Genomic DNA, 60,948 nt, shown 5'->3' with positions numbered 1-60,948 from the left:
AATTCATGACTCGAGTCTGACTCGAGTCCAAGTCACATGACTCGAGTCCACACCTCTGGTTAATGCTGTACGGTGGATATTTGTCTTTGTTTTTGTGTCATTGTGTACAACGCCGGCCGTGAAGGCGAGGGTTGGTGGATCGCAAAAAGTTGTGAAACTCGTACTTTTACACGTGTGTGCATAATTTTTATTAGCCTACAGCTTGCTCTTAAATAAACGTTCGAGACTTTCTACATGAGGCTCAAACCATTTTCTGTAAGCCTACATCGTGCTCTTCAATTCGTTGCCTGTTATATTTACAATGTTAATGCCCTCCTGTAACATCTAACAGTGATGGACTTTGTTAGGTTTGGGGTCGTCATGTTTTCACTCCACGCAATGGTGTGATAGGATCAAGCTCCGAAATTACTTTCATGACGTTAAGTGTGGTTAAGTCTTCACAATGTTGTTCACGTTTTTGCTTGTGTACCAGTTCTATATCACTGCATCACTTCTGCCTGTCATTCGGATATATTTGGTCACGTTTATTGTGACGTGACCAAAGAGAAGTGGACCACAATGTACAACTTCACTCAATACTCGTGAGCAGTGGCGGCTCCTGCAAAATCTCTCAGGGGGTGCAAATGTCTGGATAATTGATAAGGTCCACCCATGCAATGAATAAATTAACAGCTTAAGCATGTAAAGGCAACTTCACTTATTTAATATTAATGAAAAATAAAGTGACTCTTACAATACATCTTGTTTGTTTATATACTCACTATTAAAACAAACCACTCAAGTTAATTTTATTAAAGATTCCACTAGGTGGCGATAAATTATATTGTTGGATGAAACGTGCTTACGTATGATGACGTTAGCACGTATGATGACGTAAGCACGTTAGTGCATGCCCTCCCGGAAGCCATAGAGAATGCATTGCAGCGCCCCCGTTCGAAAAAAAACATCTTTGAATGTAAGTCTATGGGGCCACTCGGGGCGATTCTCAGCCGTAGTGAAATCGCCCAAAAAGAGGCGGTACTCCACAGAACGTGACATGACGCTGATTGGACTATATCCAGAGGCTGACAGTGACGGCTAGCGTGACTCAGTGGTTGAATGACATTGGTGGTGCGTCGCCCAATCGCCCTAATGAAGAAACCGCCCCTGCTCGTGAGGGTTTTCGCATCTTGCAAAATAGTCAATAGCTTTTCATACGCTTCTACATTGTTTCTTGAAACTTCTTCTTGCTGCAATGTCAAATATTCACGATATGACGCGATATTGCATTTGACGATAACAATGATCGAGATATCAATTTCCCATGACTTTGTAATGTATTTGACATTGTCTTGTTTTCCTTGCTTTGATGAACAGTGCGGTTGTATGAAATGAAGGGAGCTGTTGTGGTACCAGGTTTAATAGCACGCTGGACTTCTCGATTCAATTTCCCGGTGCGGCAGTTGAAACAACGGGGTACATTTCTTAAATCCCCCAGTCTCTGTCCACCCAGCAGTGTAAAGGTTATATTTTGTATTTGTGTATTGCAGGGGCGGTTTCTTCATTAGGGCGATTGGGCGACGCACCACCAATGTCATTCAACCACAGAGTCACGCTAGCCGTCACTGTGCCTCTGGATATAGTCCAATCAGCGTCATGCTACGTTCTGTGGAGTACCGCCTCTTTTTGGGCGATTTCCCTCCGGCTGAGAATCGCCCCGAGTGGTCCCATAGACTTACATTCAAAGATGTTTTTTTTCGAACGGGGGGCGCTGCAATGCATTCTCTATGGCTTCCGGGAGGGCTCGCACTAACGTGCTTACGTCATCATACGTAAGCACGTTTCATCCAACAAAATTATTTGTCGCCACCTAGTGGAATCTTTAATAAAAGAAACATGAGTGGATTGTATTAATAGTGAGTATAGAAACAAACAAGATCTATTGTAAGAGTCACTTTATTTTTCATTAATATTAAAGAAGTGAAGTTGCCTTTACATGCTTAAGCTGTTAATTTATCCTTTGCATGGGTGGACCTTATCCTTATCAATCATCCAGACATTTGCCCCCCCTGAGAGATTTTGCAGGAGCCGCCACTGGTGTATTGGTTACATTATGTGAACGTTACTTATTGCTGGTTTGAATGACAAAATGAGATTGTATCTACAGTACTGTAGCTAGGATTGAGATAGGAGGGGGTGACCTGCAGTGAGTTTCTCTGTCTCCTCTTGAGCCCTGCTACATACAGAACGTGTAACACGTACTCGCACAATTCAAATGTCCACACATCACGGCGTGCATCTTGGCCGTCCATTCGATGACGTCAGTCAAACAGACGCCGAGATGGCGGCTCATTCACATTCATGTAACTGTGACGTACACAGACAGACGACACCCATTACGCCGACCTCGGGCGTTGATTGGATTTTTGAAGATATGGACGAATAGGGGGGTGAGGTTCGACGATTCGGTGTTCGGTCCGAGTGTTGAGTTTGAGTTCAGAATCAAAATAATTATTTATCCTGAAGGAATCCGATGTGCTCTAAAGCTCTTTTCACAGATATCCGTGGAGTGGGATGAGTAATGGTGGGGCTTGGAGATGCGCGACTAACATCAGTGGCGAGTGGTGACGTGAACTGCACCTACTCCCCATCCTGTCACCACGCCCCCGCATCGTAAAAAATGTCAATCTTCATCCAGCAGTGAATTTGATGATCAAAATATCTCAATATGAAAGCGCACCCCCTGTGTATAGCCATGTGTGTGCCTGTGTCTTGAAGGACGCGACTGTTCAGTTGGAGGCAGTCGCCCTCCAACAACAAAGCAGGGCAGAGGAGCGACGCTCACAACAACGAACGGAGCGCCGGGCGGATAAAATGAAGCAAGATGGCACAGTAAGAGAAACAGCTGGTGTGCATCTGCCAGTCATCTCAGTGAGTCGACCGATGGCACCTGGGTCTGTACCGTGACCTGTTAGAAAGCTTTCCACACTTAACGCGGCCTCAAAGTACCGACCATCGATTTTTAAATCGAGCAGGAGAGAGGGAGGAGTTTATTTGCATGTGGCGGGTCATATTCAAATTAGGAAAATGGCGGGTTGTGATTGTCTGGCAACATCCCTGAGACCACCCCAAGTTCACGCTGTATTTCCTGTTTCGAGCTGAGAGGAGTTTGAATCAACCAATGGGAAGCCGACAATCCAACTCATTTGAATGTCACTCCCTCCTTTGCATCGACTCAACTCAGTTGATTCTTAGCCAAATGATTCGACATACCCAAAGCAAATTACTTAAATTGGCCACTCTGTTGTTATGAACAATTTTAACTAAACATATCTATTTTTAAACGTGTACTATTGTTTCAAGGATTGCACGTTGGAGGTATAGGGCCACCATACCAAAGCGGTTAATAAGTCCTGTGCTGTATTGGCGGCTACGGGGCTGCTTTGTGGGTAGCAGAAGAATCGAGCAACTCAATCCATTGTACCGTGCTATGCGATGTATCGATCATCAACTTTACTAAGAAAATAAGACGACAAAAACATGGTGCCATCAACATTTCAATGGTTTTATTCGTTTCATGGCATTACAATCATCACAGTGCTTGTTGCTCGGCAAGGTGGCTTCCGAGTGAGTCGCTCAGTTGGCAGCCATGGTGCTGGCGATCCAGGAGTTGTAGTTGCACACCTTGGTGTACACGCCGGGGTAGTTGGCCAGGGCACAGCCGCGACCCCAGGAAACGATGCCCTGCAGCTGGCCATTGCATACGACGGGGCCACCGGAGTCTCCCTGCAGTGGCGGAATCAGGGGTCAAAGGGTCAGCAGTTAGCAGTTGGTTCCAGCATCTAATGTCGTGGTTCCCAACCTTTATGTATGTGAAGAAAATACGTGATTAATATTGAGTTGGATGAAAGAGATGCAACCAAAATATCGATGAGAGTGTATGTTTGGTGGAGGTGGCACTGGTTTGTAGCAAGAGGGCAGGTCTACGCTCATACTCCCGTTCAGACTTATCGACTCAAGTCGATTCAGGGGACCTCACCTGGCAGGAGTCCTTGCCACCCTCCTGGTATCCCAGGCAGATCATGTTGTCGGTGATGGACCCAGGGTAGGCGTTCCTGCAGGAGGTATCACTCAGCACGGGCACCTGGACGCACATGAGGACATCGGGGCTGCCTGTATGGAGACACGCGGGTGGCATTGGTAAGGCATCATACACTGGGGAAAGATATTGGGGTAACGTGAGGACGGAGAAACTCATAAACAGAGGGGGCGGCATAAGAGAGTTCAGTGGACTCAGCGTGAAGGTCCCAGTAATGCAGAGGAAATGTAATGGGTTGGTAGCTTGTGCCCATTGATAAACCTGGAGAAAGTAAGCAGAGAAAGACAGTGGAAAAGAGTTCCGTGACTACTGCTGGACAGACACTGAGAAAGTAAAGGAAGACATGGGGGAGGCCTGTGCCCAGAAGTGGCCAATCACAAGCTCACACTACAACAACAACAAGATGGACAAGTCTAGTTACAACTTTTAGTCCAGTTTAAACTCCAGGTCAAGCCTGCCTCATGCTCAGAACTGTTATTCAATGCTTAGCTATAAACATTGCTAAAAAAATCCACGAAAATATCGCTAGACAGAGTACCATGTAATTATGCTAACATTTTATATCTTAATGAATGTTTTACCATGATACAAGCATGTATATGTGTTGTGTCAGCTTGTATGGAGAAGAAATCAACTAATTTCTCTGATATGTTTTTGGGTTGTACTGAGTGTTCTTCAGCATGACGTCCGAACGAAGCTTCACTCGTAGTGTTGGGAACTCCCAAGAAGAAGACCGAAACGCTAGACATCATGACGAACACCACGTGGCACAGCCCGAAAACACATCCGAGATCTAAACAGAGCAACCATGAAACGGATATGGTAAAATCTTTAAAAAGTATTCCTTTAATTGCTTTTCCAGGCTAGACGGACGTCTAAGTGCCGTGTCCTCACCGACGCTGGTCTGGGTCTCGCCCCAGCCGGAGACGGTGCACATGACTCCGGTGCCGACGCAGGAGGAGGGCAGCGCGACGGCCTGCGCGTACTGGTTGAGGGTAGCGGGCGAGGCCAGCTTGATGAGCATGATGTCGTTGTCGGTTTTCGCCGAGTTGTACTGGGGGTGGCGGATCGCCTTGGAGGCCTGGATCCTCTGCTCGGTGCCCTCGGTCACGAAGATGTTGTGCTCGCCGATGCGCACGGAGATGCGGGATGCGCTGGGGGTGGAGGAGGTTGACAATAATAGTGATGAAGATTTGAATTCATATTTCTTTGCTTTCATGCCCTAGCAACCAAAAGCACCTTGCGCCACATTTAATTCCAACAATTTCAATGTCCTGCTGTAAAATGATCCAGGCGGCTAAGTGCAAGAACAATCATAGAATGCAAGCTCAGTTCATGTTGGGGAACTGACTCATCATCCCACCGGGCACAATAATATAAGTACAGGAAACCCTTGCCCAACGCGGCTTTATCGAACTCTTGTTTCGGCTCTACACGGTGTACCAGATGAGGTCTGTTTCATGGTACACGGGGGTGATGTTTCGGCTCTAAGCGGTTTTACGTTGCTAAGATTTTCATCTCCGTCTCGAAAAGTAGTGCCATGAGAGTGCTGCATCCGTTAGGAAGGTTTAATCAAATTGACTGTGAGAACGATTTATTTTCCATGTAAGTTTCTGCATGTATATATATATATTTGCATACTTTTTTGCGTGACACACTGAACAAGCATAACGCAAATATTCACATATTGGCCGCATGTATCTAGCCCTCCTCTCGTTGAGGACGTTGAACGGATGTATAGAATCATTAACGTTCAAATGCACAGTCCCCTTCGTTTCTCTAGTGTTGACCAGTTTCACGAGGTACTCATTTAACGGTGAGTCAACCTGGGGGAGGGCACAGGACCGCGTCAGATATCGTCACATATGCTGAGAATCGAGATCGGGTTGCAGGGTTCGCAGCGCAGTGCACTAATCGTTGCAATACTACTCCCCTCCCATTCACACACACAAACAAAGAGCATCGCTTATGTCCATGTGAACTCACGTCTGGTAGCAGTGAGCGGCAGACACGACCCACTCGCTGGAGATCAGGGAGCCTCCGCAGAAGTGGTATCCGATGTTGAGGGACACCTGCCACGGCTGCGAGTGGGCAGCGCACTCGTAGCCACCGACGATGTGGTCCTCATACATGTACGGGGCCGCCGCTGTCAACAAAGTAGAGTGTAAATTCGTAGCCTGAACGCGGTTAATTATTCAGACCCAACATTAATCGTGAGGATAATCGTCAACAGGATCATCACGCCTCTGGGGTTACTAGCAATAAAACATGGGCATGCGCCCCATCCAGCTCTTTCGTATAATTCAGTTTAACTCAAGTAATTTTCTGGCACAGTCAAATTAGGAGCACACCGTTGATCTCCTCCATTAGTTTGTTGATGTACATCATCAGCGGAGGTGAAAAGTGTTCCAATTTGAGCCAACCTTGTGGAGGCCTAAGCCAGATTAAGATACCAAACGACCACTAATAATGTCCATCACTGTCAGGCTTGCTTAAACCAATGCTATTAAACTGACAGATGTCTATAGCCAAAGATTGGCACGGTTGGCGAAAGAAGTTCAACATACGTACAACGACCATCTCTGCCAGACATGGGTCCTAGTTCGACCCAAAACCATTCACTACGCAGCAAGTTACCAGTGGAAGTTACACAAAGTCTCACCAGCGGTGCCCACGAGCAGAGCGAAGATGAGTCCGTACATTGTGCAGTGAAGATCCTGAACGACGATGCTGAACCACTGCCAAGGGTCCCCTTTTATACTCGTTGAGACCCCTCTTATCTCATGGCCTTGTTGTAATCTCTACGGTACCTGGTGCCTTATGCCTGTCTCATAAAATTCGTCGATATTTTCCCACATGGGATGGAAATACCAAGTCACCGGTTCCACATGTTATAATTCGTCCCATTTTATGTTTTTCTTTCCACGGACGTTGCATTTATTGTCCCAGTTCAGATTTCCTTCTTGGTAGTGATGGTGCCATTTGACGTTATGTGTGTTATGTGGCAGCTGTGATTAACAGTGGTTCTGCAGTTGCACACCCGTTCCACAAATTGTGAAAATATCTAGAACTCTGTGGAAAAGTTCTGGAATTGAGAGCTCATAAAATGAATACTTACGTAAGTATAAATCAGTATATATATAATATCCTCTAGAGGTGTTCTTTAGAGCTCCCTCAAGTGGAGGCCCTTTTGCCAGCGGTGCAGTGAGAAATACATTGCAAGGCTGCACCTTTACTTTTCTTACTTAAGTATACGCCAAGGACATTACTGCTGTCAAATTTATCATAGTCAAAGTCATTATATTTTATTAAGCTGACATCGAATTGCTTTTAACTGAAAGTTAAACTCACAGATACTGATCCATATATTTTTTTGGGTGGTAGTTTTTATACCAAAAATCTTGTCAATTATCTATGGTAATCCAGCATCAGGGTTGGTGGATCGCGAAAACGTTGTGAAACTCGCTTCCTGTGAGCGTCGAGGTGCGATATCCTCGCTCTCCAGGAGAAGGCAGTACAGGAAGTGGACTGCATGCCATCTGTATGGTGATTTTGTTGCCATCTCGTTCCCATAGGGTTTCTCCGATTTACTCCCACTTGTATAATGAAAGTTGCATTAATGGACAGAAAATATCTTGACATAACCCAATATAGGAACCTATTGCAAAGAGTCCGAAGACTCAGCGTGGCTTTCCTGGATAAATAAGTTATTATTATAAGTAAAAAAAACGAGCTAATGTGTGCTTGCATATGTATATTAGGATGATCTAGAGTTTGCCACCGCTTTCACAGCACTCACACTTAAGTGTTTTCACCCAAAAACCAAACTGGGTCAGTTTGGTCAGCCTAGGTCTGTCTGTGTACGTCTCAAAGTGCACTTGGCCTGCCACAGTCGCCGTGTTGACGTCACCGCCACTTAGTGGTAAATGGCGGCTGTTGTTGTTGGAAGGTCCCACGCGGTGACTGCTAAGCGCCGTGCGGTTTAAAGCTTCCAGCGCCCCTCACAAGAGGTGAACCGGACTCGACGATCGACTTTTATGCCTGAAAAGTTCATTGAGTCGTCAATGTTTGATCGATTTACCGAAAATCGATTATTTAATCTGGCAGGATAGAGGGAGGAGTTTATTTGCATGGGGCGGGTCATATTCAAATTAGGAAAATGGCGTTTTGTGATTGGCTGGAAGCGTCCCCGAGAGCACCTCCAAGGTCGCGCTTTATTTCCTGTGTCGAGCTGTGGGAGGAGTTAAAATCGACCAATGGGAAGCAGACATAATCCATCTCATTTGCATGTAACCCCCTCCTTTTCATCGACTCAACTCAGTTGATTTTTGGCCAAACGTCGTGATTTAATTAATTTATTTTTATTTAATATATTTGATTTTTTCACCTACATGACTTTACCGAAAGAACCAAAGAATATGGATCCTTGCAGTCACGAAAACTTCAAATCTAGAACAAACGATTCGACATGCCCAAAGCAAATGACTTATATTGGCCACCTTGTTGGTATGAACAATTTTAACTAAACTATGTATGTTAAACGTATACTATTGTTTAAAGGATTGCAGATGGGATGTATAGGGCCACCATACCAAAGGGGTTAAGAAGTGCTGGAGATCAGGGAGCCTCCGCAGAAGTGGTATCCAGTGTTGAGGGACACCTGCCACGGCTGCGAGTGGGCAGCGCACTCGGAGCCATCCACGATGTGGTCCTCATACATGTATGGGGCCGCCGCTTTCAGCTAAGCAGAGTGTGAATTGGTGTTCCGGCCACGGTCAATTACTCAGACCCAACATTCTTCGTGAGGATAATCGTCAAAATGATCATGACTATCGACATCGTCTATAAGGCCAAGTGGAGAATCCTAGTGAAGCAATGGAGGCAATGCTACCCCCCTCCTACCCCTTGAGTGCAAAAGTAATTTTGGTATTGATATTTACCAGAAAAAAAAACATATTGTTAATGTGAGTCCCCATTTAAAAGTATGGACATTTCATGAACACACCTCGTGGGAATATTATAGATCCGCCTCTGCTGTCTCCGTGATGATAATCATCACCAATGTTACCAATGTTACCACTAACACAATTACAAAGACCAATTCCTGCAAAAAAAGTCACTCCGATATGTTTACTAGAAATGTTGCATCACTTGATCAATCGTTTGATGGACAATATGGGCTCCACAGAAGGAATTTAGAATTTCCACCAATTGCTTGGGAACAATGACGGATATTAGCCCCATCTTGCACTTGGGTATAATTCAGTTTTAGTCAAAGACAAACTTTCCGGCACAGCCAAATAAGCAGCACGCACTCCTCTCCTCTGTTAGTTTGGTGATGCACATCACCATAGGATGTGCAAAATGTTTCCGATGGAGCTAACCTAGCGAAGGCCTACGCCAAATTACGATACCAAATGACCAATAATGATACCCATCATTGTCTGTCCTGCTAAACCAATTCTGTTAAACTGCCAGATATCTGTTTAACACGTAGGCTTTCGCGACCAATATTATTCAGCAGTGAACTATTTGTCTTTTGTCAATGTGACACTTTTTTACTGATTGGCCGTGTCGGGCAGTGGAGAGTTACGACACATTTATAAATAACGCGATCTAAACCCAAAAACGTTGATTATGAATGCCAGATATCTATAGGCAAAGATTTACACGGTTGGATGCGTACGGTGCGAAATAAGTTCAGCATACATACAAAGACCATCTCTGCTGGACATGGGTCCCAGTTCGACCCAAAACCATTCACTATGCACTGTGCATGTGTGAATGTGGCTGTATCATTTGGGGAGGGATAGGGTAGAGGTTACCGCGCGGCCAACACCAGCGACGATTATCTGAACCGGTCCTGGGCCTCTACTATGTCAACTGCTGCAATGTATAAACATCGCCACTAGGAATACGAAGGCGGCCGGGCGTGGTGCTGGCCACCCACCCCTAGTGTGACGTGCCAGCCTTTATACGTGCTCGCTAAAAGCACTTGACCCAACAGTGTGTTAATGCTGTACGGTGGATATTTGTCTTTGTTTTTGTGTCATTGTGTACAACGCCGGCCGTAGAGGCGAGGGTTGGTGGATCGCAAAAAAGTTGTGAAACTCGCAATTTTACACGTGTGTGCATAATTTTTATTAGCCTACAGCTTGCTCTTTAATAAACGTTCGATACTTTTTGCACAAGGCTCAAACCATTTTCTGTAAGCCGACATCGTGCTCTTCAATTCGTTGCCTGTTATATTTACAATGTTAATGCCCTCATGTAACATCTAACAGTGATGGACTTTGTTAGGTTTGGGGTCGTCATATTTTCACTCCACGCAATGGTGTGATAGGATCAAGCTCCCAAATTACTTTCATGACGTTAAGTGTGGTTTAGTCTTCACAATGTTGTTCACGTTTTTGCTTGTGTACCAGTTCTATATCACTGCATCACTTCTGCCTGTCATTCGGATATATTTGGTCACGTTTATTGTGACGTGACCAAAGAGAAGTGGACCACAATGTACAACTTCACTCAATACTCGTGAGGGTTTTCGCATCTTGCAAAATAGTCAATAGCTTTTCATACGCTTCTACATTGTTTCTTGAAACTTCTTCTTGCTGCAATGTCAAATATTCACGATATGACGCGATATTGCATTTCACGATAACAATGATCGAGATATCAATTTCCCATGACTTTGTAATGTATTTGACATTGTCTCGTTTTCGTTGCTTTGATGAACAGTGCGGTTGTATAAAATGAAGGGAGATGTTGTGGTACCAGGTTTAATAGCACGCTGGACTTCTCGATTCAATTTCCCGGTGCGGCAGTTGAAACAACGGGGTACATTTCTTAAATCCCCCAGTCTCTGTCCACCCAGCAGTGTAAAGGTTATATTTTGTATTTGTGTATTGTTTACATTATGCGAACGTTACTTATTGCTGGTTTGAATGACAAAATGAGATTGTATCTACAGTACTGTAGCTGGGATTGAGATAGGAGGGGGTGACCTGCAGTGAGTTTCTCTGTCTCCTCTCGAGCCCTGCTACATACAGAACGTGTAACACGTACTCGCACAATTCAAATGTCCACACATCACCGCGTGCATCTTGGCCGTCCACTCGATGAGGACGTCAGTCAAACAGACGCTGAGATGGCGACTCATTCACATTCATGTAACTGTGACGTACACAGACAGACGACACCCATTACGCCGACCTCGGGCGTTGATTGGATTTTTGAAGATATGGACGAATAGGGGGGTGAGGTTCGACGATTCGGTGTTCGGTCCAAGTGTTGAGTTTGAGTTCAGAATCAGAATAATGATTTATCTTGAAGGAATCCGATGTGCTCTAAAGCTCTTTTTCACAGATATCCGCGGAGTGGGATGAGTAATGGTGGGGCTTGGAGATGCGCGGCTAACATCAGTGGCGAGTAGTGACGTGAACTGCCCCTGCTCCCCATCCCGTCACCACGCCCCCCCGCATCGTAAAACATGGCAGTCTTCATCCAGCAGTGAATTTGATGATCAAAATATCTCAATATGAAAGCGCACCCCCTGTGTATAGCCGTGTGTGTGCCTGTGTCGTGAAGGACGCGACTGTTCAGTTGGAGGCAGTCGCCCTCCAACCAAAAAGCAGGGCAGAGGAGCGACGCTCACAACAACGAACGGAGCGCCGGGCGGATTAAATAAAGCAAGATGGCACAGCAAGAGACACAGCTGGTGTGCATTTGCCAGTCATCTCAGTGAGTCGACCGATGGCACCTGGGTCTGTACCAGTGGCGGCTCCTGCAAAATCTCTCAGGGGGGGCAAATGTCTGGATGATTTATAAGGATAAGGTCCACCCATGCAATGGATAAATTAACAGCTTAAGCATGTAAAGGCAACTTCACTTCTTTAATATTAATGAAAAACAAAGTGACTCTTACAATACATCTTGTTTGTTTCTATTTATATATATATAAAATCGCAAATCTGTCTGTCTGTCTGTGTGTCGCCGGACCATACGCAGTTTCATTGGACGGCGGTTGCCCCTGGCAACGGGTAGCGACGCATTCGCTGCGGGGTGGACGCCATTTTTAATTCCCGTTAAAAATATGCGCACGCATTAACACGCGACTCTGAGGTAAATTCATCAAAGTTTCACGTCCTCTTCACTCCCCCCCCACCACAATGTGTGCAATTACTATTATAGGGTCGGTAGATTATAAAATTATAGCAATTAGACAGTATTATTGTAGCGCGGGGGGGGGGGGGGGTAACGGCCCCGGTACCCAGCCTCAGCCGGGTGGGCAATCTAGGCGAGGCCGGAGGCTCTGCACGGTACTAGGCCTCGACACCCCACCACACTATAGGCCGTACATATTACTGCACAACGGCCGAGGAGATCATGCCTGGGGGGGGGGGGGGGGTGCAGGGGTAGCAGCCCATCTGTGTATATATGTAAGGTTATTAAGAAATATATTTTTCACCCGGGCAACGCCGGGTACTTATGCTAGTACTCACTATTAATACAATCCACTCAGTTTCTTTTATTAAAGATTCCACTAGGTGGCGACAAATAATATTGTTGGATGAAACGTGCTTACGTATGATGACGTAAGCACGTTAGTGCGAGCCCTCCCGGAAGCCATAGAGAATGCATTGCAGCGCCCGCCGTTCGAAAAAAAACATCTTTGAATGTAAGTCTATGGGAACACTCTGGGCGATTCTCAGCCGGAGTGAAATCGCCCAAAAAGAGGCGGTACTCCACAGAACGTAACATGACGCTGATTGGACTATATCCAGAGGCACAGTAACGGCTCGCGAAACTCTGTGGTTGAATGACATTGGTGGTGCGTCGCCCAATCGCCCTAATGAAGAAACCGCCCCTGGTCTGTACCGCGAAAGCTTTCCACACTTAACGCGGCTTCAAAGTACCGACCATCGATTTTTAAATCGAGCAGGAGAGAGGGAGGAGTTTATTTGCATGTGGCGGGTCATATTCAAATTAGGAAAATGGCGGGTTGTGATTGTCTGGCAGCATCCCTGAGACCACCCCAAGTTCACGCTGTATTTTCTGTTTCGAGCTGTGAGAGGAGTTTGAATCAACCAATGGGAAGCCGACAATCTAACTCATTTGCATGTCACCCCATCCTTTGCATCGACTCAACTCAGTTGATTTTTGACCAAATGATTCGACATACCCAAAGCAAATTACTTAAATTGGCCACTTTGTTGCTATGAACAATTTTAACTAAACATATCTATTTTTAAACGTGTACTATTGTTTCAAGGATTGCACGTTGGAGGTATAAGGCCACCATACCAAAGCGGTTAATAAGTCCTGTGCTGTATTGGCTGCTACGGGGCTGCTTTGTGGGTAGCAGAGCAATTGAGCAACTCAATCCATTGTACCGTGCTATGCGATGTATCGATCATCAACATTACTAAGAAAATAAGACGACAAAAACATGGTGCCATCAACATTTCAATGGTTTTATTCGTTTCATGGCATTACAATCATCACGGTGCTTGTTGCTCGGCAAGGTGGCTTCCGAGTGAGTCGCTCAGTTGGCAGCCATGGTGCTGGCGATCCAGGAGTTGTAGTTGCACACCTTGGTGTACACGCCGGGGTAGTTGGCCAGGGCGCAGCCGCGGCCCCAGGACACGATGCCCTGCAGCTGGCCATTGCACACTACGGGGCCACCGGAGTCTCCCTGCAGTGGCGGAATCAGGGGTCAAAGGGTCAGCAGTTAGCAGTTGGTTCCAGCATTTAATGTCGTGGTTCCCAACATTTATGTCTGTGAAAAAAATATGTGATTAATATTGAGTTGGATGAAAGAGATGCAACCAAAATATCGATGAGAGTGTATGTTTGGTGGAGGTGGCACTGGTTTGTAACAAGAGGGCAGGTCGACGCTCATACTCCCGTTCAGACTTATCGACTCAAGTCGCTTCAGGGGACCTCACCTGGCAGGAGTCCTTGCCACCCTCCTGGTATCCCAGGCAGATCATGTTGTCGGTGATGGACCCAGGGTAGGCGTTCCTGCAGGAGGTATCACTCAGCACGGGCACCTGGACGCACATGAGGACATCGGGGCTGCCTGTATGGAGACACGCGGGTGGCATTGGTAAGGCATCATACACTGGGGAAAGATATTGGGGTAACGTGAGGACGGAGAAACTCATAAGCAGAGGGGGCGGCATAAGAGAGCTCAGTGGACTCAGCGTGAAGGTCTCAGTAATGCAGAGGAAATGTAATGGGTTGGTAGCTTGTGCCCATTGATAAACCTGGAGAAAGTAAGCAGAGAAAGACAGTGGAAAATAGTTCCGTGACGACTGCTGGACATACACTGAGAAAGTAAAGGAAGACATGGGGGAGGCCTGTGCCCAGAAGTGGCCAATCACAAGCTCACACTACAACAACAACAAGATGGACAAGTCTAGTTACAACTTTTAGTCCAGTTTGAACTCCAGGTCAAGCCTGCCTCATGCTCAGAACTGTTATTCAATGCTTAGCTATAAACATTGCAAAAAAATCCACGAAAATATCGATAGACAGGGTACCATTTACTTATATTAACATTTTTTATCTTAATGAATGTTTTACCATGGTACAAGCATGTATAAGTGTTGTGTCAGCTTGGATGGAGAAGAAATCAACTAATTTCTCTGATATGTTTTTGGGTTGTACTGAGTGTTCTTCAGCATGACGTCCGAACGAAGCTTCACTCATAGTGTTGGGAACTCCCAAGAAGTAGAGCGAAACGCTAGTCATCATGACGAACCCCACGTGGCACAGCCAGAAAACACGTCCGAGATCTAAACAGAGCAACCATGAAACGGATATGGTAAAATCTTTAAAAAGTCTTCCTTAAATGTTTTTTTCCAGGGTAGACGGACGTCTAAGCGCCGTGTCCTCACCGACGCTGGTCTGGGTCTCGCCCCAGCCGGAGACGGTGCACATGACTCCAGTGCCGACGCAGGAGGAGGGCAGCGCGATGGCCTGCGCGTACTGGTTGAGGGTAGCGGGCGAGGCCAGCTTGATGAGCATGATGTCGTTGTCGGTTTTCGCCGAGTTGTACTGGGGGTGGCGGATCGCCTTGGAGGCCTGGATCCTCTGCTCGGTGCCCTCGGTCACGAAGATGTTGTGCTCGCCGATGCGCACGGAGATGCGGGACGCGCTGGGGGTGGAGGAGGTTGACGATAGTAGTGATGAAGATTTTAATTTATATTTCTTTGCTTTCATGCCCTAGCAACCAAAAGCACCTTGCGCCACATTTAATTCCAACAATTTCAATTTCCTGCTGTAAAATGATCCAGGCGGCTAAGCGCAAGAACAATCATAGAATGCAAGCTCAGTTCATGTTGGGGAACTGACTCATCATCCCACCGGGCACAATAAGATAAGTACAGGAAACCCTTGCCCAACGCGGCTTTATCGAACTCATGTTTCGTCTCTACACTGTGTACCGAATGAGGTCTGTTTCATGGTACACGGGGGTGATGTTTCGGCTCTACGCGGTTTCACATTGCTAAGATTTTCATCTCCGTGTAGAAAAGTAGTGCCATGAGAGTGCTGCATCCGTTAGGAAGGTTTCATCAAATTAACTGTGAGAACGATTTATTTTCCATATATGTTGTTACATGTATAAATATATTTTTGCATACTTTTTTTGCGTGATACACTGAACAAGCACAACGGAAATATTCACATATTGGCCGCATGTATCTGGCCCTCCTCTCGTGGAGGACGTTGAACGGATGTATAGAATCATTAACGTTCAAATGCACAGTTCCCTTCGTTTCTCTAGTGTTGACCAGCTTCACGAGGTACTCATTTAACGGTGAGTCAACCTGGGGGAGGGCACAGGACCGTGTCAGATATCGTCACTCATGCTGGGAATCGAGTTCGGGTTGCAGAGTTCGCAGCGCAGTGCACTAATAATTGCAATACTACTCCCCTCCCATTCACACACATACAAAGAGCATCGCTTATGTCCGTGTAAACTCACGTCTGGTAGCAGTGAGCGGCAGACACGACCCACTCGCTGGAGATCAGGGAGCCTCCGCAGAAGTGGTATCCGATGTTGAGGGACACCTGCCACGGCTGCGAGTGGGCAGCGCACTCGTAGCCACCCACAATGTGGTCCTCATACATGTACGGGGCCGCCGCTGTCAACAAAGCACTGTGTGAATTGGTAGCCTGAACGCGGTTAATTATTCAGACCCAACATTAATCGTGAGGATAATCGTCAACAGGATCATCACGCCTCTGGGGATATTAGCAATGTTGCATGACTTGCTCAATCGTTCTTGTGAGATGGACAATATAGGCCCCATAGTAGGAATGTAACATTTTCACCACTCTCTTGGGATAAAACACGGGCATGAGCCCCATCCAGCTCTTTCGTATAATTCAGTTAAACTCACGTAATTTTCTGGCACAGTCAAATTAGGAGCACACCGTTTATCTCCTCCATTAGTTTGTTGACGCACATCATCAGCGGAGGTAAAAAGTGTTCCAATTTGATCCAACCTTGTGGAAGCCTAAGCCAGATTAAGATAGCAAACGACCACTAATAATGTCCATCATTGTCAGGCTTTCTTAAACCAATGCTATTAAACTGCCAGATGTCTATAGTCAAAGATTGGCACGGTTGGCGAAAGAAGTTCAACATACGTACAAAGACAATCTCTGCCAGACATGGGTCCTAGTTCGACCCAAAACCATTCACTACGCAGCAAGTTACCAGTGGAAGTTACACAAAGTCTTACCAGCGGTGCCCACGAGCAGAGCGAAGATGAGTCCGTACATTGTGCAGTGAAGATCCTGAACGACGATGCTGAACCACTGCCAAGGGTCCCCTTTTATGCTCGTTGAGACCTCTCTTATCTCATGGCCTTGTTGTAATATCTACCTTACCTGGTGCCTCATGCCTGTCTCATAAAATTCGTCGATATTTTCCCACATGGGATGGAAATAGCAAGTCACCGGTCCCACATGTTAAAATTGTTCTCATTTTATGTTTTTCTTTCCACGGACGTTGCGTCCATTGTCCCAGTTCATATTTCCTTCTTGGTAGTAATGGTGGCATTTGACGTTATGTGTGTTATGTGGCAGCTGTGATTAACAGTGGTTCTGTCGTTGCACACCCATTCCACAAATTGTGAAAATATCTAGATCTCTGTGGAATAGTTCTGGAATTGTGAGCTCATAAAATGAATACTTACGTAAGTACACATCAGTATATATATAATATCCTCTAGAGGTGTTCTTTAGAGCTCCCTCAAGTGGAGGCCCTTCTGCCAGCGGTGCAGTGAGAAATAAATTGCAAGGCTGCACCTTTACCTTTCTTACTTAAGTATACGCCAAGGACATTACTGCTGTCAAATTTATCATAGTCAAAGTCATTATATTTAATTAAGCTGACATCGAATTGCTTTTAACTGAAAGTTAAACTCACAGATACTGATCCATATATTTTTTTGGGTGGTAGTTTTTATACCAAAAATATTGTCAATAATCTATGGTAATCCAGCATCAGGGTTGGTGGATCGCGAAAACGTTGTGAAACTCGCTTCCTGTGAGCGTCGAGGTGCGATATCCTCGCTCTCCAGGAGAAGCCAGTACAGAAAGTGGACTGCATGCCATCTGTATGGTGATTTTGTTGCCATCTCGTGCCCATAGGGTTTCTCCGATTTAATCCCACTTGTATAATGAAAGTTGCATTAATGGACAGAAAATATCTTGACATAACCCAATATAGGACCCTACTGCAAAGAGTCCGACGACTCAGCGTGGCTTTCCTGGATAAATAAGTTATTAATTTAAGTTAAAAACGCGCTAATGTATGCTTGCATACGTATATTAGGATGATCTAGAGTTGCCACCGTTTTCACAGCACTCACACTTAAGTGTTTTCACCCAAAAACCAAACTGGGACAGTTTGGTCAGCCTAGGTCTAGCAAAACTGCCCCCCAAACACGGATGCCGGTTCACGAACTGTCCGGGTCACACAGGCTTCAACTCTATTTGCAGTGGCAATGTAGTTCACTCACTGTGCCATGAACTTGACCACCTGCTTTCAATTCTCAGCCACAGCCCTTCACCAACCCGCACTGCCCACCAAGGTTACGTGTGGTCAAACAACTCCAGTGATCGACATGGTGTGGGAAGGCCTTTACCCAGCACTGGACTGACAACAAATGTCGGAGTATAATAAAACGACACTCGGAATGAATGCTCCTATCCATATCTTTTTGACTGGTTCTTGCAGATCTCGTATTGCGGTTGGAAAATATCGACGTTTTTAACAAGACTGCCAAGAGGTGTCGCGCGGCGTGGAGATATCAGGCCAAGGCCACGAGATAAGAGAGGTGGTTGGCGAGAATAAAAGGGGGCTCTGGGCAGTGGCTCAGTGTGACTTGTCTCAAGATCCACAACTCAACATGCACGGCCTCATCTTCGCTCTGCTCGTGGGAGTCGCTGGCGAGAAGTCGTTGAGTTTATGTGTGTGTGTGCGTCTCTGATGTTTACTGAGCCCCTACATGAGCATACCTGGTGCGGTGTGTATAAACATCAGCACTCAAAAGCAGAATTTTTATTTAGCCTGGAAGAATTCGATGAGCTATGAAGCTCATTTTCACTGGGGAGACAAAGGTGGCCAGGCGTAGTGCTGGCAATACCACCACCTTGTGCGCCGTGCCAGCCTTTATGGATACTCGAGAACAACACTTGCCCCGACAGCCTGTTAAAGGCTATATGAGGTAGCGTTGTATTTGTTACGTGTGTAATTTTGATCAGTGGCACAGCGAATAGCGCAATGCGCTACGAACCCGGCAACCTGAGTGAAACTCTTGGCTACGGCCATCAGTTTACAGTGATACCTGAACTCGTCTTCGGCCTCTTCGATGTTGCCTCAGCCGTAAATAACTGCAAGGTGTGTGGACCGTTTAAAATGTGTTCACATATAAACGAAATCATTTTTAAGTGGACTTCGTCTGGGTAACATTTGGGTTAGGGATGAGGTTCTGATTACAGCACTGTACTCTGGTTCTGAACCAGTGGTGAAAATCCCAAATTTACGTGACAGGGCTCAGTTATACATTTTAATTCATTATTTTATCTTTAGACGTGACTTAACCGAAAGAACCAAAGAATAAATCCTGCAGTCACGAAAGCTCCAAAAATTAAGACTCAGTTATACATTTTTTTATCGTAATTTATAGCAATATACCTAAGTTCAATCAGTATTGTGTCGTGAGGGGAATTATTTTGAGAACATATGGCTTATTTATGGAATAAATGATTTGACACATACACACAACTGAATGCATCGTAACTGCCATCCCAACGTCGATTTAAAAAAAAGTTAATCTGAGTCCGTCCGATACCGGAGTATGTTACGAGCATTTCTCCAATAAATAAAGCGGACTTTTTATATCTAAATCACAAAGTTGGTTTTCAAACGATACCCAATTGAAAAAGCCGCGTCATGAAAATGGCCATCTTTACTGTCTCAAATCTATGTTCAGCATCGCCCAAAGACAAGCATCATAATATTGGAGGCAATGACCCTGACTGTGAATATAATGCTAATAATGATAACTGTGTTGATGATGATGATTTAGGGGCCGAGTTTAGGATACTAATTCATGGTATTTATCTGACAGCGGCAGCCCCATACATGTGTAGCGACTGGTAGTGTCACTACTGTGTGCACACACACGCACATGTGTGACGTCATTATGCGGGGGAGCGTCACTACCCCACGGTCCACACACACAGACGAAACACACATGACGTCATTCCGGCTGGAGACGGGAATGACGTCAGGGCCGGGTCTAGACTCGGGAGGCCACAGGGAGTGGTGTGAGGCCGAGGCACTCTGTGTTAACCCGGCCGGACACGTGACCGAAACCCGGTGGGGGCCGGGGGCCCGGGGGGCACCTTAGAGGGCACGTGGGAGTTTTCGGAGAGGGTGCTCGAAGGAAGGCGTGGCCTGGGATGGCGCCCGGACACGCCGAGGCCTATATAAGCGGCCTCATCTCTAGGTACGGGGCTGCCCGTGTTAAGAATGAAGATGGTTTGTGAAGAAGCCTCTGGAGATTAAAAGTGAAGCCTCCAGGCAGCGGACCCGCCAGTAGTCCGCCTGGCTGGGTCATCGACTTGAGTAAAATGCAGTGTACACCTACAACCTGGTGATTACGACCTTATCTGAAAATAATTTGAAGCCCATGTTGTTGAACTAAGACCTAGCCACAAAGAATGTTCACTTAAGCTTCACCTATGGGGCAGCAGTGTCACAGCTGATAACATGAAGAAGCCGCTCATATGATTTAGAATGAGACCCATACGACCAAGCGATAAAGGGCTACGAGAAGATTGCGAAGGTATGCGACATCCTCTTTCCACAAGGCGATGTGCCCCATCAGTTCGTTTTGTTTAGGCGATTATATCAAATAGCTACAGCACTTGTCAATCAACCATACTGGTCAATTTGGGTTGGTTACGGTGGGGAGTGTAGATGTGACGGCATAGAAGTACAGTACAACTAATAATTTTGCTGATTCTGTAAGCAGGGTTCTATTGTATGACCAGGTTAAAATGGAAAATTAGCATTTATGGCCGAATGGGTTTAAATTGAAGCGATCACCTAAAAATAAAAAATGTTCATCACTACTATCGTCCACTTCCTCCACCCCCAGCGCGTCCCGCATCTCCGTGCGCATCGGTGAGCACAACATCTTCGTGACCGAGGGCACCGAGCAGAGGATCCAAGCCTCCAAGGCGATCCGCCACCCCCAGTACAACTCGGCCACCATCGACAACGACATGCTCATCAAGCTGTCCTCGCCCGCCACCCTCAATCATTACGCGCAGACCGTCCCTCTACCCTCCTCCTGCGTCGGCACCGGAGTCATGTGCACCATCTCCGGCTGGGACGAGACCCAGACGAGCATCGGTGAGGTCACCGTGCTTAGACGTCTGTCTACCCTGGAAAATCCATTAAAGGAAGACTTTTTAAAGATTTTACCATGTCGGTTTCATGGTTGCTCTGTTTAGCTCTCGGATGTGTTTTTGGGCTGTGCCGCATGGTGTTCGTCATGGTGTACAACTTTTCGCTCCACTTCTTGGCAGCTCCCAGCACGTGGAGCGAAACGTCGGACGTCATGCCCAACGACACGCAGTACAACCTGAAAACACATCAAAGAAATATGTAGGACAGCGGTGGGCAATCTGGGGTCCACGGGCCGAATGCGGCCAATGCAGTCCATCGTGGGAGCCTGTTGAGGTGGGGTCATGATGAGTGCACAAGCACGATGTCAAGCTTGCGGCCAACTGCCGTGAAGGAGGGCCCGCTAATGTGGCGCGCTAACTCGTCTGGGTTGCCCATCACTAGTTTAGTATCCTCCCCCTATATGCTGACACTGCTTTGACATGCTTACACCATGGTAAAATAATTCAATATTTAATTTCCACTTCAGATAATTATCAACGATCACCCACCATTGTCTGGGCAATAAAGTTATTAATGTTATTTTTTAATATCTAGAGATATTTCTGGATAAGAAAAATTATGAATGTTTAAAGCAGATTATACCTGGAGACTAAATTGGACTCAGAATTGTAACTGGACTTGTCCATCTGTGTTATTGTTGTGGTGTGATCCTGTGACTCACCACTTCTGTGCACAGGCCTCCCCCATTTCTTCCTTTACTTTCTCAGTGTCTATCCAGAAGTGGTCTCCAAACTCCTCTCTTCCGCTGTCTTCCTCGGCTTTCTTTTATCCAGGTTTATAAATAGGCACAAGGTGCCAACCCTTTGCATTGCCTCTGCATTACTGGGACCTTCACGTTGATACAATTGACCTCTCTTCTGCTACCCCCTCTGTGCCTCACCACAGCCACCTGCGTGTCTCACTATAGGCAGCCCAGATGTCCTCATGTGCGTCCAGGCCCCGCCCTGAGTGACACCTGCAGGAACTCCTACCCCGGTGACATCACCAACAACATGATCTGCCTGGGATACCTGGAGGGTGGCAAGGACTCCTGCCAGGTGAGGTCCCCCAAAGCGACTTGAGTCAACAAGTCTGAAATGGAGTATGAGCGACGACCTGCCCTCTTGCTACAAACCAGTGCCACCTCCACCAAACATACAGATCGAGACAAAGTAATACTACCGTCGTAGTCAATGGCCCAAAGTAGAAATTTGTACCAAGGTAGCAAGATTTTAAGGCGATCCGCCACCCCCAGTACAGCTCGGCCACCATTGACAACGACATCATGCTCATCAAGCTGTCCACGCCCGCCATCCTCAACCAGTACGCGCAGGCCGTCCCGCTGCCCTCCTGCTGCGTCGGCACCGGAGTCATGTGCACCGTCTCCGGCTGGGGCGAGACCCAGACCAGCGTCGGTGAGGACACGGCGCTTAAATGTCCGTCTACCCTGGAAAAAACATTTAAGGAAGACTTTTTAAAGATTTTACAATGTCGGTTTTGTGGTTGCTTTGTATCGGTCTCGGATGTGTTTCTGGGCTATGCCACATGGTGTTCGTCATGATTTCTAGTATTTCGCTCCACTTGGAAGTTCCCAACACTACGAGTGATGCGTCACACATAATTCTGAAGAACACACAGTACAACCCTAAAACATCGGAGAAAGTATTTGATATCTTCCCCATACATGCGGACACAACACTTAGACATGCGTGTACCATAGCAATACATTTCAGAAAAAAAAAACTATTTTAGCTACTTGAAGGGTATAAATACATGGTATTGCGTCTAGGGATATATTATTTGCAATATTTAGAGCTAAGCATTGGATAACAGTTCTGAGAATGAGGCAGGCTGGACCTGAAGCTTAAACTGGACTAAGAGTTATAACTGTACTTGTCCATATTGTTATTGTTGTGGGGTGAGCCTGTGACTTGCCACTTCTGGGCACATGCCTCCCAATTTTTTTCCAATACTTCCTTTCCTTTCTCAATGTCTGTCCAGAAGTGGTCTCCAAACTCTCGGATTTCATCTCACCCTCTCTTCTGCTACCTTCCTTTGCTTACTTTTCTCCAGGTTTATAAATGGACCCAACCTGCCAACCCTTTCTATTGACTCTGCATAACTGGTATCTTCACGTCGAGTCCACTGACCTCTCTTCTGCCACCTCTCTGCTTATGAGTTTCTCTGTCCTCACATTACCCTATCATGTTTCCCCAATGTATGATGCCTCATAACCACCACCCGCGTGTCTCCCTACGGGCAGCCCCGATGTCCTCATGTGCGTCCAGGTGCCCGTGCTGAGTGACACCTCCTGCAGGAACTCCTACCCCGGTGACATCACCAATAACATGATCTGCCTGGGATACCAGGAGGGTGGCAAGGACTCCTGCCAGGTGAGGTCCCCTGAAGCGACTTGAGTCGAAAAGTCTGAAGGGGATTATGAGGGTCAACCTGCCCTCTCGCTACAAACCAGTGCCACCTCCATCGAAAATACTAATGGGGAAAAAGTAACATCACTCTAATAGCCAATGGACCAATGCATAGCTTTGTGTCAAGGTAGCTCGATTTTAATCTTGCCATTGTATATATATTGCCAAGCAGAGTGATTTATAACTTACTCAGTTCAAATGGTTACTCAGTTCTAATGAATTTCAATCCTCATACACCTCATAAACATAAATGCGAATTACTCTCGATATTTTGTCTACATCTATTTAATCTTACTAACATTTGGGTTCTTGCAGCCAATATTTTTATTAAAATTTCATTTTTGGGTTAGACCACAAACTCATGGTCGAACGCAGTCACCCACGGATCCAGAAAGGTTGCGAACCACGCCACTAGATGCAAGTGCCAGCTGCTAACCCCTGACTCTGACCCCTGATGCCGTCACCACAGGGAGACTCCGGTGGCCCCGTCGTGTGCAATGGCGAGCTGCACGGCATCGTGTCCTGGGGCCGCGGTTGCGCCCTACCCAACTACCCCGGCGTGTACACCAAGGTGTGCAACTACATCTCCTGGATCGCCAGCACCATGGCTGCCAACTGAGTGACTCACTCGGAAACCATCTTGCCGAACAACAAGCACCATGGTGGTGAAATGAAATGAATAAAATACTTGAAATAATTGCGCCATCTTTTTGTCTTATTTTTTCATAACGGTGACGACCTGAAGCATAGATGTCGAAGCATAGCATAGTATGGTACAAGAATGTATTTTACTGGTCACGGCTACCCACTTGGCCCGTAGCAAACTGTAGCAAAGCAGTCTTTAACCGCTTTGGTAAGGTGGCCCTCAAGTGAAGACACTTTCCACCTCCTGCACGCCTTTTGTCAAGTCTATATTTAAAACAAACAAGTATTTAGTTTAAATTGATCATGTGAATAAAGTGGCCAATTTAAGTCATTTGCATACGTGTTTGGGCATTTTTAATTTTGGCAAAAATCTACTGAATTCAGTCAATATAAAAGAATCGATACACGAAGGGTGAGATGCAAAATGAGATGACCGTCGGCTACCTATTGCTTTGATTCAAACCCCTCCCACAGCCAGAGAGGGGGATACAGCGTGGCCTAGGGGCGCTCTCAGGGAATTTCAAGCGAATCACATTCCGCCATTGAATGAGCCGCCCCATGAAAAATCAACTCCTTCCCAACTCTCTCACAAGACTCATTAATCGATGGTCAGTAAATCGATGATCCCATGAGGACTCAATGACCCATTCAGGCATTAGTCGATCAAGTCCAGTAATCGTTAGCTATTTTGATAATCAATTCGACTTTTGGATGAAGGTGCGCCACGGTGGAGAGATGCTAACTCACGTGGTATGCAGGGAGCTGCGGGTTCGATCCAGACCATCATGCCTGTATATTTGCATCTTCTCCCCATGGTTGCGTGGATTTTTCTCCAGATCCTCTGATTTTCCCTCTACGTTAAAAATCAACATGTGTTTCCAGTATTTGGCTGCAATAATATTCCCACAAGCCCCTAGGTTGAGCTATCATTTATTGCCAGGTCGCTTTTGAAATATAGCTTTTTAGCTCATTGGGCAGGAATTGTTCATGTAATCACTTGCCACGGATGTTAGCCGCGTGTCCCTAAGTCACATCACTGCAGTCCGGTACATGTGTAGTGCTCGACTTGACACGACAGCTTCTTGCTTTTCTCGCTCTCTTTATTTCACCAATACCGATCAACATTCCTCCAGCTAACACCAATCAACATTCCTTCCACGCGCTCTCCGCTCGCTCGCCGCGTTCCACCGGCCTCGCTCGCTCCCCATCTCTCCTCCATCGACTCTCCTCTCTACTCTCTCCGTCACAGTTTAGCCGCTCTTTATCGGCTCTCCCGTCACACTCAGCCGTATCTTTATCAGCTTCTCCGCCACACTCCAGCCGCTCTCTGCTGGCTTCGCCATCACACTCCAGACGCTTCTGCTGGCTTCTCCATTGCTACCATATACCTCTCCACTGCTACCTTATACTTCTCCACTGCTACCGTGTATTAGCTCCACTGCTACCGTATACTTCTCCAATGCTTTTGGCTCCGCTGCTTCAGCTTTAACATCCTTCTTTCCCTCCCAGGCGTGAACTCCCGTCTCCTTCAAAACCCCCTCTCTTTATCCCCAAGCCAATTAATCTCCAATCAATCGGTGGCATCCCCCGCGACGCCCGTCGCCCCCTAGCCCCCACTGGCACCTGTCATGTTTTCCCAGACAATGCGGCGCCACTTAGCGACAATAACTTCTCGGCCAATCAGCGCCCTCCGTCCTTAATTGCTCCCTGCCACCTGTTACCGGCGTGGCATCACATCTCGACAATAAGAACTCCCAGCCAATCAGCACGCTGTGTCCTTAATCGCTCCCTACCCGTATCTGGCCTTCTCCTCACACATAGCAACAATAACAGCCTCGACCTCGTTTGCTCCCACTGTACTCTGTGCGCGCGTACGCCCACTCCAGCGTATGGCACGTATCTCAGGCACTACATATGTATAAGGATGCCGAGTTGCTTTCCATTATGAGCATATCCTCCGTATTTTTCCATTTCACTTCAGCACAAAACCACCGTCTCAATTGTTTTACCTGTACCGCGAACCTCGACACCCGATGCTTGCCCCCTAACACCGAATCCACCGAACCTCTCTCCCCATTCGTCCACATTTTCAAGAACCAATCAACGCACGGGTTTAGCGTCCTGAGTGTCATTTGTCTGGGTACATCACGGTCACTTGAACATTGATGATCCACCATCTAGGCATCTGTATGAGTGATGTCCTCATCGAGTGGATAGCTAGATGCATGTGGTAACTAGTGAGGGGAAAAAAGTATTTGATCCCCTGCTGATTTTGTACGTTTGCCCACTGACAAAGAAATGATCAGTCTATAATTTTAATTGTAGGTTTATTTGAACAGTGAGAGACAGAATAACAACAAAAAAATCCAGGAAAACGCATGTCAAAAATGTTATAAATTGATTTGCATTCTAATGAGGGAAATAAGTATTTGACCCCCTCTCAGAAAGATTTCTGGCTCCCAGGTGTCTTTTATACAGGTAACGAGCTGAGATTAGGAGCACACTCTTAAAGGGAGTGCTCCTAATCTCAGATTGTTACCTGTATAAAAGACACCTGTTCACAGAAGCAATCAATCAGTACTACTTGTGAAATGCGTAGGAGGTTTGGCATTTCACAAGTAGTACTAATCGCATATCTGCATTTTCCATAAATATGCTAAATTTCTCTTGATATGCAAATTATTTTGTCAAGGCGCTTTTCCCCCCTCCATCCCAGCTTAAATATTGCACAGGGAGGTGGCTTCGTTGGTCGGGAGGTTCATAATGGCCTTGGAAGACACACTCAATTAGTATCAGCGGGTTGAAAGCAATGCATGCGGGTTTAAAGCAAATGTGATTAATCCGAATAAGTGTACATTAATGGCTTTAGCCAGCCACTGCCTACGCAAATAGAATAATAAATGCAGGTTTTTAAACTTAATTTGCTTGTTCCAACTTCGATTATCCTAAAAATGTCACACTTTTGCAAGTCATTTACAAGGTACACACCTCGTGTGGTTAAAGGCAACTCGTGACCTTGCCCGATGTCTAGGTGCTGCGTGACACCTCTTGGCATTCTTGTTAAAGACGTTGATATTATCTCACCCGATACAAATTTTGCATGGAGCAGTCAGCAGTTCTGGACAGGAAGCATTAATTCTGAGTGCTGTTTTATTGTACTTGGTCATTCACACTATTTCTACATTCCCAGGTCATTGTCAGTCCAGGGCTGAGTAAAGGCCTTCCCACACCGTGTCACTCACTGTAGTTTTGTGACCACACGTAGCCTTGGTGGGCAGTGCTGGTTGGTGAAGGGCTGTGGCTGGGAATTGAAGTCAGATGGTCAGGTTCATGGCACAGTGAGTTAACCACAGTGCCATCGCTCCGTCTAAGTGAGACTGTCAGTAAGGTAAACATTCTCCATGGCTAGGACAGGGTTCAGTGACTCGGTCATTAAGTTAGCGTTGCCACCTGTCCTGGATTGACCTGGACATTCTGGGAGTTGTTAACTTTGTTCAGTTGGCAGGAATTGATTTGTACCGAGATCTGCTGTGAAAACGGTGGCAACTCTAGATCATCCTAATAGACGTAAGCAAGCACACATTAACTCGGTCTTTAAGTTAGGGTCGCCACCTGTCCTGGATTGACCTGGACATTCTGGGAGTTGTTAACTGTGTTCATTGGCCCTCTAGAGGGAGTGGTGTAACTCGAGAAATCTCCTCTAGACCAGGGGGGTCCCCAACCCCCGGGTCCGCGGACCGGTACCATCATCCGCGTCTTCTTTCTCAGCGTCTTGCTCCTCCTCGCCCTGCAGGTGGCGACACTGCCTCATCCTCCCGTGGCCTCCACCCTAAAATAAAACAAGTATAACCCGTAAAAACAAAGTTTTTCACTATAAATCCTTTATATGCGTGGCGGCTAGAGTCCTCTCGTCCTCTGGCTTGAGATGGCTGCCACCTATGGGTCAGATGATTGCATTGCACCATTAAGCAATTGGTAATTAAATATAAAATTTTTGTCATAAAAAGTGTAAAATTTTAGAAAAAGTTTTTCACGAACATTAATTGTCACGCACAACGAGTCTGTGTGGAAAATGTCAGCTCGATTAGATCACGGGAAGTGGGTTAAAAAACGACCGAAAGAGTTGCACGGTCGTAAGCAAGCAAGCGAACTTAATATAAAGGATTTAAAAAAGTGAATTTGGTCCCAATGAGCCTTGATGCATCATTGGTGCTCATCTCCTGTGCACAGACTTGAGTCAGGGGTGGAACCCCCCAATTGCTATGGCGGGAGCGAGTCTATCCATAGGAATATCACCGTTGACTTCCACACAAAGTGGTACTTATTTTAATGACCCAAGAGAGATGATGGACTGAGTCAAAGTCAACGCTCAATAAAGGATTTGCGAGCCCCTCGCTCTACCGCTAAGCCACCTGACCGGAGAAAATCATGGACCAGACTCCATGGAGAACCTCACCCTTACCCCTCATCAATGGTGGTGACCGAAATGGCGATGCTATTGATGGTGCTGTTAGTGATGAGGATTGAAGTGATGATGATGACGCTGCTGATGATAAAGATGTTGATGGTGGTAGTGATGATGTTGATGGTGGTAGTGATGATGGTAGTGATGATGGGAGTGATGTTGCTGGGGCTGTCCTCTGCCGGGCCACTTGGTATAGTATTTTATAATTTACTTATTTGTCCAGGAATGCCTGAGGAGGGTTCTGCCGCATTGGGTATTCATGTTAAGATATGTTTAGGCCAACTAACACGTGCTTGTACACGTGGGAGGAAACAGGAGCCTCCGGAGAAACTCCACGCGTGCGAGGGAGACAAAGCACCCAATCCCCGTACAGGTGGAAACGTAATGGCAATTAGTCCACTTGATGTCCTGCCTTCCCCTGGCGAGCCAGGGTACGGCACCTCCTCAGCCCGCGCGGGAATGGAGTTTCACGACATCCGTGCGTGAACCACCAACCCTCGCTGCGCCCTCCACATTGCTGGATCACAGGCAGGAATGCACGTGCAGTAGCACAGTCGCCAACCACCGCCTCTGCCGTGCTGAGGAGGTCGGGACTGCGATGAGCCCGGGATTGAGAAACGCCGCGGTGCATCTCATCCCTTTGCACGCGTGGCTGGCTGACGAGGAGAGGCAGAGGCGGGCAGCTGCTGTGATGTCAACCACACCGTGCTCAGAGCTGCGGGAAATTCACGGTGGGATTCACGCGCATCGCAAGATGCGGCGGGGCGAGGCCAGGCCAGGTCGCGGCTGCGTGCAGGTGACCGATTAACATCGATTCTTAGGCTCGTGATACATGCATCGAGTTACATTTGTAACATTCGACGAGTTATAGGGGGACATTCATTGAGTAGGTACGCAAGAATCTGTCAAAACTTGACCCTCCCCCCCCCTCCCTGTACGCACGCGTACTTTTTACACCCCCCCCCCTCCCAGTACGCTTGACGCACCCCCCCCCCCTCTCGAAACCTATAGAACGACCGATATTTAATCCACGCAGAAACGACCAAGTATTAATAATATTAACGTGTTTAAGCAAACAGATAGTCCATAGCCGGCTACATTAAATAATTAAGTTGCGTACCTTGGCCACTTATTTTGCTGAGCTGCGTGATAGTTGCAGTCAGGGGCACGGTGGCACACAAGTGACACCTCTCCCACAGTCCCACTTCTCCCGGTAGTATTTGTTGTCTGACAGCTGAAGAAACTGAACTGTGTTCATTTGAAGGCCAATGTAGACAAATTATTATCGAGGTTTCACCCCACCCCCCGTTTCCTATGCGTACGCACATAGTAGACCCCCCCCATATGCAAGCGTACGCATTTGGGTTACCCCCCTCCCCCCTCCATGCGTACCGACTCAATGGATGGCCCCGAGGATAACGTGACCTCTGCAGCCACTTGAGGCGCTACCATTCACGTTTAAAAATATACTGTAGATTATTGACACGAACGGTGAATAGCAACATCAATTTTGCACAGGTTCGTGGCCGAGTTGCTAAGGAGGCTATCATAACCGTGGCAGAGACACTTAGCTACTATCGTTGAGGATCTGGTTAAACCGCACGTTGTTAAACCACACGTGGTTAAAACACACACGTGGTTAAACTGTGTGAGTGTAAAGTGATGGTTGCAGTCTGGTCACCAATGACTGCACCAACATCCATTAAACTAGATTTGCGTTTGAACTTACTTGGGCTTGTTGCAACTCGGACGACTCAACGTGTTGGGATTGAGTGGCAAGCGACAAACACAGGGCCTATATAAGGGATGCACCACCTCGTGTGGCTCAAGGCTATCTCATGGCCATTGAAGGCCCTTTACAAAATAATCACCACGAACGCCATGACACACGGGGTTTTTCGGGTCTATTATTTCAGTCATACAAATTAAAAAAATATATTTTAAGAATATAGTTTCACTTTCCAGCGGCCGTTCGCCATCACAAAGTGGTGTACTGCTGCCTGCGAGGGTTGCGTATGGAACCAGTCTTCATCTCCGCGGCAAACTCATAAAGTAATGGCACGGAACAAATATTGGAGAGAAAAGCAAATGGTCACTTGGATGTGTACGGGATAAGCACTCACGGGGCAGGCAAATCTGGAGACCGGACGTTCTGTTCCGCGTGAATTAAACTCGGGCTCCACTCAGATGGAAAAGGCGCTTTCTCTAACTTCCACCATCTGTTCAACACGAGCACATAGAGCAACAGCTGGGCAATCCAGTTCTCCAATGAGCCACTCTTAATATTTGCACCGGTAAGTCCTCGTCACGGTGCGAATAGGAAATGAGATGCGGACAATGAGGCGTGCGCACAGCCACAAAGCCCGCGACCGCGCAAATTCATCAGAGTGCCCGAGTGACAAACAAGACAATGTTGCATGCGCTCATAATCATCATATCATCAGCAGCAGCAGCCTTGATCACTCCACTGCTGGATGCAACAATCCGCTGAGCACCTGCTGCGCAAGAGCTGATGTCGTTGCTCGGGCCTGATCCCTCCTCATTGCCTTATTTGGCTGTCACTCCGTTGTTAGTCTCGACCAGCGGCCATCGTCCGTGGTGGGGGTTTGACACGAGGACAGGGGGGGGGAAGGGGGAGGGGGCGTGGGATGGACGGGGGACAGGTGGTGGGTGGACAGGGGTGGGTGGACGGGGGGTCGACAGGGGGGGATGGACAGTGGGGGTGGACAGGGGGGTGCATAGGGGTGGGGGTGGACAGGGGGGGTGGACAGGGGGGTGGATAGGGGTGGGGGTGGACAGGGGCGGATGGACAGTGGGGGTGGACAGGGGAGGGGGTGGACAGGGGGCGGATGGACAGTGGGGGTGGACAGGGGAGGGGGTGGACAGAGGGGGTGGACAGGGGGGGGGGGGGCTGGACACGGGGCGAGGGGTGGACGGGGGGTGGGGGTGGACAGAGGGGGGGGGGCGGTGAAGCTATAAAACGCGTCCACTGCTTCAACAGCCGTCGCGTCGCGAGGTTGAAGCGGCGACCTCTGCATTGCAGGCGCTACGCGCACAACCGATGTCACCACGGCACAATTCCCTCCTCACAAAAACGCGTCAAGCTGTTTCAGTTGCCTAGAAAGATCCGTACATATTGTACCAAATTTCTTACATTTCTTGTTGACCCGCTCATTCCGGATATCTGTGAAAAAGAACTTCATAGCTCATCGGATTCAACCGGTCTAAAAATAAAAAATTCTGATACCCTATAACCGGGTACCGGACCTGCATGGGTACATTTGAGTGCCAGTAGTGTTCCACCCCCAACGGCTAGCACGTCTGTGTAACATCCGCTGTTTGTCAAGTACTGCATGCGCTGTATCACCTTTATAATGTACCCACCCTACTCTCTTACCCCTTTTGTCTTCCCAGAGCGAGTTGGCAACGGCCCCCGCTGTAAGTGGACCCTGTCTGTTGAGTCGTCAGCGAGCGGCTTTCTCCAGGGCAGAGATTTGCATCGTGACGTCGTCTCCCTCCCTCTCTCCCTCGCTCGCTTCACCGGAGCGCGGAGTGGATGCCGTGGGAATTCGGGCGGCTTCGGAAGGCTGGGGTGGGGGGGGTTAGCCAGGGTGCGTCTCATCTTACTCGGCGATGGATTGCGCCGGTTGCGCAATAACCAATGCCACTGATTACGCGAGGCGATTTTCTGGCAAGGGGCTTCGTTGTGAATCTCAACAACGCTTGCCACTAAGTTGCGGCGACGTCATAACGGCGCTTGAGTCACGCTCGGTGCACTGTGAGGCCACGCCAATCATCGAAGGCTCGCTGATGGCAAGAGGTCGCGGGACAGACCCAGGTGCCATGGGTTGACTGACTGAGATGACTGGCAGATGCACCGTCTGCGCTCCGTACGGTGCCCCCCGTTGTTGCTGGAGAGTTTTTGCCTCCAGCTGCCCAGTAGCGGCCCTTCACGAGCCTCGTCCTCCATAGAGGCCGATCTTGACACCGCGGGTATCAGTTGTGGCAAGTCCACCCAGCTCCACATCCCCCTGTACAGCAGCAGTCCATCTCTGCCTACTCCTAGCGAGCCAGCGTGTGGGTTAGGCGCCTTCCTCAATGCCCACGCCAATAGTTCCGCAACATTTGTGCGGTGATCCACCAACCCTCGCCACCACGGTGCTGGGTTCCAGGCGTGCATAGCCACCTCAAGAAGCCGTATACCAGTCGCCAATAGCCTGTCCAGGACGGGATGCTGCCAGACTTGCGACACAGAGGACGCCGGTTCGATTCCATCTCCCGCCGCAGCAGTAGAAACGGGTTGAGACAACGCACACCTTGAAGAGAGGAGCCTTGCCTATTACACCGGGCAGTTCAGCGGCATTTATTCAAGCAAGTCTGACTCTGCTGATGAGACACTGCATGTCGAGACCGGTGATTGAGATGCGTTGTATATCTCTCCAATGTGCTTTCGGTTTGTACCCCCCCTTCTTTGGCATAATACCCCACGTTTCGGACATCATGCCTCGCATTCCGGTGGGAGTTGGAGCTGCTTCAGGAATGGCATGGAGTTGCTCCCAGGATGCGGAGCGAAACGTCGGACATCGTCCTGAACGATAGTCGGCACAACGCGGAAATAGATGGGAATCCCATTTACGAGTGCGGAGAACCCGGTGAAACCGCATCACGCATTCATCTTCGATTAGCACACTTGGTTACGTACGACGCGAAAGAAGTTCACATACATCTGAGGGTTATACCACTCAACATGGTCTGCACAGATGGGTTCACGTCCCTGCTTGATGTACTTGATTTTCAAGCCACCACCTCGCATCAGGTTTGGAAGCGTCATAAATCTCTACGCGATCCAGCAACCCTTGACCCGTCTCTAACGGGGACCGTGCGTTTGGCAAGCAGCGTTTAAAAAACCGCTCTTCCACACGCTTGTAACATCACGGTGGCATCTTAAAGGTGTCCGGTGATGCTTTTCAAGCCGTTTCAAGTTGATGTTGTTGCACCTCACAGAGCCCTGGCGAGGGAGTCGCCGCTATGATAACAACGACGTCTCCGCAGCCATCGCGAACAGGGCCATGCACGCCACGAGACTCCCGTCCGTTCCACTGCGAGACAGCAAACGCGTTGCCTCGAGGCGGAGTAAGCAAAGCCATATGAACGATTGTGTTTGCCTTGCTCAATTGCTTAATACGTGATAATTGGTTTTTTACCCTTCTATCTGGCAACAAAACTGACACCTTTTTTTACAAGGAGTCATGTTGCATAGACCACAATACCTGCAGTCATAATGCAAACAAAAAACATAACTCTGATAATGTGCACTGTCCTTGAAATTGAATGGTCCACACCCGAGACAGCTTTCCTTAGAGCCTAGTCTCACATGGGTTTGACCAGATGACGCCAAAAGGCGCACAACTCAAAGACAATGCACCATCAAAGTATGAGATCTCGGGGTAAGCATTTACACCATTGGAACCTCATTTGCCAGGAAAAAATATGAAAATTGTCATATAAAATATGATAATCCAATGGTGTTTAATACGTGTGTAACAAAAAAAACGAATTGACGGAGAGATTCGCAAACAGATACACCTGCTGGGGATGCGACGCGAAGCGGTCGGAGTCTGGCTGCCAACGGGTTCCCAAATGGGCTCCAAGGGGTGACCGCTTGATGCCCTGGGGGGTCAAGGTGCCGAGTGTGACGCCGGGGCCTATTGAAGGGGCTTCGGAAGGAGTCGGGTCACGCCATCGTCCGCGGATCATTGTCTCAACTGCTGGCTTGAGAACATTCCCGAACGGGTGGCGTTATGTTGGGCACATAGGTCGGTCGCGAGCACAACAATTGCAATGTCGTGTCTTCATTCTTTTTACAAAATCGTATTATGGACTGTTGTGGAACAATATGGGTAAGTAAAATAAATACAATTGAGTTTGTCTCTCTATATACACAAACAATATACTGTAATGTCGTGCACCGTGAGTCACATAAGATGTATATATATAGCAGTGCTATCCGGCAGTTTGTTAAAGAAACAAACTCAGGATTTGTTTTAACTTCTTGACCTTTAAAGTCTCATCAGCAAGGTGGGCTGGGTAAACAAATACCTACGTGTCACCGGAAGATATTGGCAGGAGCACTCCATCCACTCAAGGGGGTCCTCTTCAGCCCAACCACTACAATTAACTACTGTAATCACCCAGAAATGTCTGTCCGTCCCGCGCGTGACGTCACTCCACATGAGGCCCATCCCCCCTCATTAATATTCATGAGTGGGTGGATTTTTACACTAACGCAGAGAAAGGTCGAGCTAAATTAAATTATTTCTTACGCTAAGTCGCTTCAAATATGACGTTTCTTTACAGAAAGTGACGGTAAAAAATACATCTACACAGTACAGTGCTACATCCATGCGTGACGTCAATGACTTAAACTGGATGTGATCCCTGACATGCAATACCCCGGCGTCTACAAACTAAGCTGTGACTGCGGCAATATTTACATTGGGGAAGCTAAGCGACATGTCTCGGACCGTGTTTGTGAACATAAGGCAGATCTGAAATACGGTAGGATCAATACCTCGGCCGTGGCTGATAATTGTTTTAATGCGGTGGGCTGACACGAAATTGATTTCTCGAAGACGACGATACTTTGCAAACCCACTGGCTATCAACAAAGATTTGTTCATGAAGCCATCCAGATATATAAACACAGACACAATTTCAACTGAGAAGATGAGTACAAACTGAGCAATCATTGTAAGGACGTTATTAACCAGTTTAAGTCATAACTGGCTGTGATGTTCCCATCCTACCACCTTCCGATGTTAGTTGCTATTTTCGGCTCTCTCATTTTACATTCACAGCTTAAATTTCTCACACTAACACAGCTAACTCATGCGCCAACCCCGAGGTTGCTACTGCAATCTTTTATTAACATGCTAATCTCTCACATTAACATAGCCACCTCAGCGCGCTTGCCGTGGAGGCCGCTCAACGATCTTACATTAACATGCACATTTTTACCTTGGCAGCCCTTTGATTGGTGGAAAACCCACCACCGTCGCGGTTGCTGCCCACCACTCACATTAACATTAGCTGCCCCGCCCATGCTGTTGACATTTGGGCTAAGCCCATTTCAAACCTTTATGAAACAGTTTGACCTTCAGAAGCTAAACCCCTTTTCCTAATGACGACCGCCTGTCTTGCCATCGAAACGTCGTAGTTTTTTGTTATTTGCTTTGAACCTATTTACATGACTTTACTGAAAGACCGAAAGAACAGAAAATTATATTTTTATCAATTAATATATATTTTCATTAATGCTATATGTATTTTACAAAGTTCGTTCCCATCAGTCTATTAATGTAATTTCATTGCTACTCTCTCCCTGAGTTGCGCTGCTTGCAGTGCAGCTAATAAATTTGAGCTTTTATCCAATCAGATTTTCCACCTGCGCTGTCTCCACCTCTCCTGGTGAAAAATCTACCTTCAGAATGTCGAGTGAATCTCCTTTGCTGTTGAGGCAAATGGGGACGATGTTGTTGATTGTCATATTCTTTAACCAATCAGATTTCGAGTTTGCCATGTTGGGCGTATTCTTTGACACGCCGGAGCCTTCTAGCTGGCCTAGCCACCTACGTTAGCATTCTTCAGTGTGGCGTGATCGGAGGGCTATTTAGCTAACTAAAATAAAACTAGTTCACACGTAATGTAGCGTTCTTTACGATTTATTTAAACTTCCTGTCGTGACGTTTAGCTTTTTTGATGTAGTGCTTTATATATATTTTTTCCTGTGGGGAAGCCTGTTGAATCCTGATTGTGTTATGTATGTTTGACGGAATTTGTGCTTGCTTGGTGGTCGTATGAGTAAATGTGACTGGTTGTTGCGAGTTTGTTCTTATTTCTTTGGTAATGCCATTGATTTGGGCTATGCAATGTCTATTTGTGATGCAGCATCCTGTCATACTGCGTAATAGTGCTACATCCTTGATGGTTTCAGTCACCATGTATTCACGTCTCTGCAATTAGTGTATTGTAACTCTCATCGGTGTTGAACCTCGTGTTAAATCACTTTATTCCACTCGATAAAGGTTACTGTCACTGTGAATATGGGGTGGTTACGTCGAATGACAATAGCCTATAGCCCTAGTGTCACGGTGAGGTTATTCGAAGGCGCTTTAATTGCGGAAGGATAGCACTGAAGGCCGAGGTGTTTAGTACACGGCCCGCCACTGCCGCAACTGACTGCTGCTGTTGCTTTTGTCGCTCGGTGTTTTTTTCATGGAAGACTTTGCAGTTTTTTCCAGGATTTTTCTGTTGCGTGTAGTCACTTTCAGATGTTTCTTGTTCATGTTTTTGTTTTGTTGCGGTTGCACCCGAGTCAAGAGCCGCATGGCTCACAGGGTTATACCTAGTAAATGAAATGAAAATGAATACGTCTAACTACTGCTGCTGCTGCCGCTACTGCTGCTGTTGCTGCTCCTACTACCGCTGCTGAGTTTGTTGATCTCGTTCCTGTCGGTGCTGCTGTTGCTCCTGATAGGGCTGCTGATGCTGCTGCCATCGCTACCTCTGTCGGTGTTGCTGCTGCTGTTTGCTGTCACTATCGCTGCTGTGTCTGCTATTGGTGATACTCCTTGTTAGTCTTGCTTTTGTGACTGCTGCTATTTCTGCTGCTGCTGCCGTTACTGCTGTCACGACTGCTGTTGCTGCTACCGCTGCTACAGCTGCTGTTGCTGCTACCGCTGCTACCGCTGCTACAGCTGCTGTTGCTGCTGCTTTACTCTTGTTATAATTACTACAGTTACTGTTACTGGTGCTGCTGCTGTTGAAACGTGTACTGCTGTTGTTCCTGCTATTGCTCCTGTTATTTCTTCTGCTGTCGTTGTTGCTGTTATTCACGTCAACCTACCTGGACACTCAACCCCAAGTCTGTCTGTCACCTTCCCAATCGGTCCCCAGAGCCTGAACAAAAACGACCCCGTGAATTCCTCAAGACAACGGGGGGGGGGGGGTGGCGTGACACGCCAGACCTCAAGTTGTTTATCATTCCTACGAGGGCCTCGAAGCGGGACAGCTCATCGGTAGCTGCACGCACAGCGCAGGAACAAACCAAGGCTCCCCTGGCACAGCCATCTCCAAGCAAACAACAGCGCGTGGGTCACGCTGGGCCGGAGAGGGCGCCACTGTTACGAAACCCACACCAGCCACTGGATCACGCGAGGCTGCTCGCCCACTTGGCTCATGAACAGAAACATTTATCCCGGGCCGACTTTCGCAATAAATACGCAGACGGTACCGTCGCTCATCCCCCGTATCTGTCCCTCCACAGGGGAAAACAAGCTAAACATACAGCAATAGTTATTTATTTAATTCGTTTACGCATCTCAACAGCTCATGTGAACGCGCTCGGTGCATTGGTGCATCGCAGGATTCGTGAGGAAATGACGACGGCCTGGAGAGGATTTCATCCAGCAGTGGATGGATCGTGGCTTTTGATGATGATGACATCTGCATGAATGTTTCGAGTTGTCCCTAAACTGTGTGAAATGCGCCCCAAGCACACATTGCAAAGACTATTCTGAGAGATATTGCGTTAGATAAGAGATGCCTATAGAAGCACCTTAATGGCTTTAAGTGAATACGTACATAATCGGGGATGCGTTGGCAGTGGGTCACAACACGCAAATAAAATAACTCTCCACATGCATCATGAACATTGCCTTCGAGCAAACGCAGAGTAGGTTGACATTCCGGCCATAGCTCCTCCTGAGGGCACGGCGGCGTTTAGTGATAACCGTGGTGGACTTTCCTCGTGACCATGCCCACGGGAACTCGGGTTTATACTTGTGGTCACTGCTTGGATGTAAACACCTCATCTTCTATCGGCATGGGCCAGGAGATGGCATTTTTAAAGGAATTGATTCGTGTATGTGGAAAGCATGGAATGTTACCCTCCTAATGCGCGTGGAATGTGTAAAAGTATTACGACTTGGCGATACTATAATGGGTAACTAAAGGGCGTGACTATTCCTGTTATGAAGGTTATTATGATAATTGTGTCCACATTGCCTATCTTTGTACAAACGCTGCCCTTCATCCTGTGAAAGCCATGCAACAGAATATCACCAAAATACATTAACCCAGCAATTTGAATCTTCCATCGTAAATGTTTATGGCCTTGAAAACAGAGCCTTATGAAATTCATGGGGTCATGAATTTCACTTTTATGACAAAAAATATAAACCAGATTATTTAAGAATTTTTTGGAGGCGTATTTAACTGCTGAATGGAAACGCACCAGAACTTAACCATTTCCAGAAAAGCTTAAATATTTATTACGGGAGACCCCTTACAATTATGGGCCCTTTCAAAAAAACATATTTAGAGCTAATCCCATGCCAAGTCACGAAGCACCTCAACTCAGCTCAACACTAAGTCCTAATACAGTGGCGGGCCGGTCTTGCAGCAAGACGCCCCCTCTCTCCCCCTCGCCCCCCAGGAGAGCGAGGAGGAGAGGGCTGAGAGGGACCTCAACTCAGCGGTTGAGAGGCGGGTTCAAGGACAGACCAGGCGGGGTGGTGCTGACAGATTTCGTTCAATTTACACTTCACATGTGACGAACAACTACGGCTTTCGTTCAAAACGGAGGAGGCGGGTGGGAAGGGGGGGGGGATGTTGGGGACCGAGGGGGGGGGGGTGTAATTGGAGAATGCTGCGATAGCGACGCGTGAGCTGGAATGGGTTGGAGGTGGCTTAAGCTGAGCGCGGGCGGTTCACAGACCTGCTCACTCACGCTCGCCCTGCGCAATACACGCAGCGAAGACAACAAAGATTCCCCTTATAGCCTCTCACGGACTGTTGAACCACTGAGGCAAGTGCTGTTAGCGAGCATCTATCAAGGTCAGCAGGGCGCACGAGGGGGTAGGTGACTCGCACCACGCCCGGACGCTTTTGCCTCCACAGTGTTGATGTTTACATACATTTAAGGTTGAGTCGACATAGGCGAGGCCCAGGACAGGTTTAGATATTCGTCACTGATGTTGGTCGTGAGCGGAAATCGAACTCGGCTCACCGGCTTCGTAGCGCAGTGCGCTAACTACCGCGCTAACAACTGCGCCACCGCTCCCCGCAGACACCGCTGGTGGCAGCTCCTGCTGTGTTTGGTCTCCTCCTCCACACTGTCCAGACGACTTGGACCACGTGGGCGTAATCACACGTCCCAAATGTGCGGCAAATCGGAAACCGGTTTGTACCGATGTTTCATGCGGCTGCCGGTCACGTAAAACAAAACGGTTGAACCCAACCCGACGATTCCCATAAACGGCGAGTCCACGCATCTACGAATCACCCCCTCCAGCCACGCAGGGCACGGCAGCGCCCGTCCGCCTGCTGATCACCCACCCATCTGGGTTCGTCTCCAGCGAGCCAGAGTCCAAAAAAAACCTCCACACGCTGGTGAATTGCACTGCCTTAAAAGGAGGAGTTAAAAAAGTGCTATCTAAGTTATATAATAAGATGCCCATATGTGTTTTTGTTCTGTGAAAGCCACAGTGTTATTGACAAATGTGTTGAGTTTGTTGTTTTGCTTTTGCAACGTTATCAACGCAGCAGCAGCAACATCACCAGATTCTTCCGTTCGGGTTGTTCACATGTAGGCCGCGTGTGCCAGCGATGTATTGTGTTTGTGGAGCGGTCGTGCTGCGATGAGGGCACTGCGCTCCAAACCCGATGCCGTGGCCACGGCTATCATCAGCCACAATTATCAAGGACCGGCCCAGGAGTTTCCCCTAGGACTACTCAGTCGTAAAAACAACTACCAAGGTGCTGTGGGTAAACATTAATCAGCACTGGGGATGCAAAGGCGGTCGGGTGTCGTTTCTGTGCCCCGTTGCATCAAAAAACATCGAGTGAAAATCTCCACGATTTGACACCGATTTGAATGGGTACTCAATTCAACGTCTATTTATTACACGGGAAATCCCGTGCAGGCAGTTGCCCAGCTGGGTTTGCGAGGGAGATGCGTGGTGCATCTTCAGCGGAGAACACAAAAGAAGAACACGAAGGTGATACGGCGGGACGGCGAACATCGGCACAGAACGCGTCGGACGCACAACCAAAATAATAATAGGTGAAATACACAAATGCACATTATTGACAATAACACGATAACAGCAAACGTGGACAAAACAAACAACATAAACACAACATAAACAGTCGGCGGAACGTTGGACTTGTGACATCCGGCCAATCACCACCCTCGCTAACAGCAGCGCATCGCCCCACAGAAGGTTCAGGAGCGATCGTAGCAGTGGTCGTGTAGTGTCCGCGCGTGCGTGTGCGCGTGTGTGAGCGCGTGTCAGTGTGCGGTGCAGTGGTGACGCGACGTTTCGCGCACTGCGCTACGAATCCGGCGACCCGAGGTTCGATTCCCGCTCACGACCAATACACAGTGGCGAAAATTTGGACGGGTCCTGGGCCTCCCCTAGGTCCACTGAGCCTTAAATTAGAACCTGGTGCGATGTGTTAAACATCACCACTCGGAAGAGACTAAGGCGGCCGGGAGTGGTGCTGGCCACCCACCCCCTCATGTGCCGCGCCGGCCTTCATAGGTGCCACTCGCTAACAGCACTTGCCCCAAACAGTCTGTTAAGGTTTTCCGGGGGGGGGGAGTCTTTGTCTTTGCGTGTGAACTAAGTTATGTTCGCGTGGGTGGCATTGGCGGAAGTCGTTTAAAACCTTCTGACTCACGATCATTTGAATGATAAGCAGGTCGCCATGGAAACCCCCTCACCCTGCCCCCCCCACAACACCGCCCCTACGACTCATATTTGCGCAGCGTCGATCTTCACGGGCGGGTGACAGGTGACATGTAGGGATCTCTCTGTCAATTAAACGGAGGCGATGTCGCTGATAAGTTAGGACAGTCTCGTAGTGGCAAGCCCATGGATAGACGAGAGAGGGCATTCTCACGTAACCGGAGATGGGGGAGGGATGGCGGTTATTGATGCGTGATGGAGTGATGGGGAGTGATGGGACTACAGCCCAGATGCCGCCACGAGGGGACCGGGCATGGCGAACCGGCACATCTTGATTCCTCCAAATTCGCCCTGCTCGCGTGCACATTACAACCTCCTCGTCCCGAGTTCCATCGTGCGAGAACCCCCCCAGTGACACAACGCGGCTCCTGCCGAGGCACGCGGTCGCACCTGTGCCCAGGAGTGGACGTGTTTCACGTCGGGAGACGGAACGTGCTTGCCGCTCACTGCGGGAACGGAACTATCTCCGCGGTGAACACTCCAACCACTGGCGTCGTCGGCGCCTCCTCTTCCTCCCCTCCGCCTCCTCTTCTTCCTCGCGCGGCAATACACTCTGGGGGGGGGGGGGTTCAGCGAGATTGTTTATTTCGTTAATAAAACACTCAAAACGACGACAAATCACCGCCGGGGATTTGCGATGTTGGCCCCGAATGTGTCGGGTGTCAGAGACTGCCCCTCCCCCCCGCATCGCGCGCGCGCCTCCCCGTCTCTGCGTGAAAGTGACGCCTGTGATCGAACCCAGGAGGGCACGCGGGGTCCGCGGCTCTGTGGTCCTCGCGAGCCCTCACCCGGATGGGGAAGAGAGGGGGGGGGGTATTGACCCCACGGAATTAATGAATTCCAGGTCCCGAGGGACGCGTGCGCGACGCTGCTTGGTTACTCGAGATTCTGGCCGCATCGGGTGGTCGCTGTGGAGCCGTCGTCGCGCGCGGGGCTTTTCGGAGGCGGCGCGGCCGTCGCTGCCCTTGAACGAGACTCCGGTCCTCCGCGCTGATGCAAATGACAATCTGGAAAAATCCCAAATGACGATGCCAAAAAAAAACATCCCGTCATGGCCATGGCACGCGACTACATCGGTAATGATTTTCTTCCTCGGCAGGGAGCCGCTCGTTAACGATTAACACGAGGACAGGCAGCGTGCACACACAGAGGAGCGCTGACACTCAGTGCCTCTCCATCACCAACAACAAAAACCCCGGATCCCTCTCCATCACCTGCCTCCTCCTCCATCTCATCCTCCTCCTTCATCACCTCCTTCTCTATCACCTGCCCCCTCCCTCCCCCTCCATCGCCTGCCTCTTTCTCCATTACCTGCTTTCTCTTCCATCACCTGCCTCCGCCTCCTCCTGAATCGCCACGCTCTACATCACATGGCTCCCTCGACTCAACACGATCTCTCACCAGGCAGAGGGAAGGGGAGATGGGCCTCCTGTTGGGATCCGATCAAGAAGGAGAGAAACGGCCGGCAGTGCGAGCTGGGATTAACTGGGATGAGTCATGCTCTCGACTACGATGTGACATGCGTGACATTTAGCCCGACGGTATAACTTTCGTAAAATGTATACATGCGATCGTACAGGGTTTGTTTATTTCTGCATTGTTCCCGTTGTAATGGATTTCTCAATTATTTGCATGCAATTTTGCATTTGGACAGTGGCTACTTGTGGTTCTGGTTTCTCAATAGAAGTTAATGTTTTAAGGGATTCCAAAAGAAAGGTCCTCAGTCACAGTTTTTTTTTATGAGAGGTACCTTAAGAGATTAAAAAAATTGGTGACGTTTCGGGCAATGGCCCTTCTTAACATGGAACATTCTATAAATAACGATGTGCTGTGAAGAATAGCAATCCCCCTAAAACGTCACATATTGCATACATACACAAACTTTAATATTAATATTAGAGAAGTCTTATTGAGGAATGTGTTGAGATGTTGGGGGTGAGCAGCTGGGATTGGCGGGGCTGATTCTATCCCTGGCTCCATCCCCACGGTCTCCGCCGTCTCACTCACGCCCACCCTGGCACAAACAACGATTCTCGTCTTCCTTTCTCCACTTGGGGAGAGCGGGGGGGGGGCGAGCAGGGGAGGGTTGACAGACGAAACTTTTAGTTTCTCCACCAAGCGAGAGCTCATTGCGAGGCCAGGGCTCTCGCTGTCGAGTCGCGGCGGATCCACGGAGACGTCGGGGAAGCCACTCGGTGGCGTGACGACGAAGCGACGACGGCTTCACGGACACGGAAACACACAATGGGGGGGGGACACACACACAAAGTAAACACACACAGAGATAGAGACACACAGAGAGAGACACTCTCGCGACACCTGGACAGTAAGAGCGGAGAGGGAGAGATGAGTCCACACACACCAAACAGAACCACAGAATTATCCCCCCTTTCTCCCCAACCTCCTCCTCCTCCTACCCCCGTGCGCAGCAACACGAAAGGACGTGGGCGTGAAGGCGCTGCTCGTGCGCTATACGAGTCCGTGGGTCCTGGTCTTGGGGTTTCATCACAATTATTATCCCCAGTATCGATTTCTTGTTTTTTTTACAAAACCCTCACCCGAAGAAGTAAAAGACGCACTCAGCTCTGAGTGTTTACAAAATGAGACGAAAAACGCCGTGGATTCCACATCCAGCACTCCCTGGAGAAACAGGCTCGCGGTCTTTGAGCGAGCGTGTCTGCTATAAATAATGATGTATAATGGTCCTGCATAGTGATTGTGGAGAATCAAACGATCCACCTCCTTCCCACCATTTGTCTCTCCACGTTAAACAAAATGAATATCAAAGTATTATTTTACAAAGGGGCCGTCCATAAATGACGTCTCGCGATTTTGGACGATTTTTGATCCCCCCCCTCTTCGTCACACGGCGTCAGAAAAAGTCAGACCCCCCCCCTCTAATATGACATCACAAAGCTCTGCCCCCCCCTAAAAAAACGTTCTTCAAATTGATTTAAACTAATGTCATTGTAGTGCGTATTTAATGTGCCGCTGCACTCTGATGTTGTAGGAGAAAACATTTATTAGAAAGTCTATTTAATTAAGTAGAACATATTGCCTATATTTATTTAAAGTTGCGCATTTTGATGTGACGTCACATTTCTCTACCCCCCCCCCTCGTCACACATCGTCACAAATATCTGACCCCCCCCCCCCCTAGGTGCGTAACGTCATTTATGGACGGCCCCAAAGCCCATCGGCCGCACGGCATTCCTAGAGGGCGTATTCTGTAGCAGGATTCGTTCATCACAAGCAAATGTTGCAGCGGGTTTCGACATTCAGTCTCTCACCAGCAGAGTCAGGCTCGCTTGCACCGATGCTGGCGAACTGCCCAATGATTGATTTGTTTTTATTGTGTGCAGAGATGAATCTGGGAAGTAGGCGCTTTGTCGGCTGGTTTATTTTTAAACGGTAAAAACATTAACCGAATCAACCACATTACACCGGCCCTGGCCAGGTGCACGACAATGACGCGGTGATGAAGGCTGCTGGGTCTACCTGCACTGTGGCACCCACCTGTTCTTTTTGTCCGTGAGCGGGATTTGAACACGGGTCGCCGGGTTCGTAGCGCACTGTGATACCCCCCCCCGCCGCCCCACAGAGATTTACAAGAAGTACACACCACACAAAGACAAAAATCCCCCGTGTAGCCTTTAGCAGACTGCTGAGGCAAGTGCTGTAAGCGAGTAGCACCTATGAAGGCCGGCACGGCACACGAGGGGGTGGGTGGCCAACACCACGGCCCGGCCGCCTTTGCCTCGCTCTTGGCGATGTTTACACGCAGCATCAGGTACTGCTCCGAGGTTGAGCCGACCAAGGGAAGGCCCAGGACCGGTTCAGATAATCGTCACTGATGTCGGCCGTGAGCGGGAATCAAACCCGGGTCGCCAGGTTCGTAGCGCAGCGCGCTGACCACTGCACCACCGCTCCCCACTGAGACGCGGCAGGCACACACCCACACACACACAGTCACTCGCCCGCGTCTCCTCCCCGCGCACGTGACGTCAACGAGCGCACGCAGCTGAGTGCTTAAAGCAGACGGACGAGACACGCGGAGCGGCAGCATCATGACCAGTACCGGGCCTCGCCACACACCGTCTCTGCACACTCACACAGGAGGACCCACGCACCACCGGCTCTCGCATCGCTCACCGGCTCACAAGCGCACTCCGGCCACTCGAGACCGACGCTCTCGCCTGCCTGCTCTCGACACTCGCCGACACGCCGCTGTGTTCCGTTACCTGTCACCTGTCACCTGCCACGCGCGTCTCACCTGTTGCCTGCAAGGCGCGACTCCCCCGCTCGCTCACCTTCGCTCACCTGCAACGGGATCGGGATTTTACATCACCGCGGAGTTTCTCTCTCGTGGGGAGACCGAGAGATGCCGTCAGGACAGGGAACTCATTCTCCGCAGGTGACTCTCAGCCAGGGACGTGGAGGAGCCTCGGCTCAGAGTGAAGCGGCTCAGCGCCGGGGATGTTGAGGCGCGCGTGAGAGACACGCCGAGAGAGCGAGAGAGAACGGAAGAGCGTGAGAGCCATGAACAACTCATCGCTGACAGCGAACGGGAGCAGTTCGCTCTTCACCATTAGCCAGGTGACGACGCCGGCCTGCATGTTCGCGGTGGGCGTTTTCAGCAACCTGGTGGCCATCGTGGTGCTGTGCGTGTCGCGCAAGGAGAAGAAGGAGACGACGTTCTACACGCTCGTGTGCGGCCTCGCGGTCACCGACCTGCTGGGCACGTGCCTCACCAGCCCCATCGTGATCGACACCTACCTGGCCGGCTTCAAGTGGCGCGGGGGGCAGCCGCTGTGCGACTACTTCGCCTTCATGCTGCTCTTCTTCGGCTTGGCGGGCATGTCCATCCTGTGCGCCATGGCCGTGGAGCGCTACCTGGCCATCAACCACCCGTACCTGTACGGCAGGCACGTGCGTCCCGCGACTGGGCGCTGGGCCCTGTTGGCTGTCTACGCGCTCAACGTGCTGCTGTGCGCTCTGCCCAGCATGGGCGTGGGCCGCTGCGTGCGCCAGCACCCGGACACGTGGTGCTACATCGACTGGAAGAAACACGACGGACCGCAGAAGGCCTTCGCCTTCACGTACGCGGTGCTCAGCGCCGCGCTCGTGCTCGTCACCGTGTGCTGCAACGCGTGCGTCTGCGCGGCCCTCGTGGCCATGAGGAGGCGAGCCGCCGCCACGAGAGTGGCCGAGGAGGCGGCGAGGCACGGGCCGAGGAGGAGCTCCCCCGGCGGACCCGGGAGGTTTGCGGTGCCCGCAGCACTCGCGTTCGGCGGCACCAGCGTCAGGCAGCGGAGGTTCGCGCTGGGGTGCCGGCTCTCGGGAGTCGAGGTGCAGATGATGTGTCTGCTCGTCGCCATGACCGCCGTGTTCGTCGTTTGCTCCGTGCCGCTCGTGGTGAGTCGATCACCCCCCTCCCTCCATCCCCCCCTCCCTCCCTCCCTCTCTCCCCCCCTCCCTCCCTCCCCCCCTCCCTCCCCCCCTCCCTCCCCCCCTCCCTCCCCCCCTCCCTCCCCCCCTCCCTCCCTCCCCCCCTCCCCCCCTCCCCCCTCCCTCCCCCCCTCCCCCCCTCCCTCCCTCCCTCCCTCCCCCCCTCCCTCCCCCCCTCCCTCCCCCCCTCCCTCCCTCCCTCCCTCCCTCCCCCCCTCCCCCCCTCGCCCGCCCGCCCGCCACGATGTTGACGGGCGCGGATATTCACGATGATGCGGACGAAGGTGGTGCTGAGGTTGACGACAACAAATCTGGCTGTCCGCCTGATGAAGCTAGTTGTAATTACTGGCGAAACGTCGTTACTCAGATTGTAAATGTTGTGGATGTGGAAATCTGGCTGTCAGCTTGATGAAGCTAGTTGTAATTACTGGCGAAACGTCGTTACTCAGATTGTAAATGTTGTGGATGTGGAAATCTGGCTGTCAGCTTGATGAAGCTAGTTGTAATTACTGGCGAAACGTCGTTACTCAGATTGTAAATGTTGTGGATGTGGAAATCTGGCTGTCAGCTTGATGAAGCTAGTTGTAATTACTGGCGAAATGTCGTACTCAGATTGTAAATGTTGTGGATTTTGCTCTCCAACACACCGGTGTGCTGTACTAGTGACGAGACCTCACTGATTGGCAGTGTCGGGTGATGGCGGGTTTAATGACACGTTTATATATTTACGCGATCTAATCCAAAACACCTGTTATACAGATTAACGACAACTGTTTTCCCAAACTCAGAAGACGGCGAATCTAAAAACTTCCCAAAGCAGGAGTTAAATAAAGCCCTACATTAATAATAATTGAAAAAATTTAATATATTTTATTTAATAAAAATTTCATTTCATACTGTCATTCATGCCAATTGCATCTCACAGCGCTGCACAGTAATTATACATGAGGGCTAAACCCTCTTCGTGTACCAATTATTAAAGGTAAATGGAAACCCTCAGAAAATGTAAATGAATCAACAAATACCATGAAACAAATGGTAGAAACAACGACAACATCATAAGCTTATCAAAGCAGAGCAATTAGTCACCTGAGCGACATCCCAGAGCACAAGTGGTATTTTATATTAATACAACTTTATATTAATACAATTCCACTTGTCGGGGTATCAGAGATGTGGGAGGGAGGGGGAGAGGGGGGGGGCAATCACTCACCCCCCTCCCGGATCCGTCAATGGTGCCGCTATATGGCGAGGGTTTTGTGGTCAAGTCTTCTCGAGAAGTTGTTGGCTTCGTGTGGCAGGAAGCTGACAAATTCCACGCACCTTGGAAGCATGGGCAGGGGGCCTTACTTAACATCCAGCATGCCAGCCAGCTGGCACACGTCTCCGATGGTCACCCAGTGTTGCTAGCCAGTCTCAACTCTACCTTAGAATCATCATCACGTGATAAGAATCATCATCACGTGCAAGGAGTCTAAGTAACGGAACGTCTTGACACGCTTCGCACACAAAACCAAGCGTACAGCTCACACTGCTCGTAGCCACAGAGCAGTGCCCACCGTTGGCACGTTTTTACCACCGTCAGGAGGGAATTGATTCACCCAGGAAAGCTGCAAGCCTTGTCGGTGGTTATTAACATTCGGTAATTAAATTAACATGCCAGGTTTCACATCCGATTGTAAAATCCGAGTGCGGTTTTCCGGGTTGGGCTGCGCGTTTCCCCCTCTCGAGCGTTCGCCGCGCACTTGAGCGCTCATTGCTGGAGTTGGCCAAACATCCCACGATAGAACCACAGAGCTCGGTCAACAGTTGGCACCGGCTCTTGCTGCCTTGCCAGCTTGCCTGTGGTTACCCGCGCCTCCGAATTATGCTCGCTCGCTCTCTCTCTCTCTCCGAGAGTGAATGAAATACGATCATTAAATCATACGGTTATTCGGGTGGTGACTCCTGCATTTCTCCCGCAGTTGGGATGTTTGTTCGTGTAAATATTCAGTGTTTGGCTTCACGTGGGAGGAAACCGGTTCTCTTTTTTCCCGAGGGAACCCAATCCCCCCCACGCGAACGACTGAGTGACCCCCCCATCCCCTGGGCCACAACACAGCCACCCAAGGACCACGGCGCGTAGGGCCGTGGTCATTGGGTGCCGAGTCACAGACGCTTCCCGATCACGACTGCGCGCGTGACGGTGCGACTCCGGACCGTGTTCTCGTAGCTGTGACGGTGTCGTCGCGAGGTGCGATGAGGGGTGCAGAAGAAGGAGAGGATGGGAAGCTGGGAGGATGGGAGGATGGGAGGATGAGAGGATGGGAGGATGAGATGATGGGAAGGTGGGATGATGGGAGGATGTGAGGATGGGAGGATGCGAGGATGAGATGATGGGAGATGGGAAGGTGGGAGGATGGGAGGATGTGAGGATGGGAGGATGGGAGGATGAGATGATGGGAGGATGGGAGGATGTGAGGATGGGAGGATGTGAGGATGGGAGGATGAGATGATGGGAGATGGGAGGATGAGATTATGTGAGGATGGGATGATGAGATGATGGGAAGATGGGAGGATGGGAGGATGGGAAGGTGGGAGGATGGGAAGATGAGATGATGTGAGGATGGGAGGATGAGATGATGGGAGATGGGAGGATGGGAACGTGGGAGGATGAGAGGATGGGGGCGAGAGGGGAGGTCACGAACCGGTTCGGGTATCATTCTTCACTGATGTTAGCCGTGGGTGGGAATCGCACTCAGGTCGTCGGGGTCATTGCCAAGTGCGCTAAGGCATAGACCAAATCGGTACCCTATATGAAAACCACTTCTCTCTTCGCATTATTTTCTCAGCAACAACATTTGTTTAAGCGCGCGAACGCGTTTGTATCTCATCAGCAGCCAGGCGCGCTAAGCAAACACTGCCGGCTGTACGAGGCGCTGTTGGTGAGTGCCACCGCTCTCTACCCTACGGGCCGTCAGCGCAAAGTGCAAATATCGCAGAGAAGAACCGTAGTGGCGCAATTCTGGACGATACATTTTCACTTTTGCCCTCCGCGGTTGACCTTTGTGAACCCAAGCAGCCACGTCGAATTGCGGGGTGGATTTTACGCGAGTAACTCCCTGTAAATTAATAATAATGACGTAAATCAATTATCCCGGAAAGCCTCACTGAGTTGTATGTATGTTGAACTTCTTTCGCACCGTACGTAGCCAACCGGGCGAATCGGACGTGCGATTTGTGAAATCTTTGCCAGAAGAGTCCGGCTTTGGGTTGTTTGGGAAATTCACGTTTCGTGAATTACAGAAATTAAAATTCACGTTCGTGCTCGGTACCTCCACATAATCGATGGTCCTGTTGGCCGTGTCGAGTTACGTCAAAGAGCAGAATTTGTTCAAGCAAAACAACTCTGGACCGATTTTTCGATGTATGTATGTTGGACTTCTTTCGCACCCTACGTAGCCACCGTGCTCATTAATATTGGATCTCAAAAAGCTGTTAAACCATTGCTGCTGGTTTTTAGTGTTATTCGTGAGAGCACTCCTTGTTAAAGACGGGACACCGATAGCCAAACAAAAACGCCCCCTCACTTTGCCCTCTTGAGGTGCATTTAAGGACCATTAAACTATTGACAATTAAACAATTCACGAATTATCAAGAGCGACCCCCAGCAGCGCACTCACGGGCCCTGAACAGCATTTGTCAACACACCTTGAGAGTGCCGTGTGACCGGGGAGAGCCACTTGGCACCCCAGTTTTGTTTGCTTTATTTTGGCACAGGTAAAATCTATTGGCCAATGAATGCCCATTATTTTCGATGGGGACCTGTTTACTTTATCGAGAAACCTGCTTACATAAAAAAATACATTGACAAAAAAAATCCAAGAACTACTGTGCATGGTCCAGTCCTGAATGGCAAGTCGTATAACACATTTGTAAAGCACCCACACGTCTTGATATGCTAAGTGGCCATGAGATTGTCGCACACAAAGTGGGATCATGAACTATTCTGCGGGGACCTGTGAGTGTATGCACGGTGGCTTTTCTCTGGGTAGATGTACGGTGACTTTTATTATCTCACGATCACCTATTGGATCTGACGATGAACCTACGGGATCTTACGGTGACCTACATGCCATGATTTCTCACCACGTAGTGCCCATTGTCCCTCTGGCAGGTGAGGATCTTTGTGAACCAGCTATCGAGCAACTCGCCCCAGGACGAGAAGTCATCGCAAAAGCTGGACCTGCAGGCCATCCGCATGGCATCGTTCAACCCCATCCTGGACCCCTGGGTCTACATCCTGTGTCGGCGCAAGCTGCTGGGCCGCTGCGTGCACCTGTGCCGGCGCTTGCTGTGCAAGATGAGCGAGAACAACGCGACTCGGCCCGAGAGGAGACCCCCCGGCGACCCCGTGAGCGTGTTCACTTTGCCGGCGCCGACGGACGGCACGCCGCGTATGGAGCGCACGGAATGCACGCACGTGGGGCCCTGAACCGCTTCGGACACGTGGCCTGCGTTGGCTTCAATTGGGCGAGGGGGGCTCCCATGTGGGGGGTATCATCTCGGAGCCTAGTGGCAACGAGCGGACCCAACAATAGAGATCAATCGTACGATCGTGCTCTGAGATTGTCACCACGAAGAGTGTCTGGTTTGTTGTGCAGACTGTGAATTGAGATTGTCTGGCATGATTTTAAAACGAGGTTGTGTCCACTGAGATTGTCCGTTTGAAATCATCTACCAAAATGGTCCGACTAAAGATTGTCTGCTGAGATTGAACGCTGAGCAGCATCCGCTTCGAGGGGTGGGGACTTGCGGCCGAGAAGGAGCACACTGATCTCAGAGAATCAACCGCAATGCATCCAGGGCCTGGATTGGACACGTGGGCCAGGGGCCAGGCTGTGGTTATGCAGCTTGCTCGGCTGCCAGCTAATGGGCCAAGCCATTATGATTCTGCCTGCCCACCTGCGCGCCTGAATGTGTGGGGAGCGGTAGTGTAGTGGTTAGCGCGCTGCGCTACAAACCCGGCGTCCCGAGTTCGATTCCCGCCAACGGCCAACCAACACCAGTGATGAATATCTGAACCAGTCCTGGGCCTCCCATAGGCCGACTCAGCCTCAAATGAGCACTTCGTGCGATGTGTAAATATCGCCACTCGGGGAGACAAAGGCGGCCGGGCGTGGTGCTGGCCACCCACCCCCTCGGGTTGCCGTGCCGGCCTTCATAGGTGCTCGCTAACAGCACTTGCCCCAACAGTCTGTTAAGGCTATACGGGGGACCTGTGTGTGTGTGTGTGAGCGTATGTATGTTGAATGGTACGAAGTGTAAAAGCACTAGATTGCTGTTGTTGTGAAGAAACGAAGGATAATCGCTCCCCGTGGCTCGGCAGGCCAGCCGTGGTCGCACCGCCGGGACATTGCCGCTCTGTATTATATTTTTGTACGCAGCATGGCGACGCGCGTAATTGTCCGTGCACGAGGTTCTGTCTCGACGTTTTATTGGAGGGCTGTCCGCGCCGCCGCCCGTGAAGGTCGCCACCGGGGGGAGGTGGGGGGAGGTGGGGGGAGGCGGGGGGAGAAGCTGGAGGGGGGTGAAGGTCGGGGCGGGCGGGGCGGGGAAAGAGCGATTCACGTGACCTGAGAGTCGCTCTCAGAGCCTCCGTCTGTCACCTCCTCTTCCATAACTCACATTTGTGAGTCTCTGATATCCGCGGGGCTGAGATGCGTAAGGAAAGAACAGTAGAGCAAGTGGATTATTGTACTTAGCTGTGTAGACCTTTGCGTGTTATCCTCCCACATGCGTGGTGGGTTTAATCCGATTAACCTGGGTTTATCTCGTAGGCAGGTATATATTTACGGGTGTAACGATGCGATGATTGATGTCAGTTGTCAAGTTCACGATACACGCGAATGTTGCATGGCAATGGGTTCAGGGGACAGCTCCAGCCACTAGAGGCTGCTGCATTCACCACGATGTAAGCAAGAACAAAAGACGGTTCTTGAATTGAATCGTGAGCTTGAAATCGTGACAATCTCGGTGGAGGCGAATCTTTACACTCCTCCGGAACAATCTTTAAAAGGAATTAGCCAAACATCCCCAACGTCGAACCCTCTTCAAAAAAGGCCCTGAGACTCACTTTAAAGCTCCACGATGAATGACTTGAGAGTGCCACACTGTGGCACACGAACCGTCCCTCTGGCAAGACCAGGATGTCAATGACACGAATTATTTATTTGTTTAAATGTTTATATAATTTTTCGCGTGAGATTGTGATTTCTCGCTTGAGGATTCCGGCCAAAGATGGGCATTTGAGCGTTTGTGCAATACGTGCGTGAGCGGCGGGGCAGAAGCAACGCGTCTCCCTCTGCCCGCGCCAGTCAGCTGTGTTTTATTTTTTATTTGGCAAAAGTGGAATTAAAAGCAAGCCCGTAAATCGTACCCTTTCTTACTCCTCCATAACATGAACCTCATGGCGGGACCCCGGGGTCCCGAAAAAAACGGAAATCAAAATCGTAATTATTTTTTTTGGTTTTGACGATTCCATCCCACCGCGCACATAAACGCCGCGACCCACCTGGATCGTTCTGTTGTCGTGTCGTGTCCAAGCGCAGCAGCGAAGATGAATGCGCAGAAGAGCTCAACAAGAGAATGCACTCCATGTCCGAGTATGGGCAGGATCATAAGTCTCATCCAAAGCTGCTCAAACTGCATACACGTCCTAAGTCCTTTATTTGTCATGACGATATGCATAATACAGTGAAACTGCTCTCTTATCTTCATTATTATTCATGACCTACCAATGTTTGCAGCCAGGATCAGTCGGTGACAATCCTATTACCTGCAGATATTTAACAGAGAAGATGCGTTGCACCGTTAACTTTCTCCTGTTTGCTAATACTTCTGTTCTCCGTATGCATCTGTGCAGATCGTTTTTTTTGCGGTTAAGCCGTAGTCCCCACATACCGCTCATGTCAATGCGGATAAGAGGAGCGGCTACCCACTGCTCTGTAGAGTAACATTGGTATAAACGCTTGTTACAATTTGAACAGCGCATTGAAAACGCGTACTATTTTATGTACTGTTTACAAAGTGTGTTCACAAATCCACACTGAGAAACACAATGATTGACAGAGGGGTGTAAATTATTTTTTCTATAGTGTATTTAAATAGAGGTACTGCAGGTAAGTAGTTTTAAGTTTTAAATGTATAGTTTAACAAGACAACACTTGCCACCATCTTCCAAACCCATTGGTGACAAAGAGCAACGTTTTTGTTTACATTAGGGGCCGTCCATAAATGACGTCACGCGATTTTGGCCGATTTTTGACCCCCCCCCCTCGTCACACGGCGTCACAAAAAGTCAGACCCCCCTGAAATATGACGTCACAAAGCTCTGCCCCTCCCCCAAAAAAAAATTTCCATTTTGAAAATAAAACATGCTTCAAATCACTTTGAACTATTGTCATTGTAGTTCGTATTTAATGTGGCGCTGCACTCTGATGTTGTAGGAGAAAACATTTATGAAAAAGGAGGTTTTGGAAAACTGAAATTTAGCATAACATTTACTAGAAAATATTCAACGTCTAACTAAAACTGCAGATGTTCAGAATATTAGATTGAAATTCTCTTATAATTATAAAATATTAAAAGTTATTATAACTATAAAAAAAATACTTGAAACTTTGTAGTAGAACGAAGCAAAAAGGAGAGTACAATTATAATAATCACATGTTCCACTACTGGTTCTTTCGGTAAAGTCACTTATGTAGAAATAAAATAAAATAAATCACAAATAAAACACATTCATTCCACAGAATGAAAAGCCATGGTAGAATCATTAGAATTAATAAATGTTTAATAACAATCATTAAAAAAAATTACAAAAGGTATGCTTCTCCAATCTTCCATGGAGAAGCAAAATTGCTGCTTCATGGAATCAATATAAGGTGACCTTAGTACATTTTAATGATCAAATAGTTAATAAAGAAAATTAATCAAAATGAGTGTTGTTATAACAATTCTATTTAATTAATATTTATTTAAAGATGCGCATTTTGATGTGACGTCACATTTCTCAAACCCCCCCCCCCCCCTCCCCCCCTCGTCACAAATCGTCACAAATGTCTGACCCCCCCCCCTCTCGGTGCGTGACGTAATTTATGGACGGCCCCTTATAATATAATGTCTATGTGAGAGCCGGGGGCTTATGGGACCCCGGGTTCCCGCCGTAAGGTTCATTTGTCAGATGCATGGGGATGCGGGGGTGGGGTGGGGGGGCAGATACGGACTAGAACGAGAGTTGCACGCGCATCTACATTTGCCATGCAGGCGCCCGGGAGGCAGGTGAGCCTTGTGCACCGTCACCGCAGGGTCACGGAACATTGGGTCCGTGGCTGCTGATGGACTCTGGACGCGGGCCCAGCGACGTCGGGTCGGGTGGTATTTCACGTGCAACGGAAGCCCCGCTGTCTCGCGGCTTGTGCAATTAAACAAAGGCCCCTTTGTGGCGGCCTGTCCGCGCGAATCCCTCCGGCGATAAATCGTGGCGCGTGCGCAATTAGAGGTCGCGTGCCCGTTCGACGGAGGCGTAAATTGGACGCGAGACCTTTTGCAGCCGCGGAGAGTGCGGCAGTCAGAGGCAACATTTATATCAGCGGCGACGGCGGCCACCCACACCTCCCGCCAGGCCACTCGCACCGCCTCCCTCCCCCCCCACTCCAACCCCGTGCCCGCCGGGGTATGACCGGCAAATCGCGGCCTCGTGTCCCTGCTGGCCGGCCCGGCGGGCGGGCGGGCGGGCGGGCGGCGTTCATCACGACCATGTTGAAGCACTGAGCCGGAACCCGCCGAGGTTCGACTCTGCATTGGCAGTTATCCGACTGTGACTAAGCGGGGGACTCTATCGTATTGAGGGTGGGCGCTCTCAGTCTGATCAATAAACGACTGCGCAAATACTTAGGGGTTTTTTTTACATTACATTTTTGCAAGATTTCTTCAATCGGATCATTTCGCCTCTGAGGATTTGCAATTTTAAATTGCACCGGCGAGCGATGTAGGGGGAAGGAAAAAAAGGTGTTTACCCTCGTTTTCAATTAAAGTCTTCAGACAGTAGTTCTGTGATGTCGTTTGGTCTCCCGGGGCCGTTATCTGCCACGAGATGATGCTCTGCTTCAAGTGAAAATGATCTTCATCTCCCGCCAGGTGGCTCAGTGGCAGAGCGAGTGGTTCGCAATCAGAAGGTTGAGAGTTCAAATCCTGCTCGGGGGTTGACTCAGCCTATCGTCCCTCCCTTCGGGGGTTGATACAAATTGGTAACCGCGTCGTGCGGAAATCAACAGTGGTTTTCCGATGGATACACTCGGCCCTGCCATAGGAATGTGGAATTTCCACCACCGGCTCGGGGCTGTAAACGGGAGATGAGCACCAATGCCTCAATGCTCATCTGATCCGGAACTCACTCTGACAACGTGGAGCCTCATCGCACGCTGGAATCGACTTTGCAGGAAAACCAATTTCTCACCAGCTCCCGATTCTAGTCCAGCTCTCGTTGCGGCGTCTCAATGTTAAGTCGGCGGTCGAGTTAAATTTGGTGTAAAATCGTCGCGATTCGCGGCCCGCGGACTCGGTCCGGCAAAAAAGCGTAGACGGGAGCCTCGGCCACGGTTCCGAACGTCTCGCGCGGCACGCGCCACGAGAAAACCGCGATCGGAGAGGGAGTGCAGCAGCGCAAACCGCGTCCTCGTCTTCACCTTGTTCGGCTGTCCGTCGCGAACGACGATGGAACTGCGTAGAACCGCCAACGGCAGCAGCAGCATTTCCCTGCGCGCCGTGTGGCATGGGAGAGGCCACACCTTGATCGGAAGCATCGGTCGCGCTGCGGGCAAAGGGTTTGCTGCTCGTCTGCTGGATGGGATTCGATGTTTGTGCCGCTGCTGGTTCGACATCAGCAGCAGCAACGGCACGACCACTGGCAAGCTACGCAGCGGCATCGCGGGGTCCAATTCATGCCTGGGGCGAGAAGAGGAGCGATAGGTCGGCCACGACGATGCGTGGCTCAACATCATTCAGAGGGGGGCGGTGGCGTACGCGAAGCAGCAGCTCGCGATCAGCACCGCCACAACAATTACCAGCGCCCCACGAAAATGCCTCCGAAGATTAACTGTCAGGCAAGAACGCACGGTGCATGATTTAGGTGCCTAATTAAAGCTCAAATTAAAAATAAACAGTGAGGTTAAATTTCATCATATTATTTGTCTTGGGTTATGTGGAAGATATTAATGCCGGAGGCAATTAAGCAATGAGGATGATGAGGACACGGGCTGTTCCGCGTGAGATCCTTGTCAACAGCAATTCCCATCTCGCTCGTGCCCGTGTGGGTCGGAGCCTGGCGGCTGTGTCACCCTCGCTCTCACGCACGAGCGAGGGTGCCACGCGCCGCCAGGCTCCCAGCTTGACGGATCACAACACGCCGCGAACATGGGCGTACAGCTCACGCAACTTCTCAGCCAACTATTTCATTTGAGAAGTTTTCAGCCAACTAATGAGTGGACATGTCGAGAGGAGACCAGAGCACCCGGAGTGTACCCACGCATTGAGCGAGGGGGCAACGCTTTATCCCCCGTACAGGTGGGAACAGATGCCACGTTCTGTTTACGTGACGAACCTTACTAATTGGCCGTGTCGGGTGGTGGCGGGTTTAACGACGCATTTATATTGACGCGATCTAACCCAAAACAACCTCGATTATGGATAATATTGGTCGCGAAAGCCACACGTGTGAAGATGGCGATTAGTCCCCTTTGCTGTTAACGCCTTCTCCTGGCGAGCCACGGAATGGCTCCTTCTCGACGCCCACGGGAAGGGAGTTTCACAGCATCCGTATAGGTGATCCACCAACCCTGGATTACAGGCAGCACCGGGCAACACGGAGCAATCGGCGTTGCTCGGTGAGCCATCGCTCACCGAGCAACGCTGAACGGGGGGGGGGGGGGGGGCAGCGGGAGAGACGGGGAAACTCGGATCAGCAAACTGCCCCGCGAGCTCGGGGTTTGTCGTCGCTCACGAGTTCCAGAGAGCCCCGAGAACGTCGCTGACTGCGTTTGAAATGTGAAGAGTGCGGGGCTGGCGGCTTGGGCTCTCCGGGCTCCGTGCTATAATGAAGGCCGATAATTCACCCCACCTCCCACCACCACCCACCCACCACCACCACCACCCACCCACCCACTACCCCCTTAACTCAGCCGCCAGTCACGGTCCCTCACGTCTCACCTCGTTAAAAGTAACATTTGAGGGTCGATTGGAAAGGAAGGAGAGAGAGAGAGAGGGAGGGAGAGCCAGAGAGAGGACCACGCGAGTCGCTCTGCGCCAGCCTGCACTCCCACTCCACAATTCGCTGCTTTCTCTAAACGGACTTCATTAGCCGGAGCCCCGCGCTGGGAGTGGGTGTGTGTCAGGCGATGGCTGTCGGCACGAATGGCCCCCCAGTGAGGCCCGCACATGGGCCGCTGTCTCTGTGAACCCGGCCACGGCTGCTCACCACTCTCACTCCGGAGAAGCCCCTGGTCATTGCCACGAGACGGATCGAGCGTGGTCAGAGAGACTCTGGTCTCAGCTCTGAAGCTGGACACTAAATATTATATTAGTGGAAAAAATCCAATCGTAGTTGCGGAGCACCCAAAGTGCAAACATTGATAACGTAGAGTGGTGACAGACTAAGAGCGCCTGTGTTTGTACAGCAAAGGGAACCAACGTCGTTTATTGACAGGAACTTGGTAAGAGAGACTATTTACTATGTTTTATTTACTATTTTTATTTTATCAGGTAAGGCCCACTCGACTATATAGTTACTTTTCAGAGGCGATCTGGTCACAAATCATAGCTTAACGAAGTGGCTTATTACGTGGAAATGAATTTCAGCCAAATACTAAATGTGGAGGGGAAAACGGGAGCACCCGGAGAAAAATACGCACGACCACGGAGAGAGAAAGAGACACGCAAACTTCGAATATACAGCAGGCGTCAGGGTCGGGATCGAACCCATGGACCCTGCATACTGGGCGATGGAGTTAACATCTCCTAGCCACCGTGATGATAGTGAGAGTGAGAGACACGCAAACTTCAAATATACAGCAGGCGTCAGGGTCGGGATCGAACCCATGGACCCTGCATATCAGGCGATGGAATTAACATCTCCTAAGCCACCGTTGCCCATGCAGTCGGTAGCAGGGGTAGGTTAGATGTGATACATACGGCGTGGCAGTCGAGCACTGCACGGATTGAGTGGAAACAAAGCGATAGAACGAGTCCTTGAAGTGCATATCCAACACAAAGAAAAGTATTACGGTAATCGCAGTGAAGGAGGTGACAAGGAAAGTGACTGAAACGCCGATTTCTGGCGTCGACCGTTGAATGGGGAAGCATCGATCGGCGGAATTGCCGTTGGACCACGTAAGATGGACACGCGACTCTCTGGAGGCGCGCTATGAGCGAAGCATTCCACGCACGGACAGCCCTCAATTGTTTTCAAAATATTGAAAAAAACCGGCACGAAGAATGCGCGGCATTCCGTACGTGCGCGGTATTTTTAGAGTCGCCTTTAATCCTTTAATGCAAAAAAGCATCCGAGGTGCAGGGCGCAGCCACAAGCCCATTACCGACTCGGGCAGCAGCAGCAGAAAAAAAGTGCGCCTCCGTGCCGGGAAATCTTTTCCAACGATTGCACGCCCGAGCCCCACGCTCCAACGCGCAATCTCCGCCGAACACTTCTCTGAATTTTCCGCTGCGTACGCCACTGTCAGCGCCTTCCTTCCTGCACTCGGATGCGATCGCGGATTGCTGCCGCCTTATTTTGCACACAGACCAGCCGCGAACACATTTCTCAGTCAGCTCGGATTTATTTTTTTCAATGCCGTACGCCCCATAGCTTGCAACGGCAACAACGTAAATTCAACGCAATGCGACCAAATTCCAGCACGAATCAATTCCTGCCAACAACAATGCCAAATCTCGGATTGTCCGGGTGAAACCCAGGCAGGTCAAATCGGAATATTCCAAGGAATGCGGCGAAACGAAGCAAAGATGAAACCGTATTCACGACACAGCTGGCCAGTGGCGACAGGACGAGTGGACTGGCGGACGAAGCTCCCCTGGCCGTGGGGAACTTCTGAGAAGCGCGTGTCAAGGTTTCTCAGCTCGAGGCCTCCCCCCCTCAAAGCTCTGAGCCTGCGCGCCGTGCAGACCCACCTCTCTCTCTCTGCCCCCCCCCTTCTCTCTACTTAAGGCCTCGACACAGAGACATTGGGTCTCTGCGTGTCTATGTTGTGTGTCTCTCTCTGCTTGTGTGTCTGTCTGTGTGTCTCCGTGTCCGTGTTTTGTCTCTCTCTCAAATTTAGTTCTACCTGATGACGGTTGCTTGTGCTGCAATCGAAACGTCGTATTCTATTATTTAATGTATTTTCTTTCTACGTGACTTTACCGAAAGAACCAAAGAGTAATTCCTGCAGTCACCAAAGCTTCAAATCTTTAACAGACTGTTGGAACAAGTGCTGTTCGTGAGCACCTATGAAGTCCGGCACGGGATGCGTGTCCAACAACCACGCTGATCCGCCTTTGTCTACCTGGTGTTGAAGTTACACATCGCGCCAGGTACCCATTTGAGGCTGAGTCGACGTAGGCGAGGCCCAGCGCCGGTTCAGATAATCGCCGCTGGCGTTGGTGGCCGTGAGCGGCGTACTCACCGCTAGACCGCAGCTCGCCAACAAAAGCATGAGCAATAGGAGTATCAACAACAGCCAACACCAACAGCAGAGTCGTAACGGCGTGGGCTATCGCTGCATCTCTCGCGGCTCTGGAAGGTCGAAGCGGCTCTGACCCTTGACCCCGTGGCGAGCTGTCGCCACGTGCTCTTGCGTCACCCTCGTCGTTGTTGACACTGCGATACGGGCCGCGCGAAAGTCACAAAAGAAAAAAAACATCTTCTGGATACAGATGCTCGTCGCGGTGGCTAGGAGATGTTAACTCCCTCGCCTGGTATGCAGGAGGTCGTGGGATCGATCCCGACCCTGACGCCTGCTGTATATTTGGAGTTTGCGTGTCTCTCTCCCCGTGGTCGC

At 49.4% G+C, this 60,948-nt stretch overlaps 4 protein-coding genes across 5 annotated transcripts; 2 read left to right on the top strand and 2 right to left on the bottom strand.

The window, feature by feature from the left end:
* Positions 1–3,615: 3,615 nt before the first annotated feature.
* Positions 3,616–6,788, bottom strand: LOC144941166 (trypsin-like). The gene is made up of 5 exons (XM_078867723.1): positions 6,741–6,788; positions 6,065–6,224; positions 4,973–5,232; positions 4,019–4,152; positions 3,616–3,765 (listed from the first exon to the last, which is right to left on the bottom strand). The coding sequence occupies exons 1-5, from the start codon at positions 6,778–6,780 to the stop codon at positions 3,616–3,618; spliced, it is 744 nt and encodes a 247-aa protein (XP_078723849.1). The 5' UTR covers positions 6,781–6,788.
* Positions 6,789–13,591: 6,803 nt separating this feature from the next.
* Positions 13,592–41,805, bottom strand: LOC144941164 (trypsin-like). Of its 2 annotated transcripts, XM_078867720.1 has the most exons (6): positions 41,801–41,805; positions 27,878–27,962; positions 16,071–16,230; positions 14,980–15,239; positions 14,026–14,159; positions 13,592–13,772 (listed from the first exon to the last, which is right to left on the bottom strand). In XM_078867720.1, the coding sequence occupies exons 2-6, from the start codon at positions 27,942–27,944 to the stop codon at positions 13,623–13,625; spliced, it is 771 nt and encodes a 256-aa protein (XP_078723846.1). In that variant the 5' UTR covers positions 27,945–27,962; positions 41,801–41,805; the 3' UTR covers positions 13,592–13,622. The 2 variants fall into 2 exon arrangements, with proteins under 2 accessions (XP_078723846.1, XP_078723847.1); XM_078867721.1 differs by lacking the exons at positions 27,878–27,962; positions 41,801–41,805 and adding an exon at positions 16,834–16,883.
* Positions 20,066–24,113, top strand: LOC144941038 (anionic trypsin-2-like). Its single transcript, XM_078867460.1, has 5 exons — positions 20,066–20,112; positions 20,767–21,023; positions 22,143–22,149; positions 23,323–23,452; positions 23,958–24,113. Exons 1-5 carry the CDS (start codon positions 20,066–20,068, stop codon positions 24,105–24,107), a joined length of 591 nt encoding a protein of 196 aa, XP_078723586.1. The 3' UTR covers positions 24,108–24,113.
* Positions 41,806–45,949: 4,144 nt separating the features above from the next.
* Positions 45,950–51,564, top strand: LOC144941260 (prostaglandin E2 receptor EP4 subtype-like). The gene is made up of 2 exons (XM_078867877.1): positions 45,950–46,825; positions 51,015–51,564. Exons 1-2 carry the CDS (start codon positions 45,950–45,952, stop codon positions 51,330–51,332), a joined length of 1,194 nt encoding a protein of 397 aa, XP_078724003.1. The 3' UTR covers positions 51,333–51,564.
* The last annotated feature ends 9,384 nt before the right edge of the window (positions 51,565–60,948 follow it).

The sequence above is a fragment of the Lampetra fluviatilis genome, chromosome 24 (genome assembly GCF_964198595.1).
Source record: "Lampetra fluviatilis chromosome 24, kcLamFluv1.1, whole genome shotgun sequence".
Lineage (NCBI taxonomy): Eukaryota > Metazoa > Chordata > Hyperoartia > Petromyzontiformes > Petromyzontidae > Lampetra > Lampetra fluviatilis.
The sequence above is the reverse complement of the archived record's forward strand: the minus strand, read 5'-3'. Positions and strand labels throughout refer to the sequence as shown.

Excerpts from the sequence above, each read along its gene's own strand:
- LOC144941164 (XM_078867720.1), bottom strand. The coding sequence starts at position 27,944 with ATGAGGCAGTGTCGCCACCTGCAGGGCGAGGAGGAGCAAGACGCTGAG. Across the intron at positions 15,240-16,070 it reads GCCGCTCACTGCTACCAGAC|CGCGTCCCGCATCTCCGTGC; the intron begins GTGAGTTTACAC and ends CTCCACCCCCAG. Across the intron at positions 13,773-14,025 it reads GTGGCAAGGACTCCTGCCAG|GGAGACTCCGGTGGCCCCGT; the intron begins GTGAGGTCCCCT and ends CCGCCACTGCAG.
- LOC144941260 (XM_078867877.1), top strand. The coding sequence starts at position 45,950 with ATGAACAACTCATCGCTGACAGCGAACGGGAGCAGTTCGCTCTTCACC. Across the intron at positions 46,826-51,014 it reads TTTGCTCCGTGCCGCTCGTG|GTGAGGATCTTTGTGAACCA; the intron begins GTGAGTCGATCA and ends TCCCTCTGGCAG.
- LOC144941038 (XM_078867460.1), top strand. The coding sequence starts at position 20,066 with ATGGCGCCCGGACACGCCGAGGCCTATATAAGCGGCCTCATCTCTAG. Across the intron at positions 20,113-20,766 it reads ATAAGCGGCCTCATCTCTAG|CGCGTCCCGCATCTCCGTGC; the intron begins GTACGGGGCTGC and ends CTCCACCCCCAG. Across the intron at positions 23,453-23,957 it reads GTGGCAAGGACTCCTGCCAG|GGAGACTCCGGTGGCCCCGT; the intron begins GTGAGGTCCCCT and ends CCGTCACCACAG.
- LOC144941166 (XM_078867723.1), bottom strand. The coding sequence starts at position 6,780 with ATGTACGGACTCATCTTCGCTCTGCTCGTGGGCACCGCTG. Across the intron at positions 6,225-6,740 it reads TCTGCTCGTGGGCACCGCTG|CGGCGGCCCCGTACATGTAT; the intron begins GTGAGACTTTGT and ends CTTTGTTGACAG. Across the intron at positions 3,766-4,018 it reads GTGGCAAGGACTCCTGCCAG|GGAGACTCCGGTGGCCCCGT; the intron begins GTGAGGTCCCCT and ends CCGCCACTGCAG.